Genomic DNA, 72,089 nt, shown 5'->3' on the forward strand with positions numbered 1-72,089 from the left:
AGCTAACATAGCATACATGAAGGGTCTTATTTCTTGAAATGTGCTACAGAAATGTTAAGTTTTATTAGCAGACAAAGGAGATGCCTTGAAAATATATATTTAAAAACCCCATCAGTTCAAACTGCTGTAAGATTCCTTGTTAGTCTAACATGGCCCTCTCTCTAGATAGGCATGGCAAAAGCATGAGGATAAAAGATGTTATGTGTACTACCTTTATATCTTCCTAAGAAAAGTTTGTGTGTGTGTGTATCTATATTTAGATCTATCTATTTTTATCTTATTTCTATCATATCATATCTATCTATCTATCTATCTATCTATCTATCTATCTATCATCTATCTATCATCTATCTATCGATCTCTATCATCTATCTATATCATCTACCATCTCTATCTATCTATCATCTATCTATATCATCTACCATCTCTATCTATCTATCATCTATCTATCATCTATCATCCATCTATCTATCATCTATCTACCAACTATCTATCTATCTATCTATCTATCTATCTATCTATCTATCTATCATCTAGCTGGCTATCATCTCTTTCATGCACAGTGCTTTATGGACTACAGGAAGACAGGTCTCTGCCATGAGGAACTTGCAATCTAAAATTGCAACAGAGGGAAATCATGTGTTGTAATTTAACTTCAGGTACACATAATTAGGATTACTTCCATGCAGTAAAGCATGGAAACCAGGGGTTGTGCTAATGACTTTTTGGAAAAGGTGGCTTTCAACCTGTTTTCGGAGGCAGTGTTTGAGGCAGCAAGGGAGAAAGAGCAGAGCAGTATGAAATAAAAACAATTATATTTCACATTAACAGCAGTCTGCTTTCAGCGCAGGAGCTAGAACATTGCGAAGCCCTTGCATCTTCTCAGCATCCCCATTCTTTGGGCCCATCTGTCCTCCTAAAGATTTCTGTATATTGTTTGTAAAGAATGAGCAAGTATGCTGTTTTTCCAGAAAAAGAGAATTTCTCTTTGGATTCAAACAGCATCCAGCTGCAGATCTAACTTGTGGACTTGCCACCGGTTTGCTTTTTGAGCCTTTCACCCAGAGAATTCAATTGTTATGGGCCAAAGCAATTGCTCCCTGTGCATGGTTCAGTCACTCCTGGTTGTGCAATAGAAACTCCCCCCCCCCACCGCACCTGGACTTTCCTCGCAACACTGCAAATCCTTAAAAAGGCAAGATTATAAACATTTTGCGCTATGCAAACAAATAACATCAGCGAAAGAGATGTGTCAGTTTCTTAACCCTCAAGACCCCACTTGTTATTACTGATGAATAAGACCCAGCAGGCCCAAACGTGTTTGCAAACCTGTAGGCTTTGCCTTTTATGGCTGGGTATTACTACTTTGTATTTAAAGGCATAAACTAATTAATCATCACATCATCGCCACAAAACAGGTATTAGAATGCATTTTTTTCTCACTGTGCTATGAGAGAACAAAAGGCAAATAAGTGGTATTATTAGGATTCCCAAGTGATATTATGTCTAGGCCATGACCAGCCCCAGATATGCTCAGCTTCAGTAAGGTGGTAGTGGTAGTAGTAGGGGGTGGTGCGGTGCAGCAGAGTTGCAAAGCCACTGCCATCAAATTATAGAATTGTAGAGTAGGAAGGGACCCCAATGGCCATCTAGTCCAACCCCCTGCCATGCAGGAATCTCAGCTAAACCATCCATGGCATATGGCCATCCAACCTCCTTCCAAGGAAGGAGAGTCCACTACCTTCTGAGAGAGACCGTTCCACTGGCAAGCGGCTTACTGTCAGAAGGTTTTTTTCTGATGTTTTATCAGAATCTCCTTTCTTGTAATTTGAATCCATTGGTTTAGGCCCTACCCTCCAGAGCAGGAGAAAACAAGTATGCTCCCTCTTCCATGTGACAGCCCTTGAGATATTTGAAGAAGGCTATCATATCTCCTCTCAGTCTCCACTTTTCCAGGCTAAGCATATCCAACTCCTTCAACCATTCCTCATAAGGCTTGGTTTCCTTGATCATCTTGGTCGCCCTCCTCTGCACATATTCCAGCTTGTCAGCATCCTTCTTAAACTGTGGCTTCCAGAACTGGACACAGTATTCCAGGTGTCTTGACACTGGCATTGCTAGAGTTTATCTGGAGGGGGGTGGAGTGGGGCAGGGCAGGGCAGGGCAGGGCAGAGCAGGGCAGGGTGTCAGCAAAGTCAGGGTCAGGTAGACACGTCAGGGGAGCCAATTCGGTGCTCCTGCCAGTATGTCCAAGCCACCTCAAACTTGCTGCCACCCTGTCCTGCCTGAGCCCTGCCCAAAAAATCTGTAGAAATGTTGATGGCAGAAGAGAGGTTCTATGGCACTGCTCTACTAGATATTACCATGTATCTGCATCACATGTCCCCAGATTACTTAGGGAGTCAACCTACAAATCTTCCTTCATCTAATTTTGTGAAGGGAATGGGGATCAATCTAGATTTGATTCCAGCAAATCCACCAATTGATAAATATGTGGGGGACGCTGAAATTTGCAATTTTATTATGACTTTCTATAAACTTTATGTTCTCCCTCTTTCAGTATGGTCTTATGATAGTTTTAAGATGAGCTGCAAAAGGGGATTCATGGCATGACATGCTTGAGCCATATTGTTTCAGGAGAAAGCATATTTGGGGCAATGACATACACACAGGATCCGGCACTAATAATCTTTCTAAGACTCAATTTTGTATATGCTATTTTGTACACATTGTAAAATATACATTGCAAAATTCAGAGATCGGCAAATTTTGAAGGATGGCTGTGTTTTGGTTCACATCTTGTTTCAAAAATTGCAAATTAGATAGCCTCACCTTTAAATGGGAACTGGACCACATTTCTCTCCCATCCATAGAGCTGGAAGACAATAACAGATTCACAGTTGAGGAGGAAGCTGGTTTAGGAGAAGGCATTCCTTTTATACTGAGCTTTCAGACTACTTAGACTGTTGCTTCTCTCTCTATATGGGAGCCTCTGCTGCTTGAAATTTCTAAGACTGCATTACGTGACAATCCCATTTCACCCGTAAACCAGTTGGGTGTTCTTAAAAGTCCTATTTTGCCTGCAGAGTTTTATTTCATCTGTCCTTTTGCGAGTGCACCCCCACTGTGTATGGACCACTTCAAGCAACAGGGCTTTACCCAAGAGTCCCCTTCCCTTTTTCTATCAAAGCAGTAATTTCTCTGTTGAGCCTGGCAGCCACTTAAATGATACACATATATGCACATATCTGCTGGCTGCCTTGGAAGCTCCCTCTTCTTGGCTGCAGAAGAATGAGGACCAAGGGGGACATCACTGTCTCATTCCATGCAGTTATATGCATGGTTCATTATTATAAACTCTCAAAGCTTAGCATCCTGCCCACTGTTCCTGTGTGACTGTTGCACCAGCTGTCTCTTTTGTAATGATGTAGGCTCAGATTTTATATATTATGTCTAATGGGGGCCATAGAATTTCAGAAGGTCTTGGTTAATACCGATGATGTCTGGGTGCTTTCCCGCTCCCTTTACTGGCTTCAAACAGAGAACAGAAGGTAGATCTGAGTCGCTTCCAGCTACTGTGTGCCAGCAGATTTGCTAGACATGTAATCATTTCTCCCCTCTTATTAAAGCTGGTGCTCAGGACTTGCCTATTAGTAGAATTTTATGTATTATTTCAAGTCTCTTACATATTGTCATTCATTAACAAATCCTCCATGACTGGGCAGCTGCCGCCAATAGGTTACCTTGACTGGAAAGGCCTTTCGGTGCACATTATCCAAAATTAGTTTGTGGAGCAGTTTCCGATGGGAAATCAGCAACGAGTCTTCTAAGAATCCATGCACTCAGCTGTATAGTTGCAACCAAACCTTGTGGATTCGATTTCCCCCAACGCTTGGTTTGTTTGAACTTCAATGAAAGCAACTATTCCCCCCCTTTTAATAATAATAATAATAATAATAATAATAATAATAATAATAATTAATAATGTTGATGTGATTGTCTGTTAGTAGTTCAACCTTGGGGAAAGTGGGTAGGAACAGGCAGGTTCAAGGAACCAGCAAAGTATTCTGCTTCAAGCTAAGGGATAGCCCAGTTGGTAGAGCATGAGAGTCTTAATCTCAGGGTCGTGGGTTTGAGCCCCATGTTGGATAAAAAATTCCTGCACTGCAGGATGATCCTCCAACTCTACAGTTCTGTGATCTGTCCATTCAAGCATTGGCAGAGAACCTGTGATCCTCCAGATCTTGATGGATTCCAGCTCCCATCTTTCCTGACCACTGGCCACGTTGACTGGGTCTGATGGGAGCTGGAGTCCAAGAAGACCTACAAGGTTACAAGTTAACTGGATGAGAAAATGTTGCAGGAAAAGAAAATGTGTAATTAACATCAGCCCCCTGTTTCATCGTTGGTTGTAAGCAAGATGCACTTAGGCTTTTAAGCAGAGCCGAGGGAAATCAAGAGACTGAGCAAAGGCTCCCTTTCCGATGTAGTTCTTGCTGCCTTCACAGTTGCTCCTACATCACTCTGAGGAATATATACAAAATCCCGCCCACATGATTGGCCTTCCTTGTGTGTTTGCCTAATACTCAAAAAATGCATGCCCTCCTGGGAAGTCTATTGCTAGTGTGTAAATACGTAAGGAAGTCCAACCACACGGTGGATGTTTATATAATAGCAGGGCTCCTGTGTCTTTAAAAGCTGCATGACTGATCAAAACTGAACAGCTGCACTTTTTCCCATCAAGGCATCTCTGTCCGGTTATATAATAAGCATATTTAATTCAGTAGTTGCATTTATGCCTCTTGTGGAGCTTTTAAAGGTATAGAAGCCCTGTCGTTACATAAAAATGACAATTCTTGGCCAGGCCTAGTAAAATGAGGGGTTGAGGGTTGCTGATAAGCAAGGATGGTTTCTGTCATCTTTCTGGCTCCTGATTTGTGGTGAAACAAAGTAATGGTAAATGTTTCACCAGCTTCATTCCCTCCCACCCCAAACCAGGTGTCTTTTAAAGGCAAAGAAAAGGGATCAGAAACAAGTAGCAAACCTCTGAGTAAGAAAGTCCTAGGACCCAGAAGACCTTAGGTCATAGAAGTGTAGGAGCCAGGGAGAATTCTGCCACGGGTAGCTAACAAATTCTCATTTCTATACAGCATGCACAAGCACAGAGCTTTACTCAGGATCTCAATCTGGACAGTGTGAAGAGGCAGAAAGAGGCAGTGAGAAGTGTTGCTGAATTACATAAACTGAATTTTGAAACCTAGTTGACTCTACTGTGGAAGTAGCAAGGCGTGTGCCAGAATGCAGTGGAAAAATTCTCACTAGTTTCCTGCTCTAATCTATGAGAGGAAGGTAACCAAAATAAGATGAAACACAGACACATAATACTATAAATTTAAAAGAAATGCAATTTGTCCAGAGGTGGATTTAGGAGAATGCGATTTAGGAGAATGCAATTTAGGAGGGACGCTGCAGGGGGTGTCACAACTATGATGTAGAATGGAAGGCAAGAGGCGGAGGGGGCACCAAATTTGTGTGTCGTACAGGGTGCCACTGAACTTTGAGATCCTAAGATGCACCACTGATATGTCTCAACATGGTGGGGCAGACTGTGACCAGGTGAACACTGTGCCTGCTCAGTCTGTTGATGGGCAACCTCAAGACTCCAACTCTCCTTGCTTAGAGCTCTTTATCTTCAAACTGGGCCTTTAAATGGAAGACAATCCTTTGTAAAGGTGGACACATGGCCACTATTTGTGGTAGCAGCTGTCCCCTCCTGCAAGACAGGGATGGAGAATTTGTCACCCTCCAGATGCTGCTAGACTCCTTTCATCTTTTACCATAATCCCAAATCATTGGCCAGTGTGTCTGAGGCTAAGGGAAACTGAAGTCCAACAATATTGGAAGGCCACCGAATCTCCAGTACTGCTGTAAAGTAAGGAGGAACCTTGACTCAGCCTAGGATTCACAACACATTGCATCTTATTTTGAGGCAACAGGCCATGACGGTGGACTTAGAACTCATGTTGAAGGAGAACAATGAACTGTCTCAGACTTTGGCTGTGTTACAGTTCACTTCTTCATGTGGAACTTCAGGATTAAGATGTCATTTTTTAAATCAACCAGTGAACAGATAAATGCAGGTTTATATGAAAAATCTCATAAAAACAGAAGGCAGGCTAAGGCCAGTTTTGTTTGGAATGGAAGAAGGAAATTTAACAAAAACCTTCTTATTCCATAGGAATGAATCCCCTGCTACTGACCCCAGCAAACATTTATTAGTCAGCTTGAACTCCTGGAATCTGTTCTGTGTTCCTTTATTCTGTCTGCTTTCTACACATAAAAGAATGGTAAAAATCCAGTCCAGCTGTGAAAAATGCAGAGAACAAACATCCAACATCACCAGTTCCTGTAGAAAGAAATGAAATGAGGAGTGATACAATATTTACAAGAACTGGGGTCACTAGCTGCCACTAAGTTAATTTCTGTTAAGAACTGGAAGCACAGTACTATACTGGGTATCCCTGGATGCCTGGAGAGAGTGTTATGGATCTGTCTGTAGGGTCGTATCAAACCACATATTATTTTTATTGGTGGCAATGGGAGGGGGAGAATCAACTTCAAATCTTACTCTCCATTGCAGGAACTCTATGTCTGACATTGAAGAAGGAGATATTGTCTATCCTTTGGCCTTTGGATTGTCCTTCCAGGGGCTATAGGTTTGCAGTTTTTGTTTGTTTGTTTGTTTGTTTGCTTGCTTGCTTGCTTGCTTGCTTGCTTGCTTGTACAACATGCATTTTATTGTGATCCTTAGCAGGAAGTAAGTCTACACCAGAGAGACAAATAAAATCTCTTCCTTTTGGGGGGGGGGGCTAGCCTCAGAAAGAAGATTATGGTTTCATGTTTTCTAACTTGGTCTAAACTTGCAGTAGCAACCTAATTTTCTTACAATCCAGCATTGTTTCTTCCTTGTTTTGTAATGGCTTCTCAGTTCCTGTTTTATCATGTCCACATGTGTGGACTTTCCCCCCACATAACCTCTCCTACCACCCAGCTTTCCCCTTGTAAAGATCATGCTAATCATATTGTTATAGGCCAAGGCTATGTGTTAATGTCAACTTCTATTAAGGTTTTCCCCTCTGGTTCATTGCTTATGACGTGAGTAGCACCACAAAAACCCCTAACAATGACAGAAAGAAGGGTACAGTGGTTCTAGTCTGCATGCCTGTTGAAGGAAAATATGGTACACTTTATTAGATAAAGGCTTTCCCCCCTTAAAAAAACACAATGGGTGCATCTGGCAAGTTATAACTAGATCCTTTGTAGAGAAGAACAAATTTTGATGACATCCGTGCATGCTATTTTGGGTCTTTATTTTTTCCCATTGTTACTATTAAGAAAATAGGCATGGAAAGAATATTGTTAAAATAATGCAATTGCATGTGGTATATGAAGCTTTGCAATGTGGTTGATCTGTTTTCTGGTCCATGGCTTTCCTTTCAAAATCATGCAAATGGGTTTTCATTGCTTGAACTGCAATCCACATGACATTTATTCTAGGTTTAGCAGGTCTGCTGTAGAGTAAATAGTTTGTGGACTTTAACCTTTATCCATTTTTGACTGGTCTCTTGCTAGACGTAACTTATGCACATTTATTTTTGCTTGATCTAGAATTGGTTAACAGTGTCAACCTTGATTGGGGTCCATAGTACTTAACACCCCCTTGACTACTTTGATCTCCTTCATTATATCCTGCTCATACTGGCTTGTTCTACATTTCATTGGCCCTTACATGACCCTAGTGACATTTAGCCCCACTCTGGACATGGAATATAAGAACTCAGTATACACATTATGAATGGGGGAGAAATTTGATTAAGTTTGCATTTAAAGGTGAACTAACCTAATTAATGCTTTCTGAAGCAATATGCAAGCTAAAACAGTCATCCTTTGAAATTTGCACTTTTCTGAATTTTGCAATGCAGTTCTCCAGCCCAGTGATGTGTACAAAAGTAAATGTACTACCATGAGGTGTGCATTATAAATGCATATATTACTGACAATAACATACCTGCATTATATTTGGGGAAATTCCTTTGCAAAATATGTGTATTAGGCAAAATTGCACACAGAAAAGAGAAATTCACATTAAAATGCTGATGAGTTTTCAAGAGGACTTCTTTAAAAATAATAATTGCAAACTGATGTAGAAAGATGGAGAACTGAATATTGGAAAAATGAGAAACTGCACTGAACAGATCCCTACGTATATTCACCCTGTACTTTAGCCATGCACACTCTGGTTTCCTTGTAGTTAGTGGTTTGGGATAGTTATGCATCACTTCATTTCAAACACCTGATGACTTGCACTTGAATGTGTGAACCGACTTTGCTAAAAAACAGCAACCTGGAGGTGTTATATAAGCTCTATCTGTGGATGGCCCTTTCACACTTGCAAGTCATCATCTGATACTGCAGTCATCAAATAATGGCACTCCCACATGTGAAGTAGCCATATAGGAGCAAATCAACATGACATCTTTTCCCTTCACACACACCTAATGTTATAGTCTTGGGTGTCTTCAGTAGAACAAAAAGGGTGTGCCATGACACCAGTGACGTAGTATGAAGGCCACTTCATCAGGTGACCAGTCCACAAAACCGTATGTCATAATCAATTTTATTAGTTCTCAATATGCCTCAAGACTCTTGGTTGTTTTTCTGCAAGATACCCTTCTAGAAATAGTTACTCTGTGGAACACCATCATATCCTTAGTGTCATTCATCATCACCATTTCCTATTTCCATCAAAACTCATGGTTCAGCTGGACAGCCTCCTTGCTGCTGGGAGTGAAATTGTTACCTTTCCATATATAGCCTCTGTTCCCAATATCCTATCAGTATTTACATGGAATTTGGGTCCGGCAGTGCATTTTTCCATTTTTATCCTGTACTTGCTTCACTGCTGCTTTTTGACCTCTTGTTCCCATGTTTCTGATGCAACCACATCTGCTTTTCTTATCTTGGATGCTTCCCTCGTTTTCACACTTAATCTCCTATGAAAACCTTCCTGTACTCTTTTGTTTATTATTCATGCTCTCCATGAAGTAGGGTACTGCTTGGACAAACCCAGGGTGATTTAAAAATCGACAGCTGTATCGAAAGACATGATACTGAAAGCATTTAGGTCCCCTGAAAACATTGGTTTAGTGCATGGTAAGAAATGTAAAGTGGTCTGGCATTACATAGATTGCATTTTTAACAGAGAGCGAGACAGATAGAAAGACACGAGTAACTGTTGGAAATGTGGCCTTGACAACTTGGCTTTTGGCACGGACACGTTCACTTCACCCATATCTCAATATTATTCTGGATAAAGGTTCTTGGAATTCTCTGTAACGGACCAGGTCAATAAACTCTGGTGTGTTCAAACAAAGCAAAGTGTTCCAGCCATGTGTGAGGCTGCCCTGTTGCCTACAGCTGCAACAGGAGATCTGCAAGTGTCCTTATTGGACAGTAATATCTCACCGTATTCGCTGGTTTTGGTTTTTTCATGGAAAGGAGCAAATCGTGTCCCACAGCGGTGCGACATTTCCTACTGCAGAGTTTCAGAGCTTCTGCAAACCTTTGCTAAGCTCTTCATGAGACAGGTTGCTTACTGCATAGCAATTACCCCACCTTCTGGGGTTTGGAATGGAATGGAAATGCTTTTAAAGGAGCAGTCTAATCCAACACCCCAAGTTGTCCATAATGATGAAAGAAAGAAAGAAAGAAAGAAAGAAAGAAAGAAAGAAAGAAAGAAAGAAAGAAGTCCAAGACACTTTGGATCTTCAGGATTCAAAGCTCCATAGATCCCCTGGGAGGCCCAATCCTTGGTCCCAAAAACTGCTCCAGCCCAGGGGATGGCACAGCAAAAACTGTAAACAACAACAACCCACCAAAACACACACACACAAAACCACTCCCAACTGGCTTTGGATGTGGTGGCAGCTCTGCCACTCCACACCTTCATGGCCTCAGTAGGGAATCCTCTGCCCATTTGTATTCCCTTTTATGTGAAACCGCTATGATGTTACCTACACCAGTGGTAGATAGGAAACTAATGTTAAAAATAATGTAGACAAATGGCTTGTAGCCAGATTCTCCACATGTTTCTAAAGTGATTGACCAGGGGTGAACTAACAATTTAGAAATGATTATAAATTGCGTTTAAGTGGTAATAAAATTGCCCTGCATTAACCTCATGTTTACTGTGTGGGATCTGTTTGGTTGTAAGGCCAAAACAACTGTAAAGTGGTGGACTTTAACTTAAAAGATGCTGAAAAAATAGCATGACTTATTTACAAAACTAGCCCCGTTTTCTGTTATTATACCTGTTTCAGGCATGACAACTCTTTGTTCACCCAGAACAGTCTCCTCATCCAGGAGGCAAGAAATGACTACTGCCTCTGATGAAAAAAACATATTAGGCATAATAATAAACTGAAGGGTGTGTGAATAAATTAGCCAGTGTAGTGTAGTGGTTAAGAGTGGTAGTCTCGTAATCTAGTGAACTGGGTTCACTTCCCCACTCCTCCACATGCAGCTGCTGGGTGACCTTGGGCTAGTCACACTTCTTTGAAGTCTCTCAGCCCCACTCACCTCAGAGTGTTTTTGTGGGGGAGGAAGGGAAAGGAGATTGTTAGCCGCTTTGAGACTCCTTAACGGGAGTGAAAGGTGGGATATCAAATCCAAACTCTTCTTCTTCTTCATTATTTTTCTCTAGCGTCTTTAAGGGTTGCCTTCCTGTTATTTTGATCTGGAATTGCTGATATTCTTCCTCCTCCAATCCATTTTGAGTTGCAAGGCTGTCTGTATCTTTGGCATTTCACATCATCATAAAGCAAACCTATCAGGGCCCCTTCTTCTGCAACTAACTTGTATGCCACAATTCCATTGTTGATCACCGGGAAACAGTGATTATAATTGTCAAGGATGCTATGTTCTTTCAGAATGTGTAATTTCCAGGTGCATTAGCTTTCCTCCAAAACAATAGAGTTCTGACTGCAGATGCCTAGAGCAGTCCCTGGAATCTCTTAAACAGATTGGATTAAATTTTCCGTTGTTGTTGTGCAAAAAAAGTGAACCACCCTTTTCCACAATACAAGACTGCCCTGTAGCTGAGGAAAGTGGGATAACAGATTTCTTGCATGATTGAAACAGAAGTTGCCATTACGTGAAATGTAGCTCTTTAGGTACAAGCCAGAGGGAACCAGTTGTTCCAGAAAGAAACATCCTAGGATGTACATAGAAAGACTGTAATAACACAGTTATTTTTTTAAAGGTAATATTTATTAAAATTTCCACAAGAAAAGTTACAAAAATGGTAAAAAGAAAACACAAAAATTACAAACATTAAAAAAACAAAAACAATTAAAAACAAATCCCTCTTTCTATATCTTACAGTTCATTTACTTATTTTCATGACTTCCTCACACCTCCCTTTTTTGTATTCCAATTCAAATATTTAATTTAGCAAATCCATACCCTCTCTTTTTCTCTTAATTCTTTATCATCACATATTGTAATTTCGAATTTTCATCTAATATCAATCCCTTTTTACATATTCCTTTTAACCTTATTACTAAGACCACTTCGTTTTGTTCCAACATCATTTTAACATTCAATAATTTTATGTAATAACACAGTTAATCCAAATAAAGAATGCAAATTTTAACCAAAACACATCAACATATTGTGTTTTGGGGGGAAAGGGACTTCCCTGGTTGATTTAGATATAGGAAGCTGCCTTATTTTAAGACTATTGGCACATTTAGCTTGATGTTGTCTGTACTAAGTGGGAGCAGAAGAGTTTCAGATAAGGATCTCTCTCAGCCCTTCCAAGAGATGCCAAGGACTGAACCTGGGACCTTCTGCATATGCTGTCTCCTTTCTAAAGGAATCTTACATTATTAAAATGCTATGGAATAATTATATAACAATTATTCCTACCACTATTAGTGATTATGGCACACAGGCAACAGCCAGCTTTCAGTGATCACCATGTCAGCCTACACTGTCTGCATTTTCTAGACTTGTAGAGAGCAGCTACAGCAAATTGATTCTAGATTTAAGAGGGGAGTTGCACAGCTGGAAGACTTAATTGGCAACAGTTGCAAACTGAAAGAGACAGTAAACTCTTAAAAGTTATATAGAAAGAAAAGCAACAGAATTTGGGATTTCGGGATTTCACCTCCTCAGCAACGGCCTCACATCGCAGCCAAGAGTTCCAGAGCTTTTATCATCAATTCTAAAACTTCAAGCTTCTTTCATCAAGCAGTAAATTTGATCGTTTGGCTTTTGTCTAAGTCTCTTGTTGACTAGGGCCTGTTTTCTAATTCAAGCATACAAACAGATGTATGATTCCCCTTTTCTTAGAGGACTGGGGGTATGGGAAGCAGCAATGTGAATCAACGTACCTCTCTTTATTAGAGCTAACATTCAGTACTAGGAGAAAGGAGTTGATTGGTCTTATCAGCAATGGATATAGTGATGTATAGGGGGGGGGGGTTCAATAGCTCTTCCCTGCATGATGGACTTAAACATAGTGCCCAGATCTTTATCCTATGTTGAAATTACAGTTCCAAAAGGCACCGGGGTAATTGTAGTGGTCTCAAATGAGCATACACAGCAGCATGCCTCTTGCAACTTATCTTCTGCACTTTTGGAGCCATATTTCATAGAACCATAGAATCTTAGAGTTGGAAGGGACCGCAAGAGTCATCTAGTCTAACCCCCTGCAATGCAGGAATCTGACCTAAGGCATCCATGACATTTATGTCACAAGTTGTGCAAACTGAGCTGTGTTCCTCAAGGGTGGAACACCTAATAAGATGGAAGGGTCACATATCAGTGGCAGAGTAAATACTTTCCTTGCAAAAGACCCAAGTTCACTACCCACAGCAACTTTCCAAGATGTCAGTTTTGGGAGAGACCAAATCCAGTCTCTTCCAAGGCAGAGGGGATGATGGAAATAATCTGTCCCTTCTGAGGTCAGGAGTGTCCTTTTGCAAATTGGCCCAGTTTACATAACTTATGCACTGTTCGCAGAATTAGAGTTTTCAGATAGAGTTTTGGTTTGGTTTTGTGCAGTTATTTTTTTTTAGCAGAGTACATAGCACACTCACATATATACATGTATACACTACATGTATACATCAGAACACCCCAATCTTGCTCAAAAACCCATGTTGCACTTGGTGCAATTAGCACCTTTTAGATGCACCTGGTTTTGCCTGATGAAGGTAGATTTCCAGTGATGAATGTGTGTTCTTTGTCCTGAAGGCTTTCTTATACTAGTTTCCCCATTGCACAATAGGCTGATGATCTGGATGTGTTCATTTCATAGCCGATGTTGACCATGTCCAATTTTATTGGCATGAGCATCTTTGACATACTGGATGAGACAGACCTCCTCAAGACAGTGTAGGATTTTGTGGCTTTCATAACAGTGATGGATCTATTCCAAGTTATGAATAGCTTGGGGCATATATTGGGTTTATGCTTTGCATTGACTTGGAAGCAGACACTGCAATTATTGGGGGTGTTGAGAAGATACTGGATTTGTTGGGAAGTTACCTTCAGAGAATGTATGGCACTAATCTTTCCCCCTAATCACTGGGCGGCGTGCAAAATAGATAGGTGTTTTAAGGAAAATGCTAATTGACTTTCATTTCCACACTAACCAGGACTATTCTGTGACTTGAGTGGCAATGGAAAAGTTGCTGGCCAGAGTGCAAGACCTGGAACATTGTGCTATAGATTTTGCTGATCTAACACTCATCTTTGTTTCTCTTTCCTCTTCCCCTGATCCTAATTACTCAAAGATACCGGTGAGTAAACTGAATCCAAACATGGCCAAGAGAATCATGGTCACCAGGCTTTGTGATCCAGGAGAAAGGAGTTCAAGTTTAGTTTCGAAGGGCCAAGCCAGAAGAGATGGTGGAAGATCTAGGACTGTAGATCTTCTGAAGAATTTATAGTCACTCAAAGGAGTCATATTGGAAGGGGACACTTGGAAAAGGATGTCTCACACAAGTCATGACAATGTGGGAAAAACTGAGATGGGTCAGAGGAAGAAACAAGTTCACACATGGCCAAAAGAGGTTGAAAGGCAGGTGGAGTTTTGCCACTGAGTTCATGAAAAGAGGATTAAGGCACTTAATTATGCCAGATTTCATTTGGATGAGTCATTGGAGGAAGTCAGGATGTAAGCTCTTCAGGTGGGTGAGCTCTCGCTCCAGACAAGCCATAAGGATGCAGCGTTTATGAACCTGATCTGCCCTACCAGTTCCTTTGGGATCCCTGCCAGTGGCATGTTGCTGCCCTGGATTGCGAAGCTGGCACTGTCTATTCTTAAAACCCGAGGGCAGAAGAGATTAAGTTTGGTTTAGGGAAGCTACAGGAATGGATATATGAACGAACTTGAGTCTGATGTTGCAATCCGTGAGGCCCTCATGGTTCTCCAAGCCAAAGGCTTCCATGTGTCTTTGAAGGGATTAACCCAGCACTTTTAAATACAACCAAATATATTGTTAAGTGGTTCCTTTAAAAAAAAAAATCACACATAGAGAAAGAGGGGGGGGAGTGAGAAACCATTGGATTTATATGAATCCCCTTTCCTACCTTTTTTGGGAGCTTCCAGGGGAAGATGCAAGGAGGGCAGGAACCCTTAGATGGCCAGCATGGCCAGGGATGTTGGAAAATAGAGGAAGTTCCCTTATCCTGAGTCAGACCATTGGTCCATCTAGCTCAGTATTGTTTGCACTGACCAGCAGCTATTGTTCAGGATCGGGGCCTCTTCCAGTTTTACCTGGAGATGCCATGGATTAAAACTGGGACATTCTACATTCAAGGTTGATGCTCTTTAAATGTAGAACCTGGGTATTGGTGCAGCAGGCAGAAGAAATGCTGCTCTCTTAGTTACTAACAGTCCAGTCTGTATACAGCAAATGAACGGAAGATGGCAACCCTATAGAAACAGACTAGTGTGGAAACATTCAAAGTTATGAACTGGCACTATGGTCAATACTCACATTATGCAGGAGGTATAAGGCTTATGCCAGGGTAAGATCTGCCAGTCTCGACTCAGCTGGCTTAGCTGTGGCTGAGCTGGGATGAGGGAGCTACATGGCTGTACTAGGAATTGGCCAGCTGCACCAGAAATCCGCTGGATCCTATCAGATCTTGAGTTTGGATTGCTCCCTTAAATAATGTAGAAAGAGTCCAGAGAGAAAAGCCCCGATAACACTTAACTGAGTAAAAGTGAACAAAAAGAGTGCAAAATTTGAGGCAAAAGGAACATAGAAGGGAGACATTCATTCAACCATACATATATACAAAGGGGAGAAAACTACCTCAAAACTACACAGTCAATCAAAGCACATGGTACCTCAGTGAAGCTCCTGCCACTCTGCCTGGTTGCTAGGCAACACCTCTTCCACCAGCCTCTTGGTTAGCTGAATTACTGATAACAAAATTAACCCTTAAGATGGAAACTGACTGATCTCTGCTGTTGCACTTTCAGCATCTCTGAGGAAATGACACAATTTCTAGGGTCTTTCAGTGTATAAAATGTATAAGGTGTATAAAATTGAAGGAAATTTAGGGAGGAACCCAGGATCAGCCAATGCAGGCAAATGGTGGAAAATTCAGGACAGAACTCAATGCAGTACATAGTTAAAACAGGAAGTCCACTACTGACATAGATGGCTTTAAAGGGAGATTAGACAAACTCCTGGAAGATGCAACTACTAATCATGTTGGCAATGTATTAGCTCCTGGATCAGAGACAGCACACTTCTGAATGCAGCCACTGGGGAACGAGAGTGGGAAAGGGCTATTGCCCTTGTGTCATGCTTGCAGTCTTCCCATATGCATCTGTTTGGCCACTGTGGGAAAGAGGATGCTGAACGAAAGAGGACTTTAGTCTGATCTAGCACAGCTCCTCTTAAATAAGAACCTGGCATTCTTACAAGCAAACACGTTTCATAAAATCAGTTGCTTGGGATTCATGAAAGAGCTTTCTAACAACAACTAACGTGTTTCCTTTTTAAGTAGGAAATAGCTTTCTCATAATAAATAAAGAGAGATATAGAGAAAGGGACTCTGGTGGAAAATATGATCTATTGGAAGAACTTTATATGCAGTGAGGTACCTTCTTGGCTTTCCAGGAGGAACCAGAAGCTCATTAAAAGAAGGGTTTGTTTTTGTACAGTTGTGCTTTCAGATTTTATATCCCCCCTTTTTTTCTTAAAAGACCTTCCATTCCAGAAAAAAATCACTTTCTCCAGTTTTTTTAGGCTGCAGTCCTTTACCCACTTCCCAGAGAGTATGAACGATAGTGGAACTACACGGGTAGAGCGCTGTCTTTAGCATATGCGCCACCGGCGTGCAAAGATCTGCCCAGCACCCCCAAAATTAGTTTAGCCCCCAAATTAACTTTTATTGTGCTTGTGTCAGACACCACGATTATGCCTTATCTCTTGTTTGCCAAAGAAGGTAGGAAAAAGAAACAAACTTTTTAATTTACTCATTTATTTACAATACACTTATACTTAAATATACACCACCACACTTAAACTTATAAGTATTGTTTAGGCACCTACTTAGGAGAAACATCAGTCGTGTCAAAGGTGCCACTGACCCCGCTGCTGCATAGCAGCTCAATACAACACTTAACATAATTTCGCGTGCATGGTGCCATTGTGAATGACAAGCGCCACCGCTGGCGTGGCACATCTTTGGTAAATGAGCGCACAAAGTTGAAAGTCCTTTTAGTAAAACAGTAGGTATACATTTCAGTAATACCTAGTAAAGGTAAAGGTACCCCTGCCCGTACGGGCCAGTCTTGACAGACTCTGGGGTTGTGCGCCCATCTCACTTAAGAGGCCAGGGGCCAGCGCTGTCCGGAGACACTTCCGGGTCACGTGGCCAGCGTGACATTGCTGCTCTGGCGAGCCAGAGCCGGACACGGAAACGCCGTTTACCTTCCCGCTGGTAAGCGGTCCCTATTTATCTACTTGCACCCGGAGGTGCTTTCGAACTGCTAGGTTGGCAGGCGCTGGGACCGAGCAGCGGGAGCGCACCCCGCCGCAGGGATTCGAACCGCCGACCTTTCGATCGGCAAGATCTAGGCGCTGAGGCTTTAACCCACATTTGTTTTTCTAGCTTGATCAAAATTATTTATTATATCATAACAGGTAGATAGTTAAGAGCTTAGGCGCCTGGCGCCCCCCAGAATTCGCACCCGAGTGCTCCGCACCCCTTGCACCCCCGGGTAAAGACAGCCCTGCATGGGTAGTTCCATCATGGGCATGTCTGGGTAGACATGCATAGGATGGTGCTCTTATGTGTTTGTAGGATCTCCTACCCAAACCATAAAAATGACCTGAACTTGTTGTTGACAACTTATCTCCCTTGCCTTGGTTCCCTGGAGGAGACTCTCTCCAAAGAGTTAAATGCTCAACGAGGGACCTGAAGCTCTTCAGAGCTGGTATGACGTTTCACTCCATTGTGGATGTTGGATGGGAGAATGCCTTGCATCAGGCCACTTCGCTGCATCTGTAACAGATCATCAGTCAGCTGTGCTGACTGGATGCCAATCTGAAATGAATTCAGGCCACTGATACAATGACTACACAGCAGCCTGATCCAAAGGCCTTTGAAGTCAATGGAAAGTCTCTTTCTTGCTCCAATATCAACCCCCTAAATCAAGCACACATGAGGAGAAGAGGGAGTGCGACTCCAGCTCTTACAGTCGCCAAACACACAGGCCTTTTAACCTTATGAACTAAAGGAGATCTTCTTTTTTGACTCCTAACAAAATCCACACTCTATCCTCTGACGGGGCCAATCTCTTTACCTACTTAGGGCACTATCCAGCAAAAGCTAAGCCCTAAAGCCTATTGATTTATGTGACAGAGAATTAAGCATGCCCTTAACTCTTACACTGAAAAAAGTGGAACTCTAAAGGGCTGCTGTTTAGCTGGAATACGCCCTACCTTACTCAATATAGCAATATTTTAAGGATGCGCCTATAGAGTTGTGTCTTTTCTTTATCTGTCTCTCTCTTTCCTTACACAGGCACAGCAGCAGACAGCTGGATCTTTCTATGGGATGGCATGCGATGGGCAAAGCTTCATGTGCTAATTTAAAGGGGCTGTTAAAGGCTCAAGAGCAAGGCCAGTAGATAGGATGGCAAGGCTGAATAAATTTTACAAAGGAGGAGCAATTCCTTTACATTCCCTAGGATCATAGAATTAAAAGGGAGGTCATGTAGTCCAGAGCTGCCATCTAGTTTCCAGTTGTTTTTGGACTACAGTTTCCATCATCCTCAACTACTGGTACTGCTAGCTAGGGATGATGGGAGTTGTAGTCCCAAAACAGCTGGAGACCCAAGTTTGGGAATCCCTGATCTAGTCCAAACGCTGTGCAGTGCCAATTCTGCAATACAGGTTGCAGCTACAGAATCCTGGACTGATGGCTGCCCAGTCTCTGCTTTAATACCCTCTGGCAAAGGAGGACCCACGCCTGCCCAAGGCAGTCTGCTCCGCTGTCAAACAAGCTTTCCCATCAGGAAGTTTCTTCTGATGACAATCCACTTCCCTGTACTTTCCACCCCTTGCTTCTAGTCCTGGCCTCTGGTGCAACAGGGGACAAGTCTGCTCTGTCCTTCTTCATGGCAGCCCTTCAGATGATTGAAGAATGATATCATGCTTCCTCTTCTCCAGGATAAACATTCCCAGCCCTTTCAACTATTCCAACCCTTTGCCATCCTGAATCCAGTGTCTCATTGTCCTTAAAATGTGGCACACGGACCTGGACATAAAAGTCCAGATGTTGCTTGACCAGCACAGAACAGAGCAGAACTCTTACTTCCCATGGTCTTGGATACTCTGTTTCTGTCAATGCAACCTAAGTCTGCATTCACTTGCTTTAGCAATCGCACTGCACTGCTGGCTCAAGTTCAGCATGTGATCCACCCAGATCCGTTTCACTTGTACTGCTGCTAAGCCAGGTCTCGCCCATCCTCTGCTTGTGTCGGGGTTGTGTGTTTTCGGTACCTAAATGAAAAGCTTTGCATTTATCTCTGTTGAATTTCATCCTGTTGGTTTTGGCTCAGTGCTGCAGGCTGTCAAGTTCACTTTGAATCTTGACTCTGTCTTCTGCAGAGTTATAGCTACCCCTCCCAGGTTTGTGTCATTGGCAGATGTGAAGAGCATTCCCTCTACCCCTTTTCCAAGTAGGAATGGGGGAGAAATTCAATTCAGCTTGCATTTAAAGGTGAACCTACCTTATTCAAATCTTCCAAAATAATACACAAACCAAAAGAGGACCATGCTTTCAAATTCACACTTCTCCTAATTTTGCAGTGCCGTTCTCCCATCAAGATGCATAGTACTGCATAAATGCATTTGTTAGGGAAAATAAGATATAAAGATGCACGATATCCATGGAAATTGCTTTGCAAAAATATTTGCATTGGACAAACTTACAGAGGAAAATGTGTGTATTAGGGGAAACAAATGGAGGAATTCAACACAGAGCTAAGTTAAAATCCCTTAATGTTGCACTAGTTGTGTTAATGCTAAAGTAGGCACAGGAAGCCAGGGTTGTGCAACAGATTGCTGTAGCCCTAGTTCTTCCTGTTGTGCAAGCTTTTGCACAACTTGTTGCACCACTGCTTGTCCAACAAGCTTCCACTACTGCAAGAGTTGTATTGGATTTCATATTGCAAAAGCATTATTTTCACACTTACATTAGTGCAACAGTCCTTGCACTGGCAGTAAGCGAACACTGAATCCAGGCCTATCAGTCAGAAACAAGTGAGAGTTGTCTTAAGATTGGAAATGTTAGAAGCTAAGAGGAGCCAAAATTTATAGATTCATTCATGCCTGCTTCTAGGACATTTATACCATGGATAGGCAAACAAAGCCTGGGGGCTGGATGCAGCCCAATCGCCTTCTAAATCTGGCCCCTGGACAGTCCGGGAATCGGCATGTTTTTACATGAGTAGAATGTGTCCTTTTATTTAAAATGCATCTCTGGGTTATTTATGTGGCATAGGAATTTGTTCATTATTTTTTTCCAAAATATAGTCCGGCCCCCCACAAGGTCTGAGGGACAGTGGACCGGCCCCCTGCTGGAAAAGTTTGCTGACCCCTGATTTATACAAATTTTGAATAGCATATGGTACCTAGGACAGAGCCCTGTAGCACACAATTCATAACCTCCCTCCAGTTGGAGCCACTAATTGGGCAACCATTGCATCTGCTGTTCCTGGGATAGGAACTCTCTTTCTCTTTTTAAAGAAGCTAGTAGTCTGGGATAGCCAATGTAGTGCTCTTCCAAATGTCATTTAACTACACCTCCCATCATTCCTGCCTATTGACTGCTTTGGCAGGACCAGAAGGGAGCTGTAGTCCAGGAACTTCTGATGAGCATCACATTGCCTACCTCTGAGCTGGGGGGGGGTCTCTCCTTACCTATCCTGTGCTGCATATCCCTCCCTATACAATTTGTTCTACTTTCCTCAGTAATTTCCTTAAGCATGCAACCCAAGCACATTTACTGATGCCTGTGCATATTTCCCTGGGGGGTAAGTCCCATTAAATTCATGCTTGAGTTGCCACCTTTTACATTCTGGGTCTCTCTCTCTCTCTCTCTCTCTCTCTCTCTCTCTCATGAGGGGTGGGCAAGGGAAACAGCTAATATCCCTGTTCCAGGCCAAACTTCGGTAAATTACTTTGGGCTCAATGCTTTGAGGCAATGGGTGAATTTATAAAAGGAAAGGTTATTGGGTGCAGATATAGAGTAGCCTGTCCCCGCTACCCCAATGTTTATTGCACAGGCTGCAGATTGACTGGAGGTGATTGTGCTAAAAATTAAAATAAACCAAATTAAAAATATCCCTATCTTCTTACGCAGCACATCTCTGCCACTTTGAGCCACCTCTGATGATCTGACAAGCGGTTTGGGGCTAGGTTGTTTCAGATGAAGCTAAAGAAAGCTTCACCCTTAGACAGCTTTTCGTTAATGTTCTGAGCTGAGAAGAGGAAGGAAGGAAGTTCAGAACAACTGGAACATGCTGGAGATCCCAGGAACCGATTCTTCTCTACTGAGTCATTGGCCTTTGAAATTGTGAGCTTTGCCTGCCCTCTAGTGGGTAATAATGCATACTGCCCACTTTTTCCACCGGGATGCCATCTATGGAAACAATGGCCCAATAAAGTGAATATTCAGTGAACAAACTGAAACTTAATCCAGCTAAGACGGAGGTCCTCTTGGTCAGTCAGAAGGCACAACAGGGAATAGGGATTTGGCCTGTGCTGGATGGGGTAACCCTTCCCTTAAAGACACAGGTGCACAGTTTGGGCATGCCCTGGACTCAGCCCTGAGCATAAATGTTCAGGTTCCTGTGTGTGATTTCCAGATATGCACAGGTAAGTGCCAGCTGAGCCCATTCCTTGAGATGTCTGATATGGCCACAGTGACACACGGCTTAATTACATCCTGTTTCAGTAACTATAACATGCTCTGTGTGGGCCTACTTCTGAGAAGTGCTCAGAAACTTCAGCTGTCTCAAAGAGCTACAGCCAGATTGCTGACTGGGGCTGGTTATAGGGAGCATATGACTCCCTCACTAGAACAGCTTCACTGGCTACTGGTCTGCTTCCAGGCACAATTCATAGTGCTGGCTATGATCTTTAAAGCTCTTCATGGCCAAGCTTCCAATTCCCTCATACAAACCTGCCTGGGTTTTGAGATCTTCAAGGGAAGTCCTTCTCTCAGGCCCACCACCGTCCCAGGCATGCTCGGTGGGGGTGCAGGGAAGGGCCTTCTCAGTGGCTGCTCCCAGACACTGGAACTCCCTCTCCAGAGAAGCTAGACTGGCTCCCACCTTGTTTTCCTTCTGCTGGCAGGTGAAGGCTTCCTTGTTCCAACAGGCTTTTGGGAACTAACTGCTTTTAATGAAAGGACTGGTGCTGTGCTGTTTTTATTGTAATTGTTGGTATGGGTTTCATAGATTTTATATCTGTACATAGTTTTTAATTGTATCAATGTTTAAATTTTTTTTTAATGATGGTTTTTTTCTGTGTTTTAAGTGGTTCTTATTTTTATCTGTAAGCCACATTGAGTCCTGCCAGAGAAAAAGGTGGGGCATAAACAAACAAATAAACAAACAAATCCTTCAGATGAAAATATGTCACGATCATAGCTGTCAACTTTCCCCTTTTTTAAAGGGAAATTCCCTTATTTCGAATAAGATTCCTACCAAGAAAAGGGAAAAGTTGACAGCTATGGTCAGGATGAATATTTTGTTTGATTGAAGAGCTATTTCCTCAAGGGTAGAATACATTTCCACTTTTAGGATAAAGGAAAGGTCGTTGGAGAGGTGAGGTTGGCTGGCACCCATGCCTTCCGCCGTAATACATAGGATGGTTTAACCATCTAAATGATGGCTGGACCACATGCACTCCCACAAGATGTAATGATGGTCACCAACTTAGACTGCTTCAAACTCATGAAAGATACGGCAGTTACTTGCTACTAGCCATCATGGCTATGTTCTTCTTCCTTGGTTGGAGGCTGTGTGCTTCTGAATACCAGTTGCTGGAATCACAAGGGAAGATCACAAAGGTCCTGCTTGCAGGCTTCTCCTATACATTTGTTTGGCCACTGTGAGAACAAGGTGCTGGACTATAATGGACTTTAGCTTGATCCAGCAGGGCTCTTCTTATGTGGTATAATAAGTCAAGCACAGTGCTCCACTAACCAGCTACATATGGTAGCCTACTGAGGGCTTGATAAACTTTTTGTTTTGCCTGCCAGGGACTGACTAAACAGGGTGAGGGGGAGTTGAGGAGCCTGCAGGTATCCTTCATGGCCAGCTGGCAGGTCATGACTTGAGCAGGTCTCATCTACAGAAGCTATTAGACAGACTTCTTTTCACTGAGCACATGAAGGAGGCTGTGGGACTCTACTCACTGGTGAAGCGCCTGGTGCATCTCCTGTCCCTGTCCTACCAACACTGTTGTTGTTGTTTAGTAGTTTAGTCATGTCTGACTCTTCGTGACCCCATGGACCAGAGCACGCCAGGCACTCCTGTCTTCCACTGCCTCCCGCAGTTTGGTCAAACTCATGTTGGTGGCTTCGAGAACACTATCCAACCATCTCGTCCTCTGTCGTCCCCTTCTCCTTGTGCCCTTCATCTTTCCCAACATCAGGGTCTTTTCCAGGGAGTCTTCTCTTCTCATGAGGTGGCCAAAGTATTGGAGCTCACTGTCCTTCCAGTGAGCACTCAGGGCTGATTTCCTTAAGAATGGAGTGGTTTGATCTTAGGGTTGCCATATTCTGAAGAGCAAAAGAGAGGACACCTGCATACCCAGCTGAATGTGTGAAAGATCACCTCCACATTCACCTGTGTTTGTACAATCTGCAACAGGCTCACATTGCAGTGAGCTCTCTCCCCTTTGGAACCATGTGACTTCCTTTACATGAAGACTCCTCAGTTATAGTTTTAGAGCAGTGTAGACGTACTGTGTGTCACCCTTGGCAAACAACACCAGTCACCAGAACCATCTCTGTGGGGCTGTGGGTGCCCAGGCACCCACAAAAGTTTCAATGTGGGGGCTGGGCCCCCTCAATATTCTACAGTCAGACAGGCTCTGTTGGGCCCTCTTCCAGCTGCGGTGGGCTCAGTTGGGCCCTCCCGCTGCAGTGGTGGGCTCCATCGGAGCCCTTTGCAGAAGCAGCAGGACCCGATGGAGCCTGTCACAGCCACAGCAGGCCCCACCAGGCCTTTCAGAGGGCACACTGGGGCTCCTCCCAGCATGTGACATCATACTTGTGCACCAGGCACCCACAATGTTGGGCGTAATTTGGCGCACCTGCCACCAATGATTCTCCACATCTTGCCATTGGAAAAAAAAACAACCAGCAGAGGAGTTAAAGAGGAAGGATCCCAGAACGGAACGGTCTCTGATCTAATTTTCAATCATTCAGTCTAGAATTATCTAGTATTGTGACTCTCATGTTGTGAGGTTTTTTTAAAGGCCTCAATAAAGCCTTAAGAAAGAAACTGGTGCACCTTTAAAACTTTCCACTCGATCAACTATAGCGAATGCTCATTTAATGATTGTCTTTTTGTACCAACAAGAAGTAACAACGCTTTTAGCAAAAGGAATGGAATGAGAGAGAAATTGCCTAATCAGCCCCACTCATGCAGTTCTTTGTGAGAGAGATTATTGAATTTTCAGTCTCTGCAGAATTTTAATGAAGCTCCGTCTTGCTAGAAAATCCAGCCCTTTGTCAATAGAGTTCAATAACTCGACCACCCATGTAATAAGATGTACTGGCCTGAAATCTTTCACTTGCCCAAAAGCCGGTTCTCTGCCAGAAGCTCTCCTGGAAAATAGAGGTACTTTCTGTTGGATTGCTGACGAGAGATGAAAGACAGACAACACCCTATTCTGTTTTTCAATTCACCTTACATCCACTTGGAAACCCCCTGAATAAATGCTTTGCTAAAAGGTGATCACCAAAGCCCTCCTGAAAATTCTCCTCTTCTTTTACTCCAAGCAGTTTCCACACTCAGTGATTCACTTTGCACTCTTAGGTGCAAAAAACATTGTTTTATTTTCTTGAATATCTCAGCCTTCTGGTATTTCATGGTCTGGAAACTTACCCACAAAAGCAAATAGTGTTTTCCCTTTGTCATTTAGATCTCTGTTGTAGGAACACAGAAATCTATGAATCTGTTTGGTACTGAATCAGACTATTGGTTCACGTAGCCAGTACAGCCTACACTGGACCTGGTACCTGCCTACAACTTCCATCCACCCCAACCAGCATAGACAATTGTCAAGAATGATAGGAGCTGTAGCCCAACTATTCCTGGAGGTCTCCAGACTGCGGAAGTGGGTCTATACTGGCATCTACCCCCATAAACTAATGATATAGGCTTACAGGCAGGTAAACACATGATTTCTCCCTGAACCAGACATTATTTGTATGTATTGTCAGATTCTATTCATGTTTCTACTGTTAGCCTTTCATAGAAATGTGATATGGCACAGTGGCAGAGTGTTCCTTGCTGGTGCCTGGGGCGTGCACACATACACCACTGTGGGGGCAGGGTGTGACACTGGAGTGACCCTCGCCCACTGGAGTGGAGAGCCGGCCTGGCCAATACAGCCAATGCCTCCCTGCTTTGAGGGGTGCACTCATGGCGCCTGCGAGCCCAGTGTCACTTGGCAAGATTTGCAAAAATGCCATGGGGCTGGCAGGGTGATGTTAGGATTCTTGCTCCGTGTTTGCAGTCATGGGATTGTTCTCTATCACATGATGGTGTATGTTTTCATTCCACAGAGTGGGAAGTGACGGAGACAGGATGTTTTATGTTACTGTGTTCTGGAATGTAGGATTATTGTCCTTTGTTCTTTTTCTCTTTGCTGTCTGATGAGAAAGAAGAAGGAGCTAAGTCAGAATACTCCGAGTGTATTATATGTAAATAAAAGTAGATTAGATAAAATGCTGTGCTACTGAGTTCTGTTACACAAACTGCCAATACTCTGCAGGATCGTAAGTGTGCTGATGCTTCTTGGTATCAGTCGCTGTGATGTTTGGGCTGAAGAAAGCTTTTGAAGCTCCCAACCGACCGACCAGGAGGGAGAGAACATGCCAGTCGGGCATGTGTCTCTGCCAGGGTCCTACACGTGAGTAGGATGATGCTAACAGGTGCAGGCCTGTTGCATCTTTCTCATGGAGCCCTCCAACTGGAGGGCCGTATGAAAAGGACACAACAGCTCACAATGTCACAGGGCGTCATGAGGAATGCCCCCCCAAACTGTGCCTGGGGCAACGCTTCCCCCGCCCCTCTGCTACACCATTGATATGACATAACTGGTATTACCAATAAGCACTACTAACACACACACACACGGAGAAAACACCTGCTCTTACTGAGGGGAGCAGGGGAAGAGATAAAGATGATTATGTGCCTGTCTAACATATTGTTTTTGTTTCCGTTCCTAACCACTTCACCTGGAAAAAAATGCAATATCTCCGCTGCTGTTGGAGTTTTCCCTTTGTGTGACGTAATGCTAACTGATTCCAAGAAAGCAGGCAGAAAACTTCCTTTGTTGATGAAGATGCTAGGAGTGGTTTCAAGTACCCTCCAAGGACTTGGGTGATCTAGTAAGTGCTGGCACTCATTAAGGGGAAGGTATTCCACATGTTTGTGCAAGCTTTCTCTCTGTGCTTACAGAAAGAACAGTGACAATACTTCAGAAGATGAAAATGGTTACCCTTGGCATCCTGTCGTACGTCCAAGTAGCAAATTCCATGCTGTTGTTTTGAATGCAGAACATTCTCCATTTTGATTAGTATTGTGAATGGCAGCCCTGGAGGGGAACACGGAATGTATGCCGGTAGGTGCTGATTACAGATGTACAGAGAGACAAGAGCAATTAATGCCAACAGCTCAGCACAGTTTGAAACTATTTTTAACAGAACTTAACCATAACGCTATCATCAGACTAAGGCACACCTAGGTAGCTTTTCTTGCCTCTCCCTATAGCTTCGCCTTTATATGGCTAAGGCTGCACACCTGCACACACCTACCTGGGTGAAAATTCCACTGAACTCAATGGACTCAAAGTAGCCACGTACAGAACACACTGTGAAACTACTTAACTCTCAGCATGAACAACTCTGAAACACCCTTAGAGCCCTTCCTTGTGGTTACAATGTCAATACCGCTTTTCACCTTCATTCTTCTAGATCCATCAGCTGGGCAGCAGAGAGGCACATGATGAACAGGAATCCCATCATGCATCCCCCCCCCAGCTGGTTGGCATGCACCTCAGCTCTTTGCAGGTCCAATCCAATAGAATGGGGAGCAGATAGGCAGGCAATGGGATATCAGCAAGTGGTACCAGCAGCCGCCCTACCCTCAGCCCATCAGATGTTTGGCAAGCTGAGAGGAACACAACTGTGATAGGAAGGAATGTGTATGGGGAGAGTCATTATCCCCATGCAAATTATACTTTCTACAGCCCACCAAACAGCATCTGGGAAATACTGCCAGGGCCCCAGCAATATTGAAGGGTTCAGACCAGAGAAGATACCTCTCTCTGCTTCCATATTCCCCCCCCCCCGGACCTGGTACTCCAAGCATTCTCAAGTAGGTGGGCCTAGTCACCCTTTCAATTCCCCTCAGTGCTCCTGACCTAATGTCTCAAAGGAGTCACCCACTACTGCTTGGAACAGTGCAACACAACCAGATAGACCCACTATTCATAGTCCCTCCATTTAATCGGGACATCCTGTTTTGGGGGCACTGTGCTCTCATGTGGGTCACGTGACTTGCACAGGAGCACACCCCAGAAGACAGATACCCCAGTTTCCCACTGCAACACTATGTCCTAATTACACCAGAAGGGGCCTACCATAGGAGACTTTGCCCAGGACCACATCAGATGCACAGCCAGCCCTGTTGCCTGAGCTAGAACCTCCAGATTAGCCTCAAAGTTTTGCATTAGAAGCAATTGGGTGGCAAGTCACTGGCTCCATTTCATTTTAACAAATCTCCTAAAGTATTCGAAGACATGGGAGTCTTTCTGGACCCCATCTTCAACATCTATATTGTGCTCTTTAGAAATCTTTCTCATAGTGCTAATACTAATCATCTGCTTCTCTCATATACATCAGGAATAATTTAACACATCATCAACCCTACGCCTGGCTATTATCTAAGTGCTATTCACTGTCTTCATTACAGAAGGAGCCTTCCTGCAACAATGAGGCAGCATAACCAAATGGTAATCAAAACCATCCACTTACATCTCCATGGATAACAGCTTCATATAATGGAGAGCAAGAGAAAAGGCCATTTTTCAAATGGAAAGTATATAGCAAGGGTGGGTGGGAATGAGAGCGATTACTTGTATTTGAAATAGATAGAGAATGGCTTTATGGATTCATATTCTCTTGACAGGCATCAGACCGGAAGTGTGGCATTTGGTCAAACAAAATTTTAACGGCAGAGGGAATACAAGTCTGCTATCTCTCATCCTGCATTATCCGCCCAAAAGCTTTTAATTTGTACTGTCTTAATGGTTTGGTCCTCCTCTTTCTTATCTTCCTACCTGGCAATTTGTTTTTCCTGGAATTCCAGTAAAAAGAAAAGAAAAGATTCACATTGAGGGATTTATATATACAAAAGCTTGCTGAGAAAATTCTACTAGATGGGTCCTTCTTTGACTTTCTTTATGTCAGTAATGTAGCTATGAAAAGGGCACATTAACAGTCCATTGTGGTGTGATATCTAAAGTATGGTAAAGACTTCTGAAAATACCTTAAGTGCCTCTTCACGTAATGCATAATTAACTTGCAGAATTCATACCAATAACAGGTGGCAATGGCTATTACTGTGCAGAGAGAGAGAGAGAGAGAGAAGTTCAGGGAGATGAGACCTATCAATGGATATTAACTATGACAAGCCAAATGGAGGTTTCCATGATTAGAGGAAGGGTATGACGATGTCTTTGTGCACATAGTGTGAAAGAGATATGGTGGAGCTCAAAAAAATTAGCAATTCAAAGACTAACTATTTAAATACACTTTTACATCTCATAACTAACTTTTACGTATAAGGGAGGAGTTTTTAGCAAACATCAAATGAAAGTTTATCCATGGTGAGAACATTTTCCTTATGCTCTTGGGGAAGTGGTGACAGTGGAAGTTTTATGCTTCCTTCTCCTGACAGATGTGCAGTGTGGTGGTGATTCTCTTAACACCTTTTAGATAAGCAACCCCTTGAACTACTCCTAAGAGGTAAAGGTAAAGGTACCCCTGCCCGTACGGGCCAGTCTTGACAGACTCTGGGGTTGTGCGCCCATCTCACTTAAGAGGCCAGGGGCCAGCACTGTCCGGAGACACTTCCGGGTCACGTGGCCAGTGTGACATCGCTGCTCTGGCCAGAGCCAGAGCCAGAGCCAGAGCCACACATGGAAATGCCGTTTACCTTCCCGCTGGTAAGCGGTCCCTATTTATCTACTTGCACCCGTAGGTGCTTTCGAACTGCTAGGTTGGCAGGCGCTGGGACCGAGCAGTGGGAGCGCACCCCGCCGCAGGGATTCGAACCGCCGACCTTTCGATCGGCAACTACTCCTAGCCTTGTCTAATTGGGAGGAATTCACTTCTAGCCAGTGGAAGAACTCTACCAACAGATAAAAACTAGATAAAAACCCTCAAGGTCTACACCAAGGATCACTGAAGTGTGCCAATGGTATTGCCTAGTTGTTCTGCTGTGATCAAAGACAGGATGCCTTTATTTAAGTCATGTAGTATTTCATGGAGATGAAAGGGTCAGAGGTGGGGGTGGGGGTGAAAAAATATTCCAGAGCACACGTGGTTTATAGCAGGCCCCAATTCACTGTGATTGTTTACCTACTTATCCTTCCTTTCTCCAAAGTTGGGATTCAAGGTGGCTTACATCATTTAAAAACAGTAATAAAAATACATCATAACACATTTTGAACACAGCAACTCAGTGATCAGCACTGTCTGCACCTTAATTTTCAAAGGGCTGTCTGAATAGGAAGGTCTTAGCTTGTCAGTGGAAGGATAACACGGAGATTCTGGTGCCATGTGGCATCTTCACTCTGTTACCTTGTCTATTAGTCTCAGATTCTTTCACTTTCAGAGCCATGTCTCACTTTCTGGGTGTGCATCTGATTCATTTGAATCCTGAATCAAGAACCAAAGTGGGCCAAGTCTGAAGCTCTGCCTGTCCCCACCTTCCCTAGCCTTTCATCCATGCTTCTGAAATGTTGCAGGCTAAGGGAACCTCTGCAACACATACCATTTTCATAATAAAATCATTTCCCTCAAAACCATAGGGAGGAAAAGAAATTCCTTTGAAATTCCCCCTGTTCCCAAATCAAGTCTAATGGACCTTACCACAAAATCCCCTCAACCTATTTGCCTGTAATTTGGTAGGTTTCTTAGCTAGGGCAACCTCTCGTGTACTCTATTTGCATACAAATTGTCCACAAAACAATAGAAGAGATTAGGTGAATCCTTTTTTTAAAACCAAACAGAACACCCCCAAAATGTAAAGCCTGCTCTTGCAGGAAAACCACTACAACTATTCTTTTGAAGTTTGGCAAGTTTCATTCCCTCAAAACGGGCTAAGAAGCCTGCAAATTTCATCCAATCGTGCAGAGAGAGAGAGAGAGAGAGAGAGAGAGAGAGAGAGAGAGATGGTTCCTTTCTCTTCTTTTTAAAAAATCAGATTTTAAATGTACCCAGTACTAAAACTCCTGGACCCATTTGTCTGTAGTTTAGCAAGCTTCATCTTGTCAGAACGGAACACTGAAAATTTCATCCAGTTTTGCCTAATTTATAACTGCTTTTTATTTTCTTGTTATAGCGGAAGGGGGAGTCATTTTTCTGAATCAGTATTCAGATCTCAACTAAACTGCACAGCCTGCAAAGTGTTTTGGACCAAATTGGTCTATTTTCCAAAGAACTGAATTAGGGTATGGACTAAATCTTGTGGCCCACGCACACCCATAGCTTATATTGCACCTAGGTGAGAAAAAGGCTGAAAAGTATTATTATCAGGAACCCCCAGTAGTGACAACAGCAGGTGATAATCTGGAATCACATCTAGTCTGATACTATGATAGGGCGTGTGTGTGTGTGTGTGTGTGTGTCACTAACCATGTTGTTAGTGTCATATGTAGTTAGGCCATTATGGTGGGATGAAGGAACAGGATAAAACCCTTCCACAAGTCGTCCTACAGGATGGAGAGCAGGCTAGCTCAACTACAGAGGCAAATGAAGCAATTGACTTTGTTGTTCAACATTCCAGGCATGCCTGGATAAAGCTGCCACATCATATTTGCAATATATCCACTTCCTACCATCCCTATTGCATACCTCCAATTGTTCAAAGGGGGCTTCCAGGAATGTGCATATAGAACTGTAGCCAGAGGGATGTTAATCTGCATTAAGAATGATGTTCAGGAATCTGGGGCTGGGGGGATGTATTTATTCCAGAATAAGTAAAATGGAACACAATAACACAATTTAAAAATGGATAAAATTACAATTTTAAAAGGGAATATCACAGCCAACTGTGGCCCAAACCTATACATGTCTACTCAGAAGTAAATTCTATTGCGTTTGATGGGACCTTCTCCTAGGTAAGTGTGCATAGGATTTCAGCTTGAATGAGCTATTATGTTGCTTGGTCTATAATAAGACACAAATGTGCATACTGGGGGAGGCATAGCAAAAATTTAATATGCCTGGCGAAGTGAAAACAAAACAAAACAACTTGGAATGGCCCTAATGGAGAGTCTCTCAAAGCTTCTGGTGCAGAATGGGGAGTATCAGTAATGACTGGAATCTGTTTCTAAAAGGCAGCGGCAAGGAGAGCAATTGTTGCCTTGAAATGAGATAAATCATCTTTAGATTGAAAGGGTTAAAGGTCCCTTGTGACTTAAAAAGCACAGCAGCACCAGAGAGATTGTCCTTTCCTCTTCATTAATCATACTGGCACCGATATTATGAGGCTTAATTATTTGCCAAGATTGGAAGATGCAGAAATTCTTTATCGTCCTCTGTATGCTGCAGCGGACATTCTCTCTCTCTCTCTCTCTCTCTCTCTCTCTCTCCTATGTAGATAATCTCAGCCTCTTCTCCTAGGTCTTTAAAAAATAATAATAAATAAAAGTAATAAAAAGTCAATTCTACTTTAGCGTGCCCACACGCATGCAACCATGTTTGTTTTCCCTATATTGAATGTATGGAATTAATGAATGTCATTTAAAGTGACACAACTGTTCCGTTTGTGGTGTTAGACCTGCAACGGCCCATTCCACGTCCTCATCTGAAATTGTTATGCCTTAAACTTACACCTGAAATTGTGGCCTCACATAGTAACACAGGAAGCAGCTCTCCAGGGTATTTATAGCATCCATGCTTTGCACTGACTTAGAAACACTCATTACAACCATTTGGCAAGGGGTGTTAAAAATTTCACATAATTTGGAAATGTGCCTTTGGAGAGTGCATACCCCTAGTTTAGACCACAGTGCCACCCATGTCCCTCCAGTGACCTATGCCTCTCCCCTATTGGGAACGGTTCCACAATGCCTTTGGGCTAAACTACATGCTACACTTCATGGGTAACAGGTAGCTACTTCTCCCTTTTCACTTTTATGAATTGCAGGTGTTTGGAGAGTGTGGAATCCTTACCAAAAATACAGCATGTGGTAACAGTAGAGTGTATCTCCCTCATTGGTGCATATATATATATTTTTAAAAACCCTGGTTTTCCTCCAATTGTGTTGCGAAAGGAAGAGCTAAACCTCCCACCCCCTCAGACTGGATTCCTGGAAAGGATACCCCTGCACACAAAGTAAACAGGGAACAGCAACTACCGTAAATGCTACAGATTAAGCATCACACGCAGTCTGTTCCTTAGATTTTAGGGGCACAAAATGTTAAGTAGGAAGGAATGCTAGATTTTACCTGGCAACCTCCAAATGTGTCTATATTTGGAGATTGAGTTGCGTTTCTCATAAACATGTGCTCATGCACACAGAGAGATATTTGAATGTGGTGTGTGCATGTTTGTGTGTGTATGCTTGTATCCACCTATCCTCTATCTATCTATCTATCTATTGGCATAAAAGGTAAAGGAACCCCTGCCCGTACGGGCCAGTCGTGTCCGACTCTAGGGTTGTGCGCTCATCTCACTTAAGAGGCCGGGAGCCAGCGCTGTCCGCAGACACTTCCGGGTCACATGGCCAGCGTGACGAAGCTGCTCTGGTGAGCCAGCACCAGCTCAGCACACGGAAACGCCGTTTACCTTCCTGCTTTTTAAAGCGGTACCTATTTATCTACTTGCACTTAGGGGTGCTTTCGAACTGCTAGGTGGGCAGGAGCTGGGACCGAAAGACGGGAGCTCACCCCACCGCGGGGATTCGAACCGCCAACCTAGGCAAGTCAGCAAGATCAGCAAGTCCTAGGCACTGAGGTTTTACCCACAGCGTCACCCGTGTCCCATCTATTGGCATATCCACACCATAAAAAGAATCATGGGAACCACAGTTTGTTAAGGGTGCTTAGAGCTGATCAGAGACCCGTGTTCCCCTCACAAAGTCATAATACTCAAAATGGTTTAACAATCAATTCCTCTTCCCAGGAAACTCAGGAAATTGTAGCTCTGCAATGGGAATGAGGGTATCCTAACAATTCTCAGCTCCCTTAACAAACTAGTTCCTCAGATTCTTTGGGAGAAATCTATGACAGTGGCATAATACTGCTTTAAATGTATTGTGCGGCCATTGCATGCATCTATCTATCATCTATCATCTATCTATCTATCATCTCTCATCTCTCATCTATCTATCTATCTATCTATCTATCTATCTATCTATCTATCTATATCTATCTATCTATCTATCTATCTATCTATCTATCTATCTATCTATCATCTATCTCTATCTATCTATCTATCTATCTATCTATCTATCTATCTATCTATCATCTATCTATCTATCTATCTATCTATCTATCTGTCTATCTATCTCAGTTTGGGATTGAGTAGAATGTGCATGGCATGCTTAATAAGCAACAAGTTCCCAGAGCCATAGCAGGATGTGCAACAAAGAAGGCAGTTTTGATGTGAATGAATGAATGTAAAATCCATTTGTCAACCACTCAATAAAGTGAATGCTGGAGATATTTAACAATTTGCTTTGATAGTGGTGTGCATTTTCTAATTTATTGGATGCTTGCTTCTTTCATAGAAGTAAATTATGTATCATTAATCTTCCTAGGAGGTTGATGTCCTGGAGTTAATTTACTGATTATTTTCTAAGATAATATACCTGCTTGGAAAGTACTGCTTAATCAATATAGGAAAGTCATCTAGGCCATGAATGAACTTAAAACATATGCACCCCCTTGCTTCATCCCTGCTCTCAAAGGCATTCAATGATATTTTGAGGTAGCACTTGTTATTTCACAACGCTTAGGGTGAAATGTGATGTGCAAGGAGGCGAGAACACAGTGGGCTCACTGGTTTAGAAAGCTGTACCTTTAAGAAACTTAGTGACAAGTTTCTGGGTCTAAGAACAGACAGCAAGAATGAGGAATAGTTTGATATCAAGAGTTTTATTCAGAGGACCCTCGAAGTGTCTCTGTCAAATCTGAAACTAAAAGCCCACAGAGCTGCCCAGGTCATGTGACTCCAGAGCAAGTCCTCAAATTGCCAAGTCCTTAGCACTAAGGGTGTGTCAATAAATTGTGAGTGCTATCATTACAGTTAGTAACTGATTTGACATTGTGTTCCAGGAGATGTCCAAAGGAAGGGTGGGGTTGAGGAAAAAATGATGCTCTTCAGCAGAACAGAACACACACACACACACACACACACACACTTAAGAAGAAAAACTTTGCTGAATCAAACTAAGCATCCATTTGGTCTAGGGAAGGGAAACTGGTTCCCTCTATAAGTTGTTGAGCTACAATTCCCATCATTCATGACCACTGGCCATTCTGGCTGAGGCTGATAGAATCCAACAGCATCTGCAGAGCCACAGGTTCCCTGATCTCATTCAGCATCCTGTTTCTTGCAGTCCATCAGATGCCCCCAGGACACTTACAAGCTGGACGTGAAGGCAGTAACTCTTGTCCTTAATATCTGATATTCAAAGATATACTGCCTTAGGGGTTCTATTTAACTAATAAGGCCAGAACTTGTTGCTGACAGACGTATCTTTTGCTAATTCACTATTTAAATAATCCAACCTCCATACCTGCGACAATAAATTCCATGTATATGGTATGAAGTTCTGCTTCCTTTGGTATGTTCTGAACCTACTGCCAGTCAACTTCATTGGGTGGTGTCAAGTTCTAATACTATGGGAGAGGGAGAAGAATGTATCTCCAACACGTGCAAACAAATCTTTGACTATTAACCTTGAGTTTGCCCCTCTTTATTTTCTTTTGCTGCTACTGACTGTATGCAAGAGATTGGGTTGTCCAAGTAATTAAGGATTTTGGATCTATTTCATATATAGCTATGAGAGTTCCTATCAGGCAGCTTCTACAAATACTCATTCATTCCTTCAAGCTGGAGATGTCAGAGATGGTTGAATACAATACCAGCCAATTGTCACTTTTGCTTAACTACAGGGGATGTTTTTGTCAAAGACTGCAAGCCTTGGAATGGATTTTGACTCTTCACTCTTTTGACACTGGCTCTGGAGTAAATGTCAAGGTTTTCTGTTTTATCTCAATGGGAGCAACTCAGCTTCGTGCATATCACTTGGTCTGCCCAGATCTCCTGCTTGCATTGAAACTGGGGCAGCCAAAAGACAGAGAAGCTCCTTCTATACAACAGACTGCATGCATGATCAATTTCACCATGTGGTCAGAATCAAAATGAACAAGCTTGTCTGAAGGCATTCAACATTCTGTGGTCAAATAGCAAAATTTGGGAGGAATGTTAGCTTGCTCACTGAATCCTTTCAGGCAATCCATGCAGGAAATGTGACACATCAAACCAAATCCAGACCAGTACAACAGACCTGCCAAGCCAAATACTACCTATCATCCATGTAGGTGCTTGACAATCATGCCATCTTTGTAATCCTACAACAAAGAAAATCCCCTGTGTTGCAAAACAGAACACTCCAAGCAACAACGAGCAACACGCTGGCTAATAATATTGTCAGTACTGACAATATTTTTATCATAATGCTGTTTCAAATTTCATAAACAGAATATATGCAATATGTGCATGGAGTCACAAACTAATAAACATCAAATAAATGTTCCATGAACAGGAATGGTAAGAGTGGTAAGTCACTGTTAAGGACCACTGAAATGGAGGCAGAATGCCTTTCCAAAGTCAGTATCCTGCAAATGTGAAATGATGGGTGCTCCAAACGTAGCAATAGGGTGCTCCAAGCATAGCAGCAGACAGAACAGTTCTTCCAGGATAACGAACTGTTTCAGTGATAATTCTTCACCAGCAAATTCATTGTCCCCAAAGGTACATCAAATGGCCATAGATCAGAACTGTTCTGTCTGCTGCTATGCTTGGAGCACCCTATTGCTACGTTTGGAGCACCCATCATTTCACATTTGCAGGATATTGACTTTGGAAAGGCATTCTGCCTCCATTTCAGTGGTCCTTAACAGTGACTTGCCACTCTTACCATTCCTGTTCATGAATCTTTGTAATCCTAGGCAGGCAAACATATCAACCTATTCCTAGACTGCCAATCATGTGTGATAGGCTGTGTTCAGCTTGGCAGGTGTCAGATGATGTGTAAGCCATACTTCATTCTACTTAATTGTCATCATGTGCTGATGGCAAAAGTCAATGTGCATTGGTGATCTGACTCGTCAGAATTTTTGGGTTGGATTTGACATTTTAGCATGTGAGACAGACTCCTCTAGACCATCAGGTACGGATGGATAAATCTTTCTATCTGTGGTCCATGTGAGATCCGCAGGTGCTCATTCAAAAGTCCATTCTATTTTGTTCCCATATCAATCTGCAATTATTATTATTCTCATCATCATTTTAAAAAAACTTGCATGAAAATACCCATTATTTTAAAATGTAGTTTTCACAGATTTTTTGTATACATTTTAAAACAAAAATATGCATTTTATTACATTTTTCAGCTGTGTTGCAGAATTCAGAAAAATGTGAAGTCTCGAGGATAACTGTGTTCTAATCCAAGTATTAATTTAGCTTCCTTAAAAATGAAGACTGAACAAAATCCTTGAGCATCCTTCCCATCAGGTTCTGGCCCTGGGTGTTGGAGGGGGGCTGCCCATTCAAGTAGGCCAAGGAGCATATCTGATATGGTAGAAGGCAGAGTCCAGGAGTAGTAAAGGACCAGAGGCATATATGTGGTCAAAGTCAGGAAGAGATCAATCTCAAAGGCAGAATTAGGGGATCAGTAAGGCCAGAAGCAGATTCATAGTCATAGATAGACAGAGGTTATCACTCAAGAGCATAATCAGGAAAAGAAAGGAAAGCCAGATTGAGAATTCAGTTTTATGTGAACACTTCTTTTTTTAAAAAAAAAAAATCCCTCCTCAGAGAAGATCCAGGTTCTATATCACATGAGGTGTCTCAATGTGTAGAAGTGCAGAAATAGCAGCTGAACTCACAAGGAGTCAACATGGACAGCACAACCAATAATATTCCTCCACCCCTTTAATTCTATTGCTTCTGATGCACAGAACAGAATTGCCTCTTGCAGTGCTGCCTAAAGGATTTTTGTTGCAAAATGTCAGGCCTTCTCCACCTACGCACAGAATAACTTGTTTCCAAGGTCCTGCACACTTAATTGAGTTTACATCACCGAAGCAGAGTCTCTATGCATCTTCAAACATGCCCTGTGTCCAGTTAATTGGGAAGCTTTTGGAACTGAGATGCACCACAGTGCTTTAGTGGCAATAGGAGACCATTTTTAGCTCTCACCGCAGAATTATCATCACTCAGCTTATGGTCTGTTTACAGGCAACATTCCTCCCCGCCCCACAGTAATGATCATTCCCAAGAACTGCAGAAATGCCCTTGGTAACAGCTGTTTGGGGTGTTTAGTTAAAATGTTTAGAGTTCCCATGTAAGCTGACGAATAAAAACACTTTGCCATTCAGCCAGAGACGTCTACAGCAGCTAACAAGTTAGGAAGGAAGCATTTCCTCCTCTCTCTTTTTGAAGTTGCCAGGCCACTTTGCTGTGGAGAAAAAAGAGTGGGAGATCAGATTCGAGCCATTAGACATGTAGTTGTGAGGCATCTAATCATAAGCCTGCATTTTTATTAAAGCTTATATGTTTAATCAGGGCCTGTATCTTAAAAGACCAGTCTTAGAAGACCAGTTGCCTAAAAACCTTGACAAGATATTTTTACTCCTAGACAAGGGGCCCCCCTGATTTATAGCAGAAAACAATTCTCAAAGTCGTAAAAAGGGAATTACAGGCTGACAGCCAAGGTTACACTGACCCTACAAATTAAGGGTGGATAAATAGTAAAATGAGCCATATCTTCTTCCTAAGGTTAAGAAGGTCAAGAGCAGTGAAAAAGCATCTAGCTGGCAGAAACAGAACATTTTCTGGGAAGACTTTTCAAAAGCTGTTTGTTTCTTAAACTAAGATCCTTTTAAGATTTCTTTTCCTTTTAAAAGGTTGTTTATGTATTAAATATATTAGTTTAAATATAATTATGCAAAGGATTTAAGAAATGCTAGATTCTTATTTCATATAGTTGGAAGAGATCACAGGGGCCATCAGGCACCAGCCCCCCCTTGCCAGACAGAAGACGCCAATCGAGCGCTCTTGATATATGGTTGTCAGGCCTTTTGTTTAGAAACCTTCAAATGAAGGAGATCTCAATGTTGATGTGAACTCAATCTTTGACATATGCATAAGATAAAAATTCAAGATTAATTATCTGTTTTGGAAGGCAATAGGGCAAGGAGGGCAAGAGGTGAGCTGGTAATTAAGATTCCTTGTTGAGACACATGTAAGATATATTACTACTTATTTGTCATTTATAGATAGAAGAATATATAGCTTTTTATTTTCCATAAAAGGGCAAGAAGGAAATGGGTGTATCTTTTGTGATTGGCTCTAGCAAACAGCCAATAGGAATTTCAACCAGGCTGATTGGACAGAGGCAGCCACAGGAGGAGCAAGGGGGCTGGATTAAGGAAATATAAGTGCTGGCCAGAATGGCAAGAGGCCAGGCCAGAGCTTGGTAACCATATACCACTGTGCCTCATATTTATTTGTCTGACAAATAAATTACTATTTTAATTTCTCTATTGCTGCGTTGAATATTTCATTCCAGCTAAGCGTTAACCACAAGCAGGGTGCTACATTTTATGGTGCCTCTGTGACTCGGATAAGTGGTCTGCTGGAACGCAGCCCCTTCGCCCTACTGGGCAGGGTACAAGAGAGAGGACCTCTAAACTGCTTACCCAGCGCGCACTGGGAAATTTTTCCAGGGGAACGCAGAAGACTCGTCTGTCTGATACCCTGCTCACTGGCGGCGACGGACCGGGGGGAACCAGCCAAGGGTAAGTGCACAAAGGGGTTTTGGCCCTCCAATTAATTGGGAGGAAGAGAAGTCTTGATCAAACTTCTGCGTCTCAGTAAGGGGGAACTGAGTACGCTAGGTGGCTGGGTACATCAGATGGTGATCTGGTGTAGGGAAAGGTTGGGAGGTAGAGTGTGGTGAAGTATCCAGCGCATTGTATGTGTGAGAAAGTACAGAGCAATTTGTAGCTGACCTGAGTGTGGAGTGAGTAGTACTTCGGTTCCCAGTGAGGCGACTCCATCTGGGCAAGGAATCTCACAAAGCGCTTGTGTGTGTGACTGAGTGGATACTTCGCAGGGCCATACAATGGGAGTTGGGGGTTCAAAGGGGGGAAATACACCTCTTGAATGTATGTTAAATAATTTTAAGAAAGCCTTCTCAGGGGCATATGGAGTCAAAATGACGCCAGAGCGCTTGAGAACGTTATGTGAATTAGAATGGCCGAAATACAATACTGGATGGCCATCTCAGGGAACCTTTGATATAAATTTAGTAAGCAAACTTTGGTCTGATATCACCAAAGAAACTGGAGGGTGCCCAGAACAATTTTCATATATAGATTCTTGGCTGAGCACATTAAATAAAAATCCTCCATGGATAAGGGAATGCAAAGTCAAACGATGCAAATTATTGGCTGTAAAAGCCGAAGCTAGGAAAGGAATCTTGCCAAATAAACTCAAACCCATTTTTGAGGGACCAGAGGAAGAGGTGCTTCCACCTCCACCCTATGCTCCACATCGAAGGGAGCCTAATCCAAACACTCCACCAGTTGTAACCCCAAGGCAAGAAACTGGAATGAATAATGGGGGTGGAGTCAAGAGCTTGATTCCTTGATAGATTATGATAAATATCTTCAGGAGGCATTGGAGTCCTATAATAAAGCCCAAGCAGAAGTGGTTATTCCACCTGTGACTCCTAATAGACCTCCATCTACAGTCTCCTTTAGTGGAACAACTGATTGCCTACCCCAAACCCCTGTACATCCAAGTCCTAGAGAAATATTACAGAAGTTACAGGGAGACCTTGATCGGTCAGCAAGCAATACAGCCAGGCGTATAAAGCTGCTAAAAGAACGCCTTGGGACAAATACTATCCCCTATGATTTGAGGCCCCTAGAGCAAAGTGAAGAAAAAGGTCACGTAGTAGCCCCTCTTAGAAGAGTATTTGATGCACTTGAGGAGCCTGTGCTGGTCAACGGGCAACCCGGACCACGGCCACCTCGAACTTCGACCCTGCAATATATTCCATTCACGACTACGGATCTGATGAATTGGAAAACACACACCCCATCTTTCGCAGAAAAACCTCAGGCTATGATGGACTTGGTGACTTCAATAGTAAATACTCATAGTCCTACTTGGACAGATTGTCGCCAGCTCCTAAATACTCTTTTCACCACTGAGGAAAGGAGAGACATAATTGAAAAGGCACAGATATATTTGCGTGAGCAGGCCAGAGTGGGAAATATTTTTAATATTGATCGTCATCTTCAGGACAACTTTCCCTTGGAAGATCCTAACTGGGATCCAAACAATGCAATTCACCTGGCCAGACTTACCACCTACCGCCAGACACTTGTGCAAGGTATCCGCAGGGCATGCCAGAAGCCCACTAATATGTCTAAAGTCTCAGAAGTAGAACAGAAACCAAATGAGAGTCTGGGAGACTTTTTAGAGAGGCTGCAGGAAGCCTATCGTATATGGACTCCTTTTGACCCTGAAGCCCCTGAAAACAGGAGAATGATTACTGCTACATTTGTGGCCCAGTGCGCTTCTGACATTCGTAAGAAAATTCAGAAATCAGAAGGATGGGAAGGGATGCTGATGAGCCAAATTATGGCCATTGCACGCCGAGTTTATCGGAATAGGGATGAGGCTGAGAAACAAGAGAAGAAGAAGTGGCAGAAGGAAAAGATGGTAATGCTAGCCACAGCAGTGAAGCAAGATTACCGCCCCTTAAATGGAGGGAGAGGACGGGGAAAGAATCCACCACTGGGAAGGAATCAATGTGCAAATTGCAAGAAGGAGGGTCACTGGAAGCGGGAGTGTCCTGAACCCTTGAGGTTGGAAGAAGTACGCCCAGGTCCAGGCCCAGGCCCAGGCTCCGGCCCAAGAAACCAGGGACGGGGACGGGGAATGATCCGAGATGGAAGATATCAGAGACCTGGACAAGGACGGAGTAGAGACAATTTCATTGGACTGGCAGAAGAGGATTTTACCCAAGACTAGGAACGACCGGACTCCATAAAGTTAGGCTTCCAGGAGCCCACGGTCACGATTCAATTAGGGAGCCATTTAATAGACTTTATGATTGATACTGGGGCTGAATACTCAGTACTCCCAGAACTATTGCAGAAAAAGGCATCCAAAAGTGTAGTCATTAAAAGTGCCACTGGACAGTCAGCTAAGAGATCTTTCCTCCAACCTTTGGAATGCCAGATTGGGGGACATCGTTTAACCCATCAGTTTTTGTATATACCTGAGTGTCCAATACCTCTCTTAGGCAGAGATATGCTGTCCAAATTGCAGGCCCAAATCACCTTCACTCCTCGAGGTCCAGAAATGAAACTGCCATCAAAAGCAGCAGGAATAATTACCCTCTCAGTACCTAAGGAACAATCATGGCGCCTAATGTCAGCCTTGCAAGTCCAACCCACATTAGATACAGAATTAAACAAGCTCCTCCGAACTCTACAGGTGCCACCAGGAGTATGGGCCGAAAATAGCCCACCAGGAATGGCTAAGAATATAGCTCCAATTGTAGTAACCCTAAAACCTATGGCTACCCCTGTATCTGTAAAGCAATATCCCTTACCCCGGCGAGCAGCAGAGGGCATCCAGAAACATTTGGACCGCCTATTAAAATATGGTCTGCTTAAGCCCTGCCAATCAGAATGGAACACACCCCTTTTGCCTGTTCGAAAACCTGGGACAGATGAATACAGGCCAGTACAGGACTTGAGGCTCGTAAACCAGGCTATCGAGACCTTGCACCCAAATGTACCAAACCCATATACCTTGCTGAGTTTGATCCCACCAGAAGCAACATTTTTTACTGTATTGGACTTGAAAGATGCATTCTTCTGTTGCCGGCTGGCACCACAGAGCCAACCTATATTTGCCTTCCAGTGGGAAGACCCTTTGACAGGAACAAAAGGCCAGCTAACCTGGACAAGATTGCCCCAGGGATTCAAAAATTCCCCAACTTTATTTGGCACTGCCTTGGCGAAGGATCTAACAAGTTACCCCTCAATACCGGGAGAAAAGGTGGTTCTGCAATATGTGGATGATCTTATACTAGCGGCAAAGGATTTTGATACCTGTAAAGAAGGGACAGAGGAACTGCTCCACTTGCTCTGGGAAGCTGGCTACCGAGTTTCCCAGAAAAAGGCACAGTTATGTTTAGAAAAGGTCAAATATTTGGGCTTTGACATCTCACACCAACAACGAGCATTGAGACCAGAGAGGAAAGAAGCTATTTGCCTTATCAAAGAACCTACCACAAGAAAACAACTTAGAGGATTCCTGGGAACAGCAGGGTTTTGTAGACTATGGATACCTGATTTCAGCAGTCTGGCCAAGCCCTTACATGAAAGCACTCGAGGTGCAGAAAAGGACCCATTTGTATGGGGACCTGAGTAGAAACAAGCCTTTTTAGTTATCAAACAACGACTTATGGAGGCCCCAGCCCTTGGATTGCCTAATTCGGAAAAACCCTTTCAGCTGTATGTACATGAACAGAATGGGATTGCAGCGGCAGTCCTGACCCAGAGATTAGGAAGTTGGAACCGTCCAGTAGCTTATTTGTCTAAACAATTGGACTCAGTAGCAAAAGGATGGCCTCCATGCCTAAGGGCAGTAGCAGCCACTGCAAGCCTTGTCAAAGAAGCTGATAAATTTACCTTTGGCCAGACGATGTATGTGAATGTACCTCATGCTGTTCTGACACTCATGGAATATAAGGGTAGTTATTGGCTAACGAACCCAAGGATGGCTAGATACCAAGGCCTATTGTGTGAAAATCCCAGGATTCATCTACGAGTAGTGAATATGCTCAATCCAGCGACTTTGCTGCCCCTACCAGAGGTAGATGATGAAGAATCACATGATTGTCTCCAAATAATGGATGAAGTTTATTCCAGTAGACCCGATCTGAAAGATGAGCCATTGAAAAATCCAGATGTTGTATATTATACTGATGGTAGCAGTTACCTGCATGAAGGTGCCAGACGAGCAGGATATGCTGTGGTCACTAATGAGGAAGTTGTGGAAGCTGAAGCTTTGCCTGCTGGCACCTCAGCACAAAAAGCTGAACTTATAGGTTTAACTAGAGCTCTGCAATTGGCAGCTGGATGTAAGGCAAACATCTATACTGATTCTAAATATGCCTTCTTAACCCTGCATGCACATGGAGCTCTATGGAAAGAAAGAGGTCTAATCGGAGCCCACGGGAAGGCCTTGAAATATGGACCTGAAGTAGAAATCCTGTTGGAAGCAGTATGGGCTCCAGAACAGATTGCTGTAATGCACTGCAAAGGTCATGGACGAGGAAGGGATCCAATAACCAGAGGAAATCATGCTGCTGACAAAGCAGCCCGAGAGGCAGCCCAAAAGCCTGTGGGAGGATTTATAGCAGCCCTTATACCAGAGGTAGTTCCAGAAGAAGTTAAACCTCACTATACCCCAGAAGAGAGGAAGTGGGCTGAACAGGAAGGAGCGGTTGTGAAGGACGGTTGGATGATCCTGCCGGATAATAGGATTTATGTACCTCATCATCTAGCAGGCACAATTGTAAGAAATTATCATGAATCTACTCACCTTGGCGGTACTGCAACCAGAGAGAGTCTCAGTCGGAAGTTGTATATTATTAATCTATCACAATTAGCAACTTGCATTTCACAGAAATGTGTTCTTTGTGCTAAAAACAATCCCAGGCAGGGACCGGTACAACCTCCTGGAATTCAGCATGTGGGATACGTCCCCATGGAAAGCCTATTATGATCCTGCCTCCTGGAATCCTGGTGAGCTCATACAAGGGGCACGGGATCCTATTTATAATTTAAACAGAATAATTCGATTGCAAGCAGTAGTGGAACTTGTAACCAATGCAACGGCCCAGAGTTTGAGACTTATTGCACAACAGTTGGATGAAAGTAGAGCCGCCATTTTGCAGCTGAAAATGGGAATGGATTATGTACTTGCCAGGCAGGGAGGCCTATGTGGAGTCTTGAACTTGACAGGGAATGCCTGTTGCTTCAACATTTCTGATAATGGTGAGGCAATCCGTGTGTTGGCCACAAAGATGGAGAATATAGCACATGTCCCAGTACAAACATGGGAAGGATGGGATATGGGATGGCTCACCAATTGGTTACCTAATGTCGCAGGACTCAAAGGGATACTATTGTCTTGCTTGTTTTTCTTGACAGTAGTAATAATGGTTTTATGTATGGTGCCATGTATCATTTCATGTTTTAGAAGTACAATTAGCAAGATGATTTCAAATGAAACTCTACCTCATATCATGGCCCTATACAGAGCTTTACCTCAGGAATATGATGAAGGTCAAGCTATCAAGGACACTTGGGATGAAGGTCCTTGAGCTTGAAAGGGGGGAATGAGGCATCTAATCATAAGCCTGCATTTTTATTAAAGCTTATATGTTTAATCAGGGCCTGTATCTTAAAAGACCAGTCTTAGAAGACCAGTTGCCTAAAAACCTTGACAAGATATTTTTACTCCTAGACAAGGGGCCCCCCTGATTTATAGCAGAAAACAATTCTCAAAGTCGTAAAAAGGGAATTACAGGCTGACAGCCAAGGTTACACTGACCCTACAAATTAAGGGTGGATAAATAGTAAAATGAGCCATATCTTCTTCCTAAGGTTAAGAAGGTCAAGAGCAGTGAAAAAGCATCTAGCTGGCAGAAACAGAACATTTTCTGGGAAGACTTTTCAAAAGCTGTTTGTTTCTTAAACTAAGATCCTTTTAAGATTTCTTTTCCTTTTAAAAGGTTGTTTATGTATTAAATATATTAGTTTAAATATAATTATGCAAAGGATTTAAGAAATGCTAGATTCTTATTTCATATAGTTGGAAGAGATCACAGGGGCCATCAGGCACCAGCCCCCCCTTGCCAGACAGAAGACGCCAATCGAGCGCTCTTGATATATGGTTGTCAGGCCTTTTGTTTAGAAACCTTCAAATGAAGGAGATCTCAATGTTGATGTGAACTCAATCTTTGACATATGCATAAGATAAAAATTCAAGATTAATTATCTGTTTTGGAAGGCAATAGGGCAAGGAGGGCAAGAGGTGAGCTGGTAATTAAGATTCCTTGTTGAGACACATGTAAGATATATTACTACTTATTTGTCATTTATAGATAGAAGAATATATAGCTTTTTATTTTCCATAAAAGGGCAAGAAGGAAATGGGTGTATCTTTTGTGATTGGCTCTAGCAAACAGCCAATAGGAATTTCAACCAGGCTGATTGGACAGAGGCAGCCACAGGAGGAGCAAGGGGGCTGGATTAAGGAAATATAAGTGCTGGCCAGAATGGCAAGAGGCCAGGCCAGAGCTTGGTAACCATATACCACTGTGCCTCATATTTATTTGTCTGACAAATAAATTACTATTTTAATTTCTCTATTGCTGCGTTGAATATTTCATTCCAGCTAAGCGTTAACCACAAGCAGGGTGCTACAGTTGTGCTAGTGTGCCTTTCGCTCAATTGACAGTTGCATTGAAAACAAATGTACAGTGCATTTGTAATTTCATCACTAGGCACACGTAGGGCTTGAACACAAACTTTATCCCATTAAGTCAATTCCTGGCATTTAGTAAAGGACCATTTCCTTCACTATCAATTAATGGCAACAGACAGCAAGTGCCCTCTGCTTTTCATAATACATGGCATGAATTCCTCCTTGTCTAACGTCTTCCAACAAATGGAAGCTTCAGCTGTCTCAATAGCAGCCAATTTGAGTGAATTCACATGGAACCTAAAGGCATTGTTTTAATAGTAATGGTGAATAGTTATTTTACAGTAATTAATCATACTAGTCATGTGCGTAATTAAATGCATTAATTAATGACACTTCTGCAGCATGATCACATGCATGTTTACTTGGAAAAAAAGCCCCGGTCAGGTCAATCAGACTCATTCCCAAGTCAAATGATAGGCTGCTGATAAAACACAGTGGTGAAGAAGCCAAGGTATGAGTCAGGAGGCCTCCATTCTAATTATGTTTCTGCCATGAACTCACTGGCAGGTCACTCTCTCTCGGTCTCCCCATCTACAATATGGAAATAACAATGCTGAATTATCTTATAGTGTATGGTTGCCATATGGCTGCTTTTTCCAGGACACGTCCTCTTTTTCATGGGTATGTAAAACGAGAGTCGTCATAGTGATCCATAGTTTAAAGCAGAAGTCGGCAAATGTGTCCTCTTTTTTGCGCTTCAAAAAGTGGCAACCCTACTATAGTGCTGTAAGGATTGTGCCAAATAAGGGATGAGAAGCACCTTTAATTCCTGAAATCACAATACAAATGCGAAGTACTCTTAAATGGCCTAAAAAATGCACCCCTAGAGTGTTTTGCGTCTCCATCACTGTTTGTACTCACAAGTTCCTCACAGGTAATCTGTGCCATGTGGACCACAGTGCACTATAAACAGAAATGAGGTGCAGTCAAAAGAGGTGTTTGCCCAGCTAACAGTTAACTGACAATAATATTTATATTTTTAATAGCACCTTTAGAGCATTCAGAATGCCTCATGCATACGATTTCTAGTCAAATGCTATAGTGAAGATCTGGGAACAGGGTGTGGGGTGACTTGAAATGTCACCCCTCCCAGACTCCATGCATTCAGCTGAACAGCTCCATAAAGCTCATGCATGTGCAGTTATTTTGCATGTCTATCCCTCTGCAAGACTAGAAACTCTAGGTTCCTGATTGCCCAGAGAAAACTCTGTGTAGAGCTTCAGTTCAATGTCTAAACAGACATGGAGGTTAGGAATTAAGAGTAGAGACAGCACATGCAGTCCTGATCCCACATGTATTCATCAAAAAGTTTTCATAAAAATGTGTGAGTCCAGGATTATTGTCACAGTAATCCTTATAATCCAGTAATGCTGACAGGTCTTTCCCCCCCAGGTTTTTCTGGAGGCGATGAACTGGGTAAGGTGCTCCGTCTGACCTCATGAGGCCTCCTGAAAGGGCCTGGCTTTTGCCACTTGCGAGGGGAAGCACAGGCTATAGTGGCAGCACCAAGTGAAACTCTGGGATTGTATGATGCCCCTTTCCCTCACCAGTGTCAGCCTCTCACACACAAACGCACACACCAGCAGCATGTATACTTGCTGGTGTACATGAGCTCACCACCAAAACCTCAGGAGCAGTTGTGGCAAAGGGAGTCATCCTGCTACACATCATTCGCTGGACGGCTCATCTCTTCAGTCTCTGCCCAACTGAGCCAAAGCAGTGGTGGTAATCCCTGACTGGGACTTGTCTCAATATTCTATGCACTGGTGCTAAACCTGAAGTATAGCACGGTTTTCTCATGTTGCAGATATGGGGCTGAGAGGATGTTGGCAGACCTAAGGCCAACTGATGAGTTTATGATTGAAGTAAGATTTGAACCTGGCTCTGATCTACCATCTTATTTACTATGCTGTTCACATATTAGATAGTTCTAATATTCAACATATTATTTGACCACAGGGTGAACCATATGTTTTATGTTGCCAGAGCTGCACCACAGTCCGTAATATAGTTCTAAGATGTACATTAGCAAACCTAACTCCTTTCTGCAAAGGTAGGCCGATTAACAACTATCCAAACCAAATGGCAAAACATTTCACGGTCACTGGCCAATCTGACCTCACCGGCAGATGCGCCGCATGGAGCCACTGGCTCCTCTATCCTGATTAGATAAGGACCAAATCAAAGCTTTGAGCTCAGCATCATCACCAACCCTTTGCTACCTTTGAAATCAAGAGCAGAGTACTGCTGCTTGAGCATTTTAGCTCAAAAATTCCTTGCACCTCTTTGGCCTTTTAATCTTCAGTAAACTTGACTACAGACACAGTCTGCTTATTGCAGGCTACAAAGCTGCAGGGGAAGAAAACGTTTCTTAGGAATTGCTGGGAAAGAGTGTTAACTTTTCTCTTCTAGAGCATGAAGCACGGCCATATCAGCGTCTGCAAGACTGGGCGGTAAATTTCCACAAGGCAAAATTGCAGTGAGGTAGCAGCCGCTCAGCCAAGTGTCTGTTATCCCCCCCCCCCCATAGAGCAATCACATCTGCCAGTGGGTCTGGCAACAGCAACAGCCTTAAGTGTTGGTGCCTGCAAACATTTTTTTTAAGCCTGTGGCTCATTTCCAGAAGTAGAGTTTGTGCCCAGAAAATATTGTGTGGCCCTTGAGGCTTCAATTATGGCAGAGGAATCACCCCACCCCACCCCCACCTTACTGCACCAGATAATATTCTCAGTCCTTGTTTTTTATTTGTTTTTTGCATCCTTTGCTTTGAGTGTTCCAATTGCAGGGTGGTTTGAAGAACATTGGTAGGCACGCAGGTGGCGCTGTGGGTTAAAGCCTCAGCGCCTAGGGCTTGCCGATCGAAAGGTCGGCGGTTCGAATCCCTGCGGCGGGGTGCGCTCCCGCTGCTCGGTCCCAGCGCCTGCCAACCTAGCAGTTCGAAAGCACCTCCGGGTGCAAGTAGATAAATAGGGACCACTTACCAGCGGGAAGGTAAACGGCGTTTCCGTGTGCGGCTCTGGCTCTGGCTCTGGCCAGAGCAGCGATGTCACGCTGGCCACGTGACCTGGAAGTGTCTCCGGACAGCGCTGGCCCCTGGCCTCTTAAGTGAGATGGGCGCACAACCCCAGAGTCTGTCAAGACTGGCCCGTACGGGCAGGGGTACCTTTACCTTTACCTTGAAGAACATAGGAAGCAGCCTTATACTGTGTTAGATCCAATGATGCATCTAGCTTGCTGGCTCAGCATCTGCTGTCCAGGCAGTTTTCAGGCAAAGTCTCTCCTGGAGTCACCAGGAATTGAATGTGGCACCTTATGCATGCAAGACAGACACACTTCCACTGAGCTATGGTCCTCCAAAGTAGGGGAGAGAGGAGTCTCAAGGTTACTTACTACTGCTCTTAGAAGGCTATGGAGGAGGAACCAGGGGGTGGGGCTTGCAGCTGTCATTAAGGATTCCCATACCTTCTCTTCCTCCTGCCCCAATTCAATCACTGCCATCGTCATTATTCTGTGTTGATGTGCCTCTAGCTGTGAGCTTCCATTTCTCGTATTCCAAGCACCTACCGTCAGTGGCAAAGCTGCATGCTCCGCTGCCAGGGACAGAGAGAAGGTAGGGGTATGGCACGCATCCCGGGGGCATGGTACGCCGCACATGAGGGCGTGGAGCGTGTTCTGGGGGTGTGATGCGCCACCTGTGGGGCCGTGGCTCCCGGCACACACGCGGGGGGGGGTGTGGTGTGTGTCAGGGGGGCCACCGCAATGGCACCCTACTGGAATAGTGGTGCCAGGGCTGGTCCACTCCCTCTGCACTCCCGTTCCTCTACCAGTGTCTACCATGCCCCAGTTTCCTGCCTTCACCATCTTGGTCACAGGGCTCACCCTGATGCTTAGCATTTTCTATTGTTAGAGCTGCACCATAGTCATCTGCTAACCCCAGTTAGGCTGTGCTAACGATTCAATTTCCCTCTTGTTACGCAGTGGTGGCAGCAACAGGAGATGCATTCCTTTGAGGCTGGATCTGCTGCTCCTGTGGATCCTGCCACCCAAGGCAATTGCCTCACCTTGCCTCATAGGTGGGCCGGCCCTGGTTTGTACCACCTGCTACTGGTGTTTTCCAGCAACAGGGATTCAGAAACATACTGCCTTAGGCAGTGGAGATAGAATATAGACATTAGGGCTTCTAGCCACTGAATACTCACAGGAGAAGAGAGGGCTGTGCAACAGAAGAGGAGTAGGAAAAGGAATGCTTAGCTGCTTCTCCTTCAGGTGGTAGTAAACAGTCAATCCTGCCACAACTCTGGTAGCTTGTAAGGCCACCTGAAAGGGAAGGCTCCTAAACAGTTATTTGCAATGGAGAAGGGGTGAACGGACTAATGTTACACATGGCTTGTGTGGTTGTTTCTTTTTTAAATACCCTGCCTTTCAGACTTGCAAGAAGATTCCCAAGCTGACCTGAGCATATTCACAGCCAAATACTCTACACAAGGAAAACTTGATCTCAGAATTAAAGGTTTATGTGCAAGAAAGGGGAAATTTCTTTGTGGTAACTAGTGAAGATGTACCTATGACTCCTTCTTTCTTCTTGCTTTATATTTCAAAGTAATATGTGTAGCAGAACTGCTTTGTGAGAAAGATTCCGGAGGGATTTTTCTTGGGCTTGGAATAAACAGACCAGGTCTGGGTTAATGTCTTCATTTCATAGGTGATATATTTCGATGCTCCTCCATAATGCCATAGGCATTGGTGTGCTGCAGCAGAGCACAGTGATCCCTCAGGCTCAGTAATACGTTCCCCTCAAGGACAATGTTCAGAATGAAGCACAAAATGTCCATAATGTGCATAATTGTCTGACACCAAGTCCTGAAGGGAATCTTTTTGGCAGATAACCAAAAAAGATGAGCCTTTTAAATTTTGCCCTAGCAAGTGCAACTGTTGTTACACAAGGCTGGGCCTACTTTTAGGCGAAGTGTCGCAGGTCTTTGGGGAGCAGTAACCCTTCACCATTCCCCAGCAGCTTGTTCTGTACCCTCTAAACTACCCTGATGTCCTCAAGCATGGTGCAGAATGCCCCACTGTTAATACTGAAGTAAAATTCAGATGTCATTCCAGCTGGAGTCTACCTGGAACAGAGGGGCACCAGTTTGTCCTTCACCTCAGGTAGGGAAACATCTTAACCTAGTCCTGCCATTGCATATTGTCTTTTTAGATAGCCAGTGAACTTCCTCCTCAAGCAGATTTCTCAACAGTTCCTGCATACCTCAATGACTTAAGAACTGAGGCTAGTTCCCACATTACACCAAACACATGTTCAAGCTGTCTCTATGCAAGTGCATGTGAGCGTACACTAGATTTGAATAGCTCCGCTACTGTATACACACACACTCAAACTGCATACTCCTTGAACTTTACATGTACAGTCCAACTATTTGTGTTCACACATTGTACACTAGTTGAGTGTAACATATGAACATCGCTATCCTGATTCCCCAAGCCTTTCTTTAGAAAATGTGCAGTTGTAAAGTATGAAGGTGTTGGGCTCCGGTTCCATAGGGATTGGTATAACAATCTTGGCTAGATAAGCCATGGTGTCTTGCTGATGTGGACACATTTGAGCATTGAGGGGTCTTCCAGCTAGAAGCAGACATGCACTTAGAATTAGAGTCTAGAATTTATTTTAACTTGGGACTTTTGGATGGAAAGTGGGTGCTCTGCCATTGACCTGCAGTCTTTCCCTGTAGGGTGAGCCCTCGACTGACTGAGCCTATGACTAACATGGGTGGGGAAGCGGTTCAGACAATGGGTCTCATCCCCCCCCCAAGTTTCTTTCCTCCGTAGGGTCCTTTCCTGTTCTTACTGATGGCTCCCAAAATGGGCAGGAAATTGCTCTTGTGGTTTCCCAAAATTTTCATGATCTCCACATTGGAGGACACCTAATCCAAAGGCCTCTTCGAAACCTGCATGCTGGCTGATCTGTATTACTATCAAAATGCTGGACAATTACCTCTTGAAATCAGCACTATAATGGTCTGTGAAGTCAAATCATCACAGCATCCACAGCTCCCTGTGTCTTGCAGCTTGATCCCTAATTACTCATTACTCATTGCTAATTGCTTTATTACTTATTGTTAACTATATTGACAATATCCCTCCCAGTTCTGGTAGCAATTTTGCTTGAGTGAGACCCTTCAGATAAGGTAAAAGTCTAAACAACATTGTTAAGAAACAAACAAATAGCTGATCTTGTTTTAAAGATGGAAATTAATTATGTCCCAGATGTTTTGACAGGAGTAAACAAACACTTCAACTTCTTACACTCCAGGAACTCTTTCCACCTTAATTTGATTGCCATGGAGAGAGTTCTTGGGAATGTTCTGGGGTGCATGTTATTGGATCTCCCCATCATGCTGCTTGCATGTAGTCAATGCTCTCCTGCAACTACAGAAGGCAAAGCTGATATGCCAGAACTAATTTCACTGAGGGACCTCTTGATGAGCTTCAAGGAACAGCTGGGTTCCCTGAAACATAATTTTAAAATTGCTGTCCTAAAACAATGGAGCATATTATGGGACCTTTGCTCTCCCAAAAGTAGTTAGATGTGAAATAATCAGTGTAGTCACAGCAGTGCTTTTTCTAAAAAATGTTTAGGGGTACTCTCATTTTCCTACTCATATTGAAACACTGCCTCTCAATGAGGCCAAACTTAGATTCACAAAATGTTTAGGGGTATGCACCCCCCAAAGCACTGGGTCACAGTACGCAATGAAAACCACTGCTTCTTGAATTATGGACCACAATCCCTCAAATGTGAACCTTTTCTTGAGCCTGCTCAGATATTGGTTAGCTATAGAGTGTCTTACCTCACCTTAGATGAAGAAAAGGGGAACAAAATAGATTATATCAGCTAATATTCGTTGTATTATGGAAAGGCACTAGCCATAAAGTTATTTTGGGAACATTGTAGCACATGGGAAACAAATGAAACTACCTGTAATGGAATTAACTTCAGAGTCCACATGTTAACTTGTGACAGAGTGGTCACACAATCAAAGAGTACCAGGGCTATGTCAATGGCTATGTCAACTTATGTCCCAAGGTTGCATAGTTTCCTTTGCCCTGCCATCCACACATTAGGAATGGACGTCTGCAGGGAGAAAGTCAGCACATGCAGATCTCCTTGAACTGGATTTCCTTGGGACCTCAACACATCTGTGTTTTGAGTCCTGGGTCCCAGAGAAGCCTACGCAACAGAGGTCCACACACATAGGCTTTCCCCTGGCAGACATCCATGCTTAATGAGTGAATTACGCTGGGAGAAGCCATGCAGATGTGGCCAACAGCACATCACATCTGGATTGTATAACACATGAGTTCTCCTCTCATTCTTTAAGCTTTTGGTTTCTCATTATTCGATTAGTATACATTTCACAAATGGAGTCCCATGAAGCTCATATCTGTGTTGATAAAGCCATCATGGCACAGTTATACACATATGATGCTGCAGACAATGAGAAATATTTATGTATAAACAGACCAAAAGGGTCCTCTCTAAATGCAGAACTCTCAGAACTGTAAACAGCTTGATCATAGTTAGAGTCCAAGTACCATTGATTAAACAGGCTGGACCCTAAAACTGCCCATGGAATGCTCTCCACCTGGCACCAAACTGGTCATCATTTCAGCTCCAGACATATTGTTTTCCATTTGTAACATATTGTTGTTGATATTATTATCATATTTCTTAATAAGATGGTGTCAGGGCTGCCCAAGGTCCCAGCTCACAGAGGACCAACGCCAGGTCGTTGTCATATACAAAAGTCTTTATTGAAGTTCAGTTTCTATTTCAAAGCCATGGCGTGCAGCTCTACGTCTTAAACCCTAGACCGTCGAAGCTCCGTCTGAATCTCCACCCCCCAGACACCAGTTTAAGACTCTTGCCTTGCTCCACCTCCTCCTCTGCTCTTTCCTCCTCTGGGTCCGCCTGTCCGCTGGGGTGTTGCCCTTTCTGGACTCTTCTGATGCTGAGTCCCCGGATTCTTCCCCCTCCCTCCGGCGGGCTTTAGGACCTGGCTCCCAATCCGTGCTTCCTGCTGTCCCGCGCTTGTACATTTGAACTTGGCGCGCGCACCCAGCCAGCAACCTTCCTCCTGACCATTACACTGCTCCTGTCACTGCTTCCCCCCTCGGGGGGGGGGGCTAGCTGGACCTGACTTCCCCTCCGTTCCCTCACTCTGCGATGGAGGCGTGGCCAGTTCTGACTCATCTTCTCTCCCTACTGGGGGAGACGCTGGTCCCAATACCTGGGATCCTTCCCCCCCACTACGCTCTGGTGGGGAAGCTGGTCCTGATCTCCAACTGCTGCTCTGGGAGTCCCCGCTGGCCCCTTGCTTCTGGAGCGTCCCCCTTGGGACCGCCCCTTGCCCTGGCCCTCGGTGCCCCCTTCTGTGAATCTTCTGATTCGCTGGAGAGGCTCATGGAATCTCTCGGGCCACTGTCACCTTCTCCTACACTCCCCTCAGATTCTTCCCCTTCACTCTCCATCTCCTTTCCTCCCTGTGTCTCTGCTCCTGAGCCCCTGACATCCATCCCCCCCTCGAAGCCCCCCTTCCCCCCTCCCCCTCTCCTGGTGTGGGTTCCGGGTGCTCCAGTGCTGTGGGGGTGAGTGCAGGATACAGTTCATCCCCCCTGTGTCTCTGCTCCTGAGCCCCTGACAGATGGTCTTAAATTGCTTTGTGACTTTTTATCGGGAAGCAGTATATACATGTACTAAACCTAACCTACAAAGTATCAAGCTGAAGATATATATAGCAACAATTTTGTGTAATTCTTCTTCCTCTTTTCTATAAACCCTGATCCTTGACAATTTATGGATTCATTACAGATGATTGGTTAGTACAATGAGTAGACTGTGCGCATTGCTGTTCAGGAAAACACAGGGATTGTTTCATTAGCCTGTACTGACGTACAGACCAAGTTAAAGGGGGGGGGGGACCTATTGACTAGCATTGAGACTAATTTGGGAGGGGTAAATAGGAAGGGTGCAGCCAACCTGATGAAGCACTTTAAAATGCAAGCCTGATGGGTTATATTTAACAAATATCTAAGTGGTTATTAGCACAGTTTAAAGCATCTTAAATAAAAGACAAATACCCCAAATACCTGATGGTTTCCACATGCTAAGAAACGCAACAACTAAATAGCATCAAAATAAACATTGTACATAAAAATCAGCTTGAAAATTCAAGGAAAATTCCACATCCAAAAACACAGCAAACAGCTAAGCAAATGTTAATATTTGCAGATGCAGATGCTTTTTTGGAGGCATGGCCGCTCTTTCATTTCATCCCCAATCAGATGCCTCTCTCTTCCTCCTTTTTGCCACTTTAAACAGACCCGCTTTATCTGCTGGTAAATGAGAAAGAGCTGCTGACCTCAGGGCTGAACACTTTAGCAAACCCACCCCCACCCCCACACCTGCTTTTGCTTTCGCTGCCTATTTGAGTGTTGCCTGAGACACCAATGAATAGAGGAGAGAAGCACATTTTAACAATAACACCAATTAACCTTTGCAAGCCTTTTTCTTCTAGTGTCTCATCTTGGGTAAAAGGGTCAATAAGGAGACTGGCAACTTCATTTCCAAGCGTTTATATAATGGTAGCCAGGGAGGAAAAGCAGCAGCAGGAATAGCAGCACCAAAGCACTTTCTTCACAGGGGTTTCGCAACTTGAATTCAGCACCCTTTGCCTCGTGACTGCTGAGTTCAAGGATTATATGAGAAAAAGAAGCCAGGGATCTTCCCTATGAATGATTATCCTAATCAATGGGGAGACAGGACTCTGCTCTAGAGAAGCTGGTGAAATGTGTGTTTCTGGGACTTCGGTATGGCTTGTGAAGGCTTGCAATGTTCACCTCAAAGAGGCAACTGTTAGGAGCCTTCAAATCTTTTCTGCCTCAGATTAAAATCCAAGTTGGTTCATTCCCATCAGAGATTATTTCTACCCTGCAACCCTGATCCCTCAAAATTCACCCCCCCCTTCCTGTCTTGTCTAGCTGTCATGAATGAAGGTGGCCTAGCTGGAGAAGAATTTTCAGGGTTGTGATACCACATAGTTGAGATCAGTGGTGTGGCATGGCTTGCCAGGGCTCGGGCCACATGGAGAGGATAAGTGGGAGGCAAACAAACAGAGTACACCTGTGCATTCAACTGCCTAATGGTGTCCACATCACCCAGGAGATCGCAGCCACAAAGATAAGAAAAGAAGAGTTGTTCCCTTGTCTGGAGAGGTCACTTCCTGGTTCGCATGAAGAAGCCGTTTTCAACCGAGCCCAGGGATGGAAGTGCACAGCTGTATTGAGGCAACACTAGGTGTTGGAATTTTGTCCCCCAACAATTTTGCACCCAAAGCAACCATCCCTTTGTTCCCCACCCCCCGATACACCACTGGCTGAGAGGAGTATTATGAACCACCTAAGACTCCATTTGTGTGTCGAGGTCCCCAGGCCACCCCAAATAACACACATCACACAGAAATTTTGTTTAAGGTTTTTGGCATAATTTTTGGCCACAACTTTATTAAAATACAATAATGTGAGTGGTTGCTTAGGCATTGGTTGCGACTATCTGCCCCCCAGTGGAGGACAGACTGACATTTCGCAAGCCTGTGAAATTCAGAAAAGGGGAATACATTTGGGGGTAGTGACGGAGCAGGAACCTGCCCTCAGCCCTCCCCAAATGCAACCAGGGGCTCTTGCATGGCCCTAGCCCCTTGACAGGGTTCGGACAAAAGCAATGGTGAGCCCCTGTATTCCTTTAATGGAATCCCTTGCAGCAGCAGGATTAGAGGGGCAGGCACAGCCAATCCATACCCCTCAACCAACCAAACCATAAACCAATGCCTAACCACAACCTTACAAGTTGTGACGATTTGCTACACAGTAGGCAAAAACCAAATGGCCCCAGCCCATGACTGGCATAGCAAGGTCAAAGTGAACAACCCTAAATATAGGGAGGGGGGATGGGCAATCCGATGCACAGAGCGAAAAGAGGAAGCTCTACACCTCTTGCAGGGAGTTTTAACATTTCTTGCTGTCAATCATCAAATGGCAACATTAACTTCTTCCCAACAACAAGGGAAGCCCAATCACAACAGTGGCCAGTGATCAATTAGCCCACCCCACAACTTTTGAGTGTCCTGTCAGCCCCCACCACAACACGTGCTCATGAAGGAGAACATGCTTTCTGAGACATTTAGATTGTGGAATACATGGTTCCCTTCCTCCCCATTTCCCTGCTCACAACAATCTTGTGAGGTATGCTACTCTGAGAGTCAATGTTTGGCCCAATATCACCTAGGGAGCTTCATGGCTGAGTGAAGATTTGAATCCTGGTCTTCCAGCATTCAGCACTCTAATTGCTACACTGCAGTGTGCAGCTTCTGTGGCATCACTAGTTTCGACTCTAGTGTATATACTTCCAAATGAATGCAAAATACCAGCACCCTTCCAACCCCCTGCAACTTTCTAGTAAGAGAGTAAATATGGCTGAAGAAGCTTGAGCTGCTGCTATTCTATGAATGCTCCATGAGCATCTTTTGTAATCATTTGAATTTTGCATAGAAATGGCACAGGTTATATAACTCCTGCATTTCAAAGCCTTTCAGCAATACTGCTGACAAACAGCCTTCCCCCGCCACACACCTTAATATCTGCATCCAATGAAGTAGGCTGTAATCCACAAAAGCCCATCTGGTGCCACAGTCAGACTTTAAGGTGCCACAAAGCTGCCTTGTTTTAGCTGTTCTCTAAATAAATATAACCAAATTTATTGTGAGATAAAACTTTCTATTAAACATCCTTAAACTTGAAAAAAGAAAACTCTGCACTGCTTTAAAGGGAGGGGCCAGGGCTGTGTGGTAGAGCAAGTGCCTGGCATGCAGAAGGTCCCAGATTTCGTCCCAGGCATCTCCAGGTAGGCCTGGGAAACACTTCCGTCTGAGACCCTGGAGAGCTTCTCACGAGTCAGAATAGAGTCTACTATACTATAGACCAGGGGTCAGCAAACTTTTTCAGCAGGGAGCCGGTCCACTGTCCCTCAGACCTTATGGGGGGCCAGACTATATTTTGAAGGGAAAAAGATGAACAAATCCCTATGCCCCACAAATAACCCAGAGATGCATTTTAAATAAAAACACACATTCTACCCATGTAAAAACACCAGGCAGGCCCCACAAATAACCCAGAGATGCATTTTCAATAAAAGGACACATTCTACTCATGTAAAAACACGCTGATTCCCAGACCATCCGCGGGACGGATTTAGAAGGTGACTGGGCCAGATCCGGTCCCCAGGCCTTAGTTTGCCTACACATGCTATAGACAATACTGAGCTAGATGGTCCCATAATCTGGTTCAGTATAAGGCAGTACCACCCCCTGAGGGGTGTCTGGGGGATGCTGGATGTGTCAGTGACTATAGGACTTTGAAAAGCTGGCATCACTAGATCAGGTTTGTCAGTTTGGTTGAATGAAAGTTTTAAATGGATTTTGAATAAATGTGCAATTAATTGTTACTGTTTTGGATGCTACTGTGTCATTATGTTCTTTAGCATGTCATAGAATCCTAGAATTAAGATAAATTCAACAGTGTAAACAAGTTTTGACGGAAGGAATAATGAAATACTGGGTGGTATAGTTTTTATAAACTATGCAGGGATTTATGATATGTAACATAAAGCCTGGAAAGAGAAGAATGGAAGTCATTGATATCTTAAGGATGTAAAATGAGTGTTTTAAATTGCAAAACAGAAAACTTAATAAAAATTATATACAAAAATAAATAAATAGAATCATAGAACTGTAGAAATGGAAGGGACCACAAGGGTCTAGACCATTGCAGGAATCTTTTGCCCAACATGGGGCTCAAACTCACAACCCTGAGATTGAGTCTCATGCTCTACCGACTGAGCTATCCTAGCCTGTGCAAACTGCTATTCTGAATCATGTGTTTTATGGGATATGGTAGGGACTGAGCTTATGGAACTAAGCAGGTTGTGGCCCCCAAAAGTTTGGGAACTGCTGGCATAAGGCATTCGGTTTCCTAAGAGCATAGGAAGCATGCATACTGACAAACCCACCATTCTTTACCTTCAAGGTCCTTCTTTCACTCCTCCCCCTGCCCCCCAGGCTATGCCTGAATGCAACATTGCTAGTCGCATAGCACTTCACATGCAAATGGAAAAGCATAATGTTTGAGGCATGCACCAATATGCACACACTGGCGCGGTGTTCCTAGTGTAACAGCCCGTGTTGTTCTTATTAAATGTATAACAGTGCCAAGAATTGTGACGAGGCTGCGGAGTACAAACTAATTATCTCTAACAATTCCGCCTGCTTATTTCTCGCATGGATAGCTAGCGTCTTCGGCAGGCTTGGTTATGTAGCCAAGCTCAGGCTTAAGGGCCTTTGATTGGCTCCAAGATATTTCGCTGTTGTCCATAAAGATAAAGAGTAAAAATATGGACAGCTTGGCATTTTATAATGCTGCGTCTGCATTTCCAGAGTAATTACCTAGTAAATATACTTCTGAAATATCTTCTAGGTGAAGTGGCTGGAAAGTACAATAAGAGACAGAGTGAGCTGGGGACACTTTGGAGGAAAACATGTGTTGATGATTTGGAAATATACATCCACCACAGTCTTTTCTGCTAGTATTGCCAGGAAGCCAACCAGACTGAGGAAGATGCTGTACAGACTGCTGGGGAAACAGGTACCTGGGAGCTACTGGGACACCTGGAACTATAAAACACACAGCAGTGGCAGCCAAAATAGTGAGCTAGGGCACTGGGTTGCTGAAACTTCTCTCCACCCCATTTTAGTTGAAATAATTCCACTGAGAACTTTCTGCTCAGAACCTCTTAGGTGGTCCACATCTTTGCACAAAATGACTTTAAAGGAAAAATCTTATTTGAGTCCAAAGAGTCTAGGGTGATTGGGTGTTCTATATTCCGGGAGACCATACTCTGCAGAGCTGACTACAAATAGTTGAAGATGATCAGTTGAACTTCCTTCAATGGAGCTAATGGTTCAGAGATGTTATTCCTGAATGGGCAATCTACCTGCAGGGGGTGATGTCTGAAAACGATGTTCTGCAGAGATGTGTGTCCTGGCCAAAAAAAGAAAGCAGTTTGAATTAGAGAGAGAGAGAAAGAGAGAAAGAGAGAAAGAGAGAGAGAGAGACCTTGGAAATGGCTGATAGTGCAAGGCTCTTTGTGGGCTAGCAGCTGTACAAACTACTTATATTTGTTTGTCCCCATAAGAACATAAGAAGAACCTGCTGGATAAGACCAATGACCCATCTAGGACATCATCCTAGTTGTTCTGATTTTGTGTGGAGTGCCCTACCTGGGTGGATGGAGCAGCCCAGTAATTTTTGTTGTCCCTGAGAGGGGGCAATGACAATAAAGATATTATTATTATTATTATCCTGTTCTCACAGTGGCCAACCAGATGCCTGTAGGATTCACATTCTTGCATTGAAGTTACACCAAGCTCAAGTCAAGATGCTCATATTTTGTTTAAAGCCCTAAATAACTTTGCTAAAATAGCATCTGCATCCCCATCAATGCTCTTGGGTGTTAGGGCCAGGACCTTGCCAAGTTGTGGCTGTACCTGTCAGAGGCAGTGTGCTTTGGAATGCCAGTTGCATCTGACTGGCCATTGTGAGATCAGGATGCTAAAATAGTTGGGTCTGATTCAGGAGGGTTCTTTTTCATTTCATACCACCCCACCCAGCCCCTCACTCTCTCTCTGAGTTTTAAAAGGAGACTAAATGGACATTAAAAATAATAAATAATAAAAATAAAAATATTATTTTTTTTGGCCTGAAAATTATTTTCAGCTCTCTGACCAGGGTGATGGATGGAGGAACGCTGGGAAAATCATAGCTTGTGTAGAGCGACTGACATGTTTGTCAGAAGAGAAAGTCTCTGCGGTTTCCCTCTTTGTTCTTTTTTTCTCCCTGACCTCTAAAGCATTAGCTCCCTCACAATCCCTTTCCCTCCTAGTATCCCATCATCGCAACTCCTCCAGCTAGGGGCCCAAGGAGTCCCATCTATCAATGCCACTCACTGAATCAACAACAGGAGGGGTCATTTCGGGAGGGGGAACAAGCAGGAGGATTTTTTTAAAAATTTTTGCTCAAGCAACACTCCTGAGAGATATGCCAAAATGTGAAAAGGACCACAAAAGGGTAGTAGACTGCAGGAAATGGGCTGAGAGTGCATTGGCACTCCTCCAGTAATGGTCGCCAAATGCTCAGACTGACCCAGAATTCCAGATATTGTGGTCCATGGAAATCTATTTTATTTAAAATTTGATAGTATTCAATTAAGGTTTACTCAGAGTAGGTCCACTGAAAGGAATGGACCTCATTCATTCCAGTGGGCCTACCTCTGGGCAAAACTTGGTTGAATCCACTGTGTGTAATCCTGGATACCACTTACATGCATTTAGGGCTCCTCTATACATAATTTTTATTACACTTTCATGGTGATTTGTGTTCTTGATGCTACTGGGGCAGTCACATGCAACCCTGTTTTCAATACCATTTGTGCCTGCTGAAGCTTCAGGGTGGTCACACTGCTTCACTTCCCATCAGTGACTTATACCCTCTTATATCACAAATGTTGTGGTTTATCTTTCTCCTGCTTTTATTGTGCTATAGCCCCTCTGGACAGCAGTAACATGGTAGAATTGGAGAAACATTGCAGAACAAACCAAAGCAGAAGAAATGCACCACCACTATTATTGGGCTGAATTGCTGAATACACCCACAATAAAACACCTGTCTTCAGGGGCTCTTATGTCCATTGGGTGTTATCCAACTTGGAGTAGACCCACTAAATTCAATGGATTTAAGTTGGAGTGCTATTCAGGCATTACAGTTCTTCTTCATAATTTCCATGGGGGAATCATGGGGGAATGGAAGCACACTTCTAAATAAAGGATGGGGACATGCCCAATGATCTCCACTGTTGTGTCTCATCACACCTACTGGTGTGAATGAAATTACCGTATTTTTCACTCTATAAGACACACCAGACCGCAAGATGCACCTAGTTTTTGGAGGAGGAAAACAAGAAAAAAAAATATTCTGAATCTTAGAAGCCAGAACAGCAAGAGGGATCGCTGCACAGTGAAAGCAGCAATCCCTCTTGCTGTTCTGGCTTCTGGGATAGCTGTGCAGACTGAATTCGCTCCATAAGACGCACACACATTTCCCCTTACTTTTTAGGAGGGAAAAAGTGAGTCTTATAGAGCAAAAAATTCAGTAAGTGTCACATGGTGGTATATCACTCAAAAAGTCATATAACGCAACATGTAATATCATTCAAAAATTCATATAGCGCAACATGTAATGCTATGTAAAAAGAGCATAGGAAACCAGTACAGAAGTGCTAGCGTTATACCCAGGAAATCTAAGAAAATAATCCTCATGTCTGAATGCACCCTGGGTCACTTATGCTACTGCAGCTGATGTCTAATTGTATGCTTGGATAGGAAGAAATGTCTAAAGAGAACCCTATAGTGCCGATAAGTTTTGTTTGGTGCCTCTGGAGCAAAATGTGTGCCCAATGAAGAAGGCTAATGGAACCAAGGTTAAGTTATGTCCAGGAACTACCAAAAGAAAATAAATGTCTGTTTATGTATGCAAAGATAGCAGCAAGGATGCTTCTTGCCCAGAGATGGAAAGAAGAAGTACCAACCGGAGAAGAGTGGCAGACCAAGCAGATGGAATATGGAGAAATGGCTAGACTGATGGGAAAGATCAGAAATCAAGAAGACCAAGTATGCTTAAAAGACTGGAATAATTTCCTAACATATTTGAGAGACCACTGTAAACAGTTGAAATCATTGACAGGAATACAATGACACTTGTAAAGTAACATGGATTTTGAATACTATGATTATATAATAGATAAATTACAGTAAAAGATGCAGGGGATTTTTTTTTTTTTTAGAATTGGAACCCATGGAGGGAGGGAAGGAGGTCTCAAGGTTTGAAAGAACCACTTTTTTAAGGTTTGAAAATGTTATGTTTATGGTGTACAACTTTTATATAAAACTAATAAAAATTTATTTATTTTTTTAAAAAATATGTCCCGCACAATTCTGCATTGGCTTTGTAAGGCTCACATCAAGAAGCCAAGGAAGATTGCAGATTATCCACAGCCACCATTTGTTCCTGTTCACCTGTTCTCCCTAACTCCTCTGAGTCCCTCCAACAGCTAACTAAACAGAATTAGCTTACAAAGAAGACTACAGTTTGCCACTTCTGCTTACCAACAAATTCAGGATCACCTGGAGCTCACAGAGGGACCAGAATGGCAATCTCTCTACAACCACCTGCATATGCTCATCATGGATCTTTACCAGCTACGGAACTGTGTTATGTTTTGTTCACAAGCCTTGAGTAAAGTGCTTCACTTTGGCACAGCACCATTTTTGCTGGGGACCAAGGTTCTCCATCACACACACACATTGCTGATGTCAAGCTAACCAGCCTTCAGTGGCAAGGGATGAGGATAATTGCACTATTTCTGGATGCATTATGGTTTGATTCATAATCTCCTCAGGGTCCAGAACAACCCTGGGTCTAGATGGACCAGTGACCCAGGAGCAATTTTCAATTAAGTTGCACTTCCCACCCCAAGTTTTTTCTCTATTGAGCTGGTAATAATAATATAGAGCTGCATTTTGGGGCAAAGCCAGGTGTACACTGCTCTTGTCACATATATACAATGATCTTTTTGCTTCAAGCCATCTTGACTAAACCTTTGTTTATTAAATCCTCTTTGACCTAGACAGAATGGTGGTCATCTCCGTCTGGTCTGGTGTGCCATTCTTTGTGGGCACATAAATCAATGCCTCTTGCAGCAGTAGAGAGGATTTTCTGTCTATGCTGATGTTGAACAATTCACCTAACAGTTCACCTGGCACACTTTTTTGTGATCAAAGGGAAACTGTTCTGTGGCCAAGCACAACATGTGCATCTGAATTCACTCTCAAAATATTGGAAGAAAGAAGGAACTCTGAGAGGAATACACAAGTGAAGAAAGAGGTTAGGACTTCTTCCTTCTGACTCTATATGCTGCTCTCCAGGTCAACATCTTTTCAATTCATCTCATTTCTGTGTACATGGAGAATCATACTGAGGATAGCAATGACCAACCAGGTACGACCTCTTCCCTTGAATCTTTTGTCACTCTGTGTTATTTTTATTTAATATAGTCCTCCACAAAATTTATGCTCTGTCTAGTGATATTACATTTTTTTCGGCTTCTCCATTTACAACCCATCTTATGCAGTTTATAGATAAAATAATGAACAGTTTTACAGGGGATTAATTTCGTTCTCCCAAGAGAGCCATTCAAGATGTATTGATACAAATAAGCCAGCCATGTTGTGGAAACAATTTATTGACAGAATGGCAGCAGGAAGAGATGACAGCAAGCAGCTGGCCAGCAGCAGCATGCAGAAGACAAGCAGCAAAATGAAAGCATTGTATGATACCCATAGATTGCAAGTACTATATGTAGCATGTTTGGTAGTTCACTGAATGTTCTGCCACCTATGGGTACTGCATTAGCGTACTATGTTGCACACTGACAGCATTTTGCAGAAGGAATTCCAAAAACATACCAGAAATTTAGGTTTGTGCAACTAAAGTGAGTGAAAGTACTTTGGTGCCCTGATATAACAAATCCACTTGAAAAGCAACAATGGTTGTTTTGCGGTTAGGAAAGTGACAGGTAAATGCATTGGAAAGTGTGGGAGGAATGAATGATAAAACAGAGAATATTGGCTGTACTTAACAGGCAGCTGGAAACCCAATTGCATGAACTTTTCTCCTTGGCTCATTTCTAGCCAAAGTAAAATTAAGTGTGTCTCTCAGCCGGCTGCCTTTAGCCATACTCTCTGCCATTATCTTCTACTGGTATCCCATGTGTCCTATCACTCACTAAGCTCCAATCTTTAATCCATTCCAGAAGCTTTCCCCTGCTGTCATGCTCACTGACTTTGCTGATCCATCTTCTTCTTTCTGCACCCCCCCTTTCTTTGTCATGCCCTGGGAAAGTTAGATAAGTATCTCGCACAACTTCTCCATTGTCTCCTAATTCAGTAAGGCATTTAAAGGATCTCAAGCGGATGTGTCAGACTTTTATGAATCTCTGTTGCCTGCTGCTTGAGATAAGTCACATCTGAAGGAAGATTTGTCTGGCATTTCTGAGAAAGGAGCTGGGAAATCACACACACCCAAACTGCCTGCCTCTGCCATGAACCTGCTGCATGACCTCAAGTGGTGAGTCAGCGGAACTCTTGCTTTCTGTTTCTAAACAGAAAGAAGAAGAAGAAGAAGAAGAAGAAGAAGAAGAAGAAGAAGAAGAAAAAGACAGAACATTCCACATGAAATTGTCTGCAGCACAATCCCAAACATATTTACTTAGTATGAAGATCCATTGAGGTCAATGAGATTACAGCCTTCACAGTATGTCTGACTTAGACACAAACTCTACATGGAGTAGAACAGGAGCAAGGAACTTGTGACCCTCCTGATCCTGGAGTCTTCCTGGCTTCAGCTGGAGCCCATCAAGGGATATAGGAGTTATAGTACAAACGGGATCTGGAAGGACATAAGTTCCATGCCCCATAGTACATAGGAATGTAGGAATTTGTCTTATACCGAATTAATCCATTGGTCCACCTAGCACAGTATTGTCTACACTGACCACAGAGTGGTTCAAGAGATGTTTATCTCCCTGTCATAATACTAGAACCTGGGGCCAGCCAATGAAGCTGAATATGGGAAGATTCAGGACAGACAAAAGACAGTGCGTCCTCATAAAATGCACCTCACACGAGGTAGTAATGGACACCTCCTTGGGTGGCTTTAAAAGGGGATTGGACAAATTCGTGGAGATTATGGCTATCTGTGGCTACTAGCCACTTTGCTATTTCTCCACTGTTAGAGGTGGCATGCATCTGAATACCAGTTACTGGAAATCACATAGAAGGAGAGCACTGTTACACTCAAGTCCTTGGCTGCATGCAGGCTTCCCAAGGGCATTGGCTGGCCACTGTGAGAACAGGATGCAATGCTAGATGGACCTTTGGCCTGATCCAACATTGCTCTTCTTAAGAGGATGAGAAAGGGGCTGAATGAGGAACATATGTGTGGTGGGATAATGAGCTGCTTGTGCGTTAAAGCTTGATCCCTCAGAGCTCACTCAGTGTAGTGAAGCCCTGCCTTGAGCGGAGCCCTTTGGGGTGGCTCCGTCAGTCGCTGGTAGAATCTGACAGTGGGCGTTTGCGGAAACGTTTCCAACATAAAAGCTGTTTCACGGACATGCGCCTCCTGGATTCTCTGCGTGACAGTTTCCGGCGAGGGGTGGGGGTCCTTAAAGGGTGTCCTGATACCTCCTCACTGTTCTCACTGGAAGTATCCCAGAGCCTCCCCTCCGACTCCCTTTCCTTTGAAGCTCCCGCACTCCCCCTACTGGTTCCCTCTTCTGCTGAATTGTCTCTCCTATTCTCCTGGAGCCTTCTCACCACCTGTCCTTCCGATGGCAGTTCCCTGACATCCACCTCCCCCCCAGGGCCCCCTTCACCCCCTCCCGCCTCTTCTCTTACTGGCGGCGAGGACGGAAATCCCTGGAAGGAACTCCCCTCATCCTCCGAGGATTCAAACACTTCTAACCACGGCCTTCCGTCTCTTTCCCCATCTTCCTCTCCTTCGTCGGAATCTGTTTCCACCTCCACCCCTGACTCTGGGAACCCTTCAAACTCCCCTTCCTCATCTGTAGTCCCGAAGTGTTCCCTCCTAAATCTTGCCACTGGTTGTGGTTTTCTTGGGAAACGCCGATGAAACGTTTCTATTAAAATCTCGTCTTTGACTTCCTCTGCCGGTACCCATGTGTTTTCTGACTCTTCCTCCCCCTCCCATTCTACCAAGTATTCCACCTGATTTCCCTTCCACCTGGAATCAATGATCCCTGCCACATCCATGTTGCGTTCTCTCTCTTCTATGAAGGGTGTCCGGGTGACCTCCCTCTCATGTTCCCCCCACTCACGTCCCTCTCTGTACGGCGACAGTAATGACCTGTGAAATACTGGGTGCAATTTCATGTGACTGGGCAATCAGAGTTTGAATGCTACTGGGTTGACCTGCTGTATGACCTCAAAGGGTCCCAACCGTTTGGGTCTCAATTTCTTACACCCTCCCTTGAACGGCAGTCCTTGGGTGGATAGCCACACCCGGTTACCCACCCTTATGGTTTCGCCTTCCCTCCTATTTCTGTCTGCTTGTTTCTTATATTCTTCTTTGGCTTTCTCTAAGTTGAGTTGGAGCTGACGGTGGATCGCTTCCATCTCTTCAACAAAATTTTCCGCTGCAGGTACACTCCACCTCCCCCCTCCTTCTCCTGGAAATGCCCGAGGATGACACCCATAATTGGCTAGAAAGGGACTCATCCCTGTGGACACGTTCTCCGCATTGTTGTAGGCAAATTCTGCCAGAGGTAACCTGTCTACCCAATCAGTTTCTCTGTCCTTTACATAACACCTCAGATATTGTTGCAAAACCCCGTTTGCCCTTTCTGCTTGCCCATTTGTTTCTGGGTGCCTGGCGGTGGAAAAACTTACCTCCACATGCAACATGCTCATTAGTTTCCTCCAGAACCTGGAAGTAAATTGTTTTCCTCTGTCGCTCAAAACCCTCAAGGGGGCGCCATGCAACCTAAAAATGTGCTTCACAAACAACCTTGCGGTTTCTTCCGCTGTCACTGCATGTGAACAAGCTATAAAGTGGCACATCTTAGTTAGTAGATCTACCACCACCATGACCGCGGTTTTCCCTTTGGATCTCGGTAGATCGGTCATGAAGTCTATGGATACCATCTCCCATGGCCTTTCTGGGGTGGGTAAGGGTTCTAATAACCCTGCTGGCGCCAACCTCTCTCCCTTTGCTCTTTGGCACCTGTCGCATCCCCTGACATACTCCCTCACGTCTTCCCTCACCTTGGGCCACCAAAACTCCCTGGTAACCAACCACATGGTCTTGTGCTGCCCGAAGTGCCCCGCCGTGGGGCTGTCATGCAACTGTTTGAGCACCCGCCCTCTTAGTTCCCCATCTGGTATGTAGAGTGCCCCTTTGTAATACAGTTTTCCGTTCTTTTCCTCAAAACCCCCTGCGTTCTCACCTGTCTCCCTGAGTTCCCTAAGTTTTTCTTGGGCATATTCATCGTTCTCAATACCCTCTACCAGTTCTCTTTGCCCCACCAATGCCGCCCCACAAACCCAGTGGTCCTCCGAGATGATATGTCTTTCTTCCGCCCCTCCTTCCCCCTCCAAGTACTCAGGTTTTCTGGAGAGAGCGTCCGCCCTGACATTCTCAGCCCCTGGCACGTAGCGAATTTCAAAATTGAACTTGGAGAACTCTTGCGCCCATCTTACTTGTCTCTGGTTCAATACTCGGGCTGTCCTCCAGTATTCTAGATTTTTGTGGTCTGTCCGCACTTGAACCTTGTGTTGCGCCCCAATCAACAGGTGTCTCCATCTCTTGAACGCTTCGTGGACGGCGAGTAATTCTCTGTCGTACACTGTAATTCCTCTCGGATTTGTTCAATTTCCTCGAGAAGAAGGCACACGGTCTCCATTCTGACGTATTCGGCCCTGGCTGCAGGAGCACGGCGCCCACCGCTCTGTCAGACACGTCGGTTTCCACCCTCATCGGCTGCTGCAGATCCACGTGTAAGAGTTGTTCTTCCGAAGCAAACGCCCTCTTTAAACTTTCGAAAGCTCGCTGCGCTTCTTCCGTCCAGACAAATTTCTTCTTACTGCTGAGACAATCCGTGATGGGGGCTGTTAAGTGGGCGAAGTTCTTGATGAACTTCCGATAGAAGTTTCCGAACCCCAAAAACCTCTGCACATCTTTCTTAGTTTTCGGTGGCCTCCATTCCAGCACCGCTTGCACCTTGCTAGGATCCATGGCCAGCCCCTTGTCCGACAACCGGTACCCTAGGAATTCCACCTCCCTGGTGTGAAACTGACACTTCTCCAGTTTCACCCACAGCTGGTTTTCTTGCAGTTTCCTCAGTACCTCTCGTACATCTCGCACATGCTGCTCTTCATCCTCTGAGTACACCAGTACATCATCCAAGAACGCAGCGCAGTTCTTGTAAAGCAATGGTCCTAGTACGTGATTCATGAATGATTGAAATACTGCCGATCCCGCCTGGAGGCCGAAAGGCATAACGCAGTACTCAAATGCTCCCAAGGGGGTGAACATAGTGGTTTTCCACTCATCTCCCTTTCTCATACGTATCAGGTTATACGCCCCCCTCAGGTCCAGCTTGGTAAAAATCTTCCCTTTTCTCACCCGGGTCAGAATGTCATCGATTCTGGGCATAGGGAAAGTCACGGGTTCGGACACTGCGTTTAGGGCCCGGAAGTCCACAATTAATCTTGGTTTGTCTGAATTTTTTTTGTCCACAAAGAACACTGGGCTACCCCCCACCGCTCGTGACTCTCTGATGAACCCACGCTTGAGGTTTTTGTCAATAAACTCCCTTAGCTCCTGCATCTCCCTGTCAGACATTGCATACACCTTGCCCACTGGCAATTGTGCTCCTGGGAGTAAGTTGATTTGGCAGTCAAAGGGTCTGTGCGGGGGTAGTTTATCTGCTTCCCTTTCGCTGAAGACGTCGGCAAAATCTGCATATTGTCGCGGTACCCTACCTTGATCCGTTGCTTCTATCTTTGCTAACGTGGCCTGAGTGCCTACTTGGCCCCCTTTTTCCGTGCAGTGTCCCATACAATGTGCTGACCCAAAGGAAACCACTCTCTGATGCCATCCCACAAGCGGATCATGCAGCGCTAGCCAGCTCATCCCCAAAATGATGGGCGCTCCTCCCAAAGTGGCTATATTAAACGCTATCAGTTCCGTGTGTCTTGCCACCCTCATTGTCATGGGAACAGTCTGCTGGTTTACTTCTCCCCCCAACAGCGCCCTCCCATCAATCGTGGTCACCTGCAGGGGATTTTTTAAAGGGATGGTCTGTATCTGATGTGCGGCTGCAAACTCCTTACTCATAAAGTTGCAGGAGCTGCCTGAGTCTAATAGCGCCTTCACCTTTAGTGGGTGTCCGTTTGCCAGCTCCAGCAATACCTCTATTACAAGAGCTGGTCTTGGGGGTTCTGGCGTGGGCACATTTACTGTTCCTTGGCCTGGCTGCTGTGCCCCGACGGTGGCAGCCAGGCGTTGGCTTTTACTTGCTCCTTAGCTCCTTCTCCCTCCTCCCCAACAGCTCCCGCCATTCCTTGCCATTCCTTTCTTTGCGGACAAACTCTGGCAAAGTGACCTGGCTGTTGGCAGAGAAAACATTTCTTGGCGCCTTTTCCCTCCTTCTTCCGCCCTTCACTGGGGTTTGAAATTGCGCGCGCGCGCGCTGTTCCGATTTCCATCGGCTCTGCTGGCAGAGAAGGCTGCTCTGGAATCTCTGGAATGCGGAAATCCCTCCAACGCTCCCCTTTCCCTTCCCGCTTCTCCAAGGCTCTGGCCTCCTGGCGTGATCCTATGGCCAGCGCTGATTTAGTCAGATGGTCCATAGACTCCGCCCTGGGCCCCCGGGAAAGTTCGTCTTTCACTGCCGAAGATAGTCCTTCTTCGAACAGCATTTGTATCGGTTCCGCTGACAAATCCCAACCTAATTTATGGATCAACATGGTGAACTCAGTCCAGTACTCACGGACAGATCGGTTCCCTTGTCTACACGCCATTAACTGCCTGCGCGCCACTCCCTGCTCAATCTCGCTGGAAAACATCAGATCCATGGCGCGAAAAAACTTCCTTGTGTCCCTTAGGGCTTCATTATTGGCTGCCATTAGTGGCCTCACCCAATCTTTTGCCCCGCCTTCGAGATGCCCAATCACATAAGCAACCCTCGAATCCTCATCAGGAAAATCATCAAACTGCAGATTGAGGGCATATTGCATCTCTGTCCTGAAGGCTTGATAATTCCTGGGATCACCCCCAAACTTCTGCACCAGTCCAGGCACTTTCCTCGAGAGCTGGGCGGCTTTCCCCTTTTCTGCATCATGAGCCCTCCTCTCCTCAAGCCTCGCCGTTTGCAGAGCTAACTGTACCTCCAACATCCTGTACCTTTCTTCCAGGCTAGGACCGGCTGCAGCTGCTCCCCCATCTCCGGCTCCGGCTGGGTTGCTCATGATGCCTCTCTTTGCACAAGCTGCTTTCAGGGACTGTCAGATTGCTGTGGTGGGATAATGAGCTGCTTGTGCGTTAAAGCTTGATCCCTCAGAGCTCACTCAGTGTAGTGAAGCCCTGCCTTGAGCGGAGCCCTTTGGGGTGGCTCCGTCAGTCGCTGGTAGAATCTGACAGTGGGCGTTTGCGGAAACGTTTCCAACATAAAAGCTGTTTCACGGACATGCGCCTCCTGGATTCTCTGCGTGACAGTTTCCGGCGAGGGGTGGGGGTCCTTAAAGGGTGTCCTGATACCTCCTCACTGTTCTCACTGGAAGTATCCCAGAGCCTCCCCTCCGACTCCCTTTCCTTTGAAGCTCCCGCACTCCCCCTACTGGTTCCCTCTTCTGCTGAATTGTCTCTCCTATTCTCCTGGAGCCTTCTCACCACCTGTCCTTCCGATGGCAGTTCCCTGACAATATGTATCAGGAAACATATGTATCAGGAAACTTTACCAAGGGTTTAGGAAGTGGTAAGACTGCTGTCACAAGGAAGAAGATTAAGTAGTCGATCACACTTGAGGGTGCTGAGGCAAATTTATTTCCCTATATTTACACACCTCCTTAATACATCAAGGTCAGGGCAATTGATAAGCATGCCACTATATCCATGCCACTACATGTGGCTATAAATACAAAGAAGGTAGCCAGAAACTAGAAGAAACTCAGCCCTTTAGTTATTTATCATAGAAAAGGGATGATGGGAGAGGTATGTTGGAGAAGATTGTGGCTTTGTGTGTTTTTTCTTCTTTTTTTACTGTTTCACAAATGGCAGTTTTAACTCAAATGTGACCACTCTTGAGATCTTTTATGTGAAGAGT

This window comes from Podarcis cretensis (genome assembly GCF_951804945.1).
Source record: "Podarcis cretensis genome assembly, chromosome: 1".
Lineage (NCBI taxonomy): Eukaryota > Metazoa > Chordata > Lepidosauria > Squamata > Lacertidae > Podarcis > Podarcis cretensis.